We start from the raw sequence: 72,089 nt of genomic DNA on the forward strand, positions 1-72,089 counted from the left end.
ATTTATCTTTGGATTTGATTCTTTACTTTCAATATTTTTATAAACTATTTTCCTTATATTTATATTTATTTCTTTGTCTTTATTATATTTCAAAATCGGTCTGTCATTTCATGTGCATGTTTTATCGTTAGTGTTCTTGTCGTCATCATTGTTATCATTTATTTTATTATTTATTCTACTTTTCTCTGATTATTAATATTAGAATTAAAGTGATATGCATTATGGATTGCTTATTAGTGTAACATTCGATTCATATGCCATTTTTATATTACGTTAATTCTTACTCAAATATACAAAAATAAAATTTTTAAAATAAGGCAATATTCCGTGTTTGGAGATTCGAAAGATCGTGCCCTAACTTACTGAGTTTCAATTTTCCTCGTTTGACCCAAATGACCGAATATCCTTTTAAAATTAAAATACATGAGCTTTGAAAATAAAAAGACAAGCTTATTCTCGAGAGTTTAAAATGTTGTGTCCTAACGTACTGGATGTGGCATTTTATTACTTCGGACAAGAAGATCTTTAGCATCTGTTTCGATTTACTCAAGCAAATTCTTCGTAAAAATCAACATAAAAAAGGAGAATCATATTTTTAATTCTTTTCGGGTTTTCAGCTTTCGACGTTAAGGCATTAATTAATCAATTAGGTACCAATTTTGGACGTTACGAGGGTGCTAATCCTTCCTCGTACATAACTGACTCTCGAACCTGTTCTCTCGAATTTCGTAGACCAAAAACATTGTTTTAATAAACTAAAATATTTTATTAAAGCGAAGGTGATCCGAGCACACCTAATAAAGATCGGTGGCGACTCTCATGTTCATTTTTGTTTTTAAAACCAAATTCGACCCAATTTTTCAAAAAAAATGGTTTCGACATTCCTAAAGTGTATGTTGACTTTTTTTGGGAAAGTTGGTAGAGGGATGTTGAAAGCCCATATTCTCATACTCATATCGACATATTGATTGAGCATGGGTTAGAAAATAGAAGTTTCTTATCCAACTTGGACTTCCTATAGCAATTCAAAGTTGGGATGTACGATGTCCACAACAACAAGACAACTAGCATGTGATTAACAACATAACATGAAATTTGCACTTTTAATCCCTAGGTGATCGATACTAATCAAAAGCAATAAAGAAAAATGGAGAAACACGCAGCTCACAAAATTGATACTACACGAAGAGCAAATTATAATTATGAATGCAATAAAACAAACCTCGTATCTTTGGCATTCGAAAAAAATACCTGTAGTTGGAGCATGACGGACAATAACTTCAAAGGAAAAGGTTGACAGACTCTGCTGTTCTGATAGGGAGACCAGAAATTAACCATGTGAGCAAAAATCATATGATTTGGAAGATATAATTCGATTGCTAACGTGATAAAATCTCTAATATTTGATCTTGTGCATCAGGAGGTATCTCTCTTCCAAGGACTTGGACTTTTAGAAGATTAGCATACCTGTCAAAACGAGGAATAATTTGTCACTAAACTAACGGCAAATTTTTTGGTTCAACTAGAAGAAATAGTTAATGCTACTTACACTGCAGCTGTAAACAAGTGCTCGTGCTCAGTAATGAAGGCCTGCAATAAAGAAAAGTAGGAATCAATTCGAATGGCAAAAAAGTTTATTCACCAACAATAAAATAGACTATGAGTTCCGATAGCTTGCCTCGAATGGCATATTTAATGGTTCATAATAGGTTAGAACATGATCAAGTCTCTATTGTACAGCTTCGCTGTCAATTGAAGGGATAGCTGCAAGGGCCTGTAATGATAGCAAAGATGGTAAAATCAGGATCATTTCATACATGCAAAACCTAAATCAGAAGGATACATCTGAACCAGTTGTATTTTGAAAAAGCTTTGGAACTTATTTTCAATCAAACTCTCAGCAAAACATTAAGACCATAAAGCAAAACCAAGCAAGACTACACGAAAGGATAGGGTTATCAATTGATGCTAGAATAATGCATAGCCTTTTTCATAAGAACTGATTATCCTTTTGTATGAGAAAAGTAAAGGTTAAAAAGATGAAAGTGAGCATACAATTTTGCAAATAGGGAACTGTTACTTTCTCGGACAATTTTTACTGCTTGGAGGGTCATTTTCGCATGGCCAAAAATGTGTATATATGACTTGGGTGTCAGACATGGTTCAAGAAAAATGAAGAGTCAGAGCAACATAGGACAAGACTGAGAGTTTGCTTGTAAGGAATAGTCAAGGCTGTAATTGTTGGTGTTTCGAAACAGAAATGAAAACAAAGCAAAGTCTTAAGCAACAAGCTTCAATGACTTGGCAGTACACAATAAAGGAATCAAGCTTTTGAACTAAGAATGAAACTTCTATCTTAGAACCAAAACAAGAAGAAAAATTGCTGAAAGATTCAACATCATTGATAACTGAAGTTTACATCCTTTTAAAAAAGCAATCAGCTTGAGTAAAAAAAACAGTCAACTAAAAGATACTTAACACCACTAATTCATCTTGAAACTTATAAAACTTAACTTGTACACATAAATAAGCTGATTTGATCAAGTCAATCAACACCTAATTAAAACAAACACATTACCAACTTAGTTCAAATGAAACTAAGTAACAAATATACGAACAAGGTCAGCATGTTGTCTTGCTACAACATGCATGCAACAAAATATTGACTTAGCTGCATGTAAGCCATTCTTTAACACTCCTCATTGGCTTTCATGCTGCAAACTCCCAACTTGATTCTTGAGTTCTCGAACCTTGCTTTTCCAAGAAGCTTTGTCAAGATGTCTGCCAACTGATCTTCATAACTACAATGAATCAGCTTGACCTCATGTGATTGCTCCATATTTCTAAAAAATGAAACTTAATCTTGAAATGATTTGTTTTGCCATAAAACACTGGATTCTTTGCAATTACAACAGTAGATTGATTGTCATATTTAATCTCTGTTGCTTCTCTTTGGTGCAATTTCAAATCAACCAAGAGTTTCCTTAGCCAAATGGCTTGATTAACAGCTATAGTAGTTGCAATGTATTCAACCTTAACTGTTGATTGAGGTACAATGGTCTGCGTCTTCGAACTCCAACAGAAAACAACTGATCCTAGAGTAAACAGATACCTTAAAATACTATTCATATCATCAATGGATCCAACCAATCATTATATACAAATCCAACAAGCTTCAAGTTATCAGCCTTGGTGAACTTGACTCCATAGTTCAGAGTCACTTTGATGTATTTCAAAACCCTTTTTGTTGCTTGAAAGTGAGTCACATTGCAACAGTGCATGAATTTGGACAAAAGGCTGACAGCAAATGCAATATCAGGCCTTGAGGTTGTTAAAATAGAGTAAACATCCCACTAGGCTTCTAGAACCAGATACATTTACCCTTTCAAAATCACCTTGGCTAGTAAGTTTTTCACCAATAGCAACTGGAGTACTAGCTGCTTTGCAATTTTGCATGCAAAATTTAGTTAAGATCTTCAAGGCAAAGGCCTTTTAACTTATGAAAATGCCCTGCTAAGTTTGAGATACCTCCATACAAAAAAAATAGTACATTTCACCTAAATCAAACATTTCAAATACATTTTCCATTTCCCTTTTGAATTCAGCTAACAAATCATCATTCCCACCAGTCACCAGCAAATCATCCACATATAAGGAGACTATTAGAAGTGTTTCATCTCCAGCTTTCTTCACATACACAGTTGGCTCACTAATGCTTCTCTCAAAGCCCAAGCTTAACAAATAGTCGTCAATTTTGTCATACCAGGCTCTTGGTGTTTATTTTAAGCCATACAATGCCTTTTTAAGCTTGTACACTTTTGTTTCAACACTAGTTACCTTGAAACCATCAGGTTGTTCAACATATATTTCCTCTTTGAGGAATCCATGGAGGAAGGTAGACTTTACATCAAGTTGATGTATCTTTCACTGCCTTTGAGCTACCAAAGCAAGCAAAAGTTTGATAATATCTAATATTGCCACAGGTGCAAAGGTTTCAAAGTAGTCAACATCATACTTTTGGCTGAAACCCTCTGCCTTTTAGCTTGTTCAAGGTTCCATCAGCATAGTGTTTGGCTCTAAACGCCCATTTCACCCCTATGACTTTCTTATGGACTAGCCTTTCAACCAGCTCCCAAGTTTGATTCTTATGAATCATGTCCATTCCATCCAACCTGGCTTCTTTCCAGTCTTGTAATGTTTCTAGTTCTTTATAACTAGTTGGCTCAATAATAGCTATGTCAACCCTTTCGTACACTTCATTGATTAATTTGGTTCCCTTGACAGACACATCATCAAAATCCATTTCTTGCTTAATCTGATTAGCTTCATTTGGCCTTGTTACTAAGTATTCAGTAACATTTTCTGACTTAGCTCTATCCTAGTTCCATGTTGACTTCTCATCAAACACTACATCCCTACTTACAAACACCTTGTAAGTTGAAGGATTAATGATTCTGTAGCCTTTCTTAACACTGCTATAGCCTACAAAGATGCCAAGTTGAGCCTTCTTTTCCAATTTTTCCTTTTTAACAGCAGGAAAATGTGCATACAGACGCAACCAAAAATTCTCAAATGTGCAATTGATAGTTTGCATACAAACCAGAATTCAAATGGAGTTTTATCCAACAAGGCTATGATTGGTAGCCTGTTTTGAAGATAAAGAATAGTGTTTACTGTTTCAGCCCAAAAACTTTTAGGCAAATTTCTTTCAAACATCAGACATCTGGTCATATCCATCAGGGTTCGATTCTTCTTTTAACTAACACCATTTTGTTGGGGGTGTGTAGGTGTTAGTGAGTTGATGTTCAACCCTTGACTCTTTACAAAACTTTTGAAATAAATATGAAGTGTACTCTGTCCCGTTATCTGATATTATAGTTCTGAGCTTGCAACCTGATTGAGTCTCAATTGCTACTTTGAACTTCCAAAATACTGAAGCAACTTCTAACTTCAACTTGAAAAAATAAACCCAGTAAAACATGAAATAATCATCAATGAAAATGATAAAATACCTGCTGCCATTCAAGGATTGAGTCCTCATAGGACCACACACATCAATGTGAACCAACTATAGTTTTTCAGAAGTCCTCTAGGCCTTGTTGACTGGAAATGGGAGCTTAGCTTGCTTTTCCAATTGGCACACTTCACAAACACCTTGTTGTTCAACCAATTTTGTAAAATTATCAACCAAATCCTCTTTAGATAACTGAAGTAATGATCTATAATTAACATGGCCCATCCTCCTATGCTACAATTCAGACTCATCTAAGGCAGTTGCATAAACACTAGTAGTTTTCTTATTCCGGTCAACAACAAAGCTCCTATCAGTCATGGCTACTGACATAGGCTTTAGATCCACTTGGATCATTAATCATGCATTCTTTGTTCTTAAACACAACCTAATACCCTTTCTCAAGTAACTGAGCAACCCTTAGCAGATTTCTATCTATTTCTAGTACTAAGAGAACATTTGAAACAAGTTTGGTAATTGAAGGAGTGTTAATCAACACATCTCATTTTCCTTCTACTTTGATTTACTGTCTATTGCCAACTTTCACTTTTGAGTTAAAGTTGATGTCAATCCACTTGAAGATACTAGTATCATGAGTCATGTGGTTGGTACAGTTGCTATCAATCAACCATCCTTTTGAGTTATTTCTCCTGATTGCTAAACAAGAAACATCAAACACTTACTCCTCCTGGGCATGGCTCCCTTCAGCTACTTGAGCTTGAGTTTTAAGATGCTGTGATTGTTGTTGTTTTTGTTGGCCCCTATTTTTGCAAACTTTTTCAACATGGCCTAATTGCTTACAAGCTTTGCATTACACATCAAGCCTAAATCAGAAATATGCTTTTAAATGAGTAGTCTTTTTACAATGAAAGCATGATGGATATTTTCTCATTCCTCCATCCCTTTTAGACTTCTTTTTTTTGTCTGTCTAGCTCTTCTTCCCTTTGTAACTAGAGGAGCTCGAGGTTGCTCTGCTTTTGGCTTGAAATGCACCATCATGATACTCCTCCTGTCTACTAGCTCTTCTTTGTTCCTGAGCATAGAGAGTATCGATTAGCTCAGTCAAAAAGATTGTTGATAAATCTCTCGAGTCTTCCAAAGAAGAAATCTTGGAATCAAGTCCAACGCATTGTTTTGAAGGCAGGACATTGCCTTGTATCTCTTAGATCTATCATCAGAGTGTTACCTGATTTGAGCAACCATGGGGTTAGCTCTCAAGGGTGGTGGTTCAAGATCAACATTAACAACCTCTCACAAGTCAAATGCTTGCAATAGGTCTTCATTTTTATAGGTAGGTCTTTATTTTTACTATCTAAATATGGTAGCTTTCACTATTAAACACTGGTAGTAGAGTTGGAGAGAAACTAGATGAAGACATGTTGACTTGAGAATAGAAAAGAGAAAAGGGCCCTCTAAGAAGTTGGCTCTAAATACTAATTTTTGGTGTTCTAAAATAGAGATGAAAACAAAGCACAGTCTTAAGCAACAAGCTTCAATGACTTGCAATACATAATGAAGGAATCAGGCTTTTGAACTAAGAATGAAACTGCTTATCTTATAACCAAAACAAGAAGAAAAATTCCTGAAAGATTCAACATCATTGATAACTGAAGTTTACATCCTTTTAAAAAAGCAATCAGCTTGAGTAAAAACAAAACAGTCAACTAAAAAATACCTAACACCACTAATTCATCTTGAAACTTTTAAAACTTAACTTGAACACATATATAAGCTGATTTGATCAAGTTAATCAGCACTTAATCAAAACAAACACATTACCAACTTAGTTCAAATGTAACTAAGTAACAAAATGCAAACAAGGTCAGCATGTTGTCCTGCTACAACATGCATGCAACAAAAAATTGACTTAGCTGCATGTAAGCCATTCCTTAACAGTAATCTTCATATAAAGAAAACTTGAGAATGGACTCAACAGATAAGAAAATCACAACAAAATTGTATAATAAAGTGGATGAGCTAGAGAAAAAAAGGGCATACTATCATACTATTTCAAGCACTTTCAAAGATAAAATAAATGCCATCCCACTACCCCACCCCATCCCATCTGAAAATAAAAAGACATACTAACTTGTCCTGGAACAATTGAATTCCAACATATCTGCTGAACTGCAAACAAATTGATTGATTTTATGTCAGACAAAGCCTAATCAGATGTATGTTCACATTCTTAGAGGAATAAGATAATACACTAAATAAAAACTGATCTGAATAATGATCAAATTAGAATTAAAGCGATAATTTAGCAGACAACTAATGGAAACACAAAAAGCAAGAATGGGGAAAGATAATCAAATTCATTAATCAAACAATGTTTATACACATGACTCAAGCTAACAAACTATAACAACTCCTAGCTTCCTACTCCTACTAACAAGCTAACAGTCTCCCTAAGAGTTAGTCATCTTAATGACAAAAAGAATTTGAAACCTTTGAGACACTAACATTCTCTTCCTGACTCAAGTGCTACACACACCAAATTTATTCCTAAGAAACTCAAATCATACTAACATGGAAAGACTTAGTAAACTGCACCACATATCAGATTACAAAAGGCATTTGGAGACCCATCTATGAAATGTAACAAAAGAAAAGTTTGAAAACACAGATATTTGATTCTCATGGTCCCTAATGAACGGGCCAGTATAAAGGTGCTGCTAGATAAATTCCTTGTTTAGGCAAGATGGTTGCATAGCCATAACCTTCGTGTGAAACATTGGGACCTTTCTTATTCCATCCTTGGCGAATGAGATCAACACCTATATAGTAGACATGTATACAACAATATATGTTGATAAGGAGACGATTAACAAATTGAACATGTCAAAGTAGTTACACCTACAAAATTTGCAACTCAACAAGGAAATGAAAACAAAAGTTTCCAACAACCACACTTAAAGAAAGAAATAATGAATGGCTACTGCAAAGAAAATGCAATATATATATAGAGAGAGAAAAAATTAAATTAGCATAACAAAATTCTCCTAATAGAACTACTTGCCGGATCAAACAAATTGGATTAAAAAAAAGGCTAATATACTAAAAAAACTCTTAAACTACTATATTTAGATAGCTTTTGGTGTTTTCCCATGTGATTTTTGAACAATAAATTAATATGAAAAGATTAAAAAACAAGGCAAGAAAAATTAATGTGAAATTCTCTTAAATATATGTTTGACCCTACCCATTTCCAACTCAGCAAGAATCCCTCTTGAACAATAAATTACGACATAATGAGACATCTGTTTGTAGAGTAATATTGAATTGCTTTGTTGAATCCCCCGTGATAAGTGTACAGGCCCAAATTCGCCCGGCCCAATTGATGAAATTGAACCCAATCTTAAAAATCACCCAAACCCAAACTAAACCTAGCCCAAAAGCCCAAAACCCTAGCCTAAGAGCTACCGCCGCTCCTCCTCGGGTGCACCACCCGTGCTTCGTCCCGAGGCTTGATTCCTCTGATCCATCCCATGACCCCTTCAAAGCCTGCAAAGAGAGCAAAAAAGAAACGAAAGTAGCAGCCATAACAGAGGCTGAAACAGTGATAGAACAGTAGCAAGGACAAGAGCATACAGAGAGCAGAACCTAGACATAAACAGTAACGAGGAATAATATTGTATTGTTATTTTTCGGCTATAAAGCCACTGAAAAACGGATGTAAAAAAGGGGGGATTCAAAAAATATACGAAAATCAATCAAAAACGAAAATTTCAAAAGGTTATCTTTTGCTCTTAGTTTGGTTTCAATTTCTGTTTTCATATTTTTTTCTTTTTATTATTACATTCGAAAATCAAAAAGAAAAAGGGAGGGAATATCCTTACCGTTGATTTTTTTTCGGCCGCCATCTTTGGTGTGCGCACAACGGAGCAGCTGCAAGGATGGGCTAACTCTTTTGCCCTAGCAGAAAAAGATTGAAAACCTATTTTGCTTCTTTTGATTTCAGCGCAAGCTAGGCTTTGAAAACCTAGCAGAGGAAAAGAAGAAAAAATGGGGAGGTGGGCTCTGTAAATTTTTTAAAACAGAAAAAGGAAAGGGGTGAAGTAAAAAATAAGCAAAATTTGTTTATAAAACAGAAGCAAACGGCGTTTGGGAAGGAGGGGGCCTGTGCATTTCCATTAAATGGGATATTTACTCCCTGGCCCTTCCGTGTTTCTTAGATCATTTAATTTAGTTCTTTATTTTTTAAATTTGACCCCTTAACTTTATTTCCTATTCAATTCGGTCTTTTGGTTCGTCAAAGAGACTTGTGCGCTTAGTGGTGTGGGATATTTTCCCTATGAACCCCTGCCTGTTTAAGCGCGTTTCATGTGGGTTCTTGTTGGCTTTTTGTTATTGAGGATTAATACCCCATATTTTTATTTTGATTTCAATTGAACCCTTGACCCCTTTTATTTTAAACTGTTTATATATTAATACGTTGTTTTATTTATTATCTATTTTAGATTTTATATATTATTTAATTTAAATTATATCACATGGTATTTTAAAATTGATTATATTATTTATTTATACATATATATATATATATATATATTCCCTTTTAAAAACTGTTTTATATTTGTTTCAAGTTTTAATATATATACTATTCATTTTTAACGTATATATATACATATTATCCTTTTATACGTTCATCTTCAAATCTTTTTAAATTTTTTTAAATATTATATCTTAAACTTTGTATATATTACTTTAACTTGTCTTTTTTTATTATATATTTTCGGTATATTACTTTATTTATTTACTCATTTGTTGCATAATAATTATTTTAAATTAATTTATATCATTTACTTAGATTGCTTTTATAGCATCTATTTTAAACTTGTTTTTCTTTAAGTATTGTTTGTTTAGAATTGTTCTATTATTTATTTTATATTATTTGTTTTATTATTATTATTATTATTATACTTATTTATTTTATTGTACTTTCTTTTTACCATTTACTATTATTATTTACATATTTTTATTGTATATTTTTATTATTATTAATATGTTATTACTATTAGTATTTTCAATATTATTACATTTTATTGTTATATTTGTTATTATTATTTTATTACAACTATTATTTAGTATCATTATTATTATCGCTTTTACTATATTTTTATCTTTTGTACCTACTGTTTATTATTCTTTCCTTTTTTATACTGAAATTTTATACTTATTCTTTATTAATCTATTATTTCTTTTACTTTCATAATCATCAAATTTAATATTGTATTATGTATCTTATTTATTTGTTTATTTTTCATATTCTTTCTAATATTGTTTTTCTTATTTTCAAATCTTTTATTTAAAACTTATATTTGTTTATTTTACTTATAATTTTTCTAATTAGTTTGTTCTTTTTTACTTTGATATCTTTGTTCATATTATTGTCATTTATATCATCGTATTTTATTATAATCTTGTTGAGCATATTAGCACATGTCATTAGTTCTTTTACATTTTACAAGTTCGAATAAATTTTTACTCGACATACTAAGTTTGTTTTTTAAAATATTCGATATTTCGTATTTAGGGATTCGAGAGAATCGTGCCCTAATTTACTGGGTTTCGATTTTTCTCATTTAACCTAAACGATGGAATACTCTTGTAAAATTAATATGAGTTTTGAACGAAACGCTTATTCTCAGAGATTCGAGGTGTTGTGCCGTAGTTTACTAGACATGACATTTTGTTACCGCGAGATAATATTTTTGTAAACAAAAACAATATTCAGTATTTGAAAATTCGAGAAATCGTACCCTAACTTACTGGGTTTCGATTTTTCTCATTTACTCTAAGTAATCGAATATCTTTTTGAATTTTAAATAAAAAGCATGCTCGTTCTTAAAGGTTCTAGATGTTATATCCTAACTTACTGGACGTGACATTTTATTGCTTTGAGACAGGAGTAGCTTTCAACACTTCATTTCAATTTATTCAAGCCTTTTAAATAAAAAGGGATTGTATTTTAAAATTCTTCCAAATTTTCAAACATTCGATGCAAAGACGTTAATTAATCAATTAGGTATCAATTTTGGGCGTGACGAGAGTGCTAACCCTTCCTCGCACGTAACCGACTCCCGAATCTGTTCTCTCAATTTTCGTAGACTAAAAATGTTGTTTTAGTAAACTAAAATGTTTTATTAAAATGACCAAATTTTTCGGTGATCTGATCACACCTAAACAAAAAAGATTGGTGGCAACTCCCAATTTTCGTTTTCTTTTCAAAACCAAAGTCGATTCCCATTTTCAAAAAAATGGTTTTGACAATAAGCATGTACAACTTCATCTACATCACTTTGTTCCTTTGAAAACTGGAGCTCACCTTCACCATCTTTTGATGTCAGGATATGGACAACATGAGGTAGTGAATCAAAACGTGCAGTTGCCCAACTCTCATCTATTCTACAAGTTCATCCCTTAAGTGCTGCAATTAATCGTAAGAAATCAGAAGAAGAACCATGAAAAATATAACTGAAACACATGGGGTAATCTAAGAATACTGTTCTTCACCAAAAGCAGGTGCTTGATAACAGCAAATGAAGCTGCCTACCAATCAAAAAAATATTACTATCTAAGAAAAGCATCCTAATTTAAACCATAGCAACAATCAGAATACTGTTCCAACTCCACCAGCCTCAACATGACTGCCAAATTTTGCAATAATAATGACCCCATTTTGCTGTTACTTTTATTACTTAGTTTTTATTTCTAAAAGCAAAAAATAAAAATAAAAAAATAAAAAAAAGGTTGTTTGAATATGAAAAGAGTGTTGCTTTCAAGAATAAATATATATTATATTACTATTGCGTTTTGTCCTCAAGAACAAATCACATGACATTTACATGTATATAGAAAATCTATATTAGAATTATGTTATTTTGTGGTAATTTATTCATGGCTAACTAATCAGAATTCTGATTGTCGGTAATCTTTCACAAGCAATAGCAAAAACAAAGTAGTAAAGCAACAACCTATGTTGCTCATACTCTTAAAACTTTCTGAATTCAATTTGTTGAAGTATTAGTGTCCAACACATATTCAGACATTGGTATAGGAATTAACTTAAACTCTGAGGACCAGAAGAAGAGTGAATTAAGCTTACTTATTTATCTGGATGAATTGGAAATCCATCAAAAATCCCCATCACAAAAAGCCTTTCATTTCTCCTACGCTATAACCCCTCCGAAGAACAGCGTGAACACAACTAATGGCAACAAAGCCTCTAATCCACCTGAAAAGAAAAATCCGAACAAAAATAAACAAAAATCACCTAAAAAGAAGTAAACATTTTATCATTTCCAGCTACGTTCTTAGAGCTCAGTGTAAGAAACAGAACAGTTGGGATGAATTTTTTATGCTACTAATAACGATAAGGAATTACTGAAAAGAAATTTATAAACTTCAGAATTTCCTTTCCAATCAATTTCCATTATTATACCGGTGACCAAACAACAGACAGAAAATTAGTTAAATAAAAACCTAAAATCAAGAGAAACAGGTTCAGATCCAGCACGCAGAACACCAGAACAGACGAAATATCAAGCAATGCGAAGTTTGATTAAAATCACCGAATAAATAGAAGAAATCGAAAGAAAGTGGAAATTTTAACACGGAAAATCATGTGATTCAAAGAACTAAAAGAGATCAAATCATTTTATGAAAATTAAATAAAATCTATAAATCAAGAACGAACAAGAAAAAGAAGAGAATTGGAACTGTGAATCAGTGAAAGAATGTTAGGAACCTTTTATTTCTGTTTGTTTTTGAAATTCAGTTATAGCCGTTGAAATAGTTATGTTACTGTTATTACGCTGCGTTTAGTAGGGGAATTAAAAGGGGTCAAAACAGTGAGTTTCGTTTTAGTCATACGGGGCGTTTAGTATCAAGAAGGAGTGATCTTATTGTTTCTAATTTTAACAATTTTCTTTCTGTGACCGACGGCACGTTTTGAATTGCGACTCAATAATCAAAACTGTTTCTGTAATTCTTTGTTTTCTCAGGAAACAAACACCGTCTTTTCTTCCGCCATTGCCACCCTGTTCTCTCACTCCTCTTCTCACATTAACTAGTGTGAAAGAAAACTCTCGATGAATCCACCAAATGAAACCCTGGATGATTTCTCTCAATTCCCTCTTCCCCATTTTACTCTCACTCCTCCCTTACCAAATCCTACCTCTATTCCTAATTTCCATCCAATCCCAATCCTTAACCCGAATGCCGCTCCTCCTCTCAATGATCATCTAATTTCCTTTCCAACCCCCAAAAAACGACGACGCGGCCGACCTCAACGCAGTGGCGCGACGTCGGCGTATCAGTTCCTTACCTTCACCAATGGCTCCTTCAGCCCCAACCTCCCGAACTCTAATCCTAACCTTGACCTTAATTCAATAACCTCATCATCAGCGGCGACGGAACAAACTACACAACCCAAAATTGACGACGAGATCATTGTGATCAGTAAGGAATCAACGGCAGAGGCTCTCACCGCTCTTTCTGCTGGATTCCCTGCAGATTCCCTCACCGAGGAAGAAATTGATTTCGGCGTCATTTCCTCCATTGGTGGCATCGAGCAGGTAAATTATATTCTCATTCGAAATCACATTATTGCAAAATGGCGCGAAAATGCATCCAATTGGGTGGCTAAAGACATGTTTGTTGATTCTATACCGAAACATTGTAGCACGATTTTAAATTCTGCATATAATTATTTAGTTACGTATGGATATATAAATTTTGGGATTGCCCCTGCAATTAAGGAAAAAATTCCTGCGGAACCGACTAGAAGTAATGTGGTTATTATTGGTACCGGGTTAGCAGGACTGGCTGCGGCTAGACAGTTAATGAGGTTTGGGTTTAAGGTGACGGTTCTGGAAGGGAGGAAACGAGCCGGCGGGAGGGTTTATACAAAGAAGATGGAGGGAGGGAATAGGGTGAGTGCAGCTGCTGATTTAGGTGGGAGTGTGTTAACAGGTACCTTGGGGAATCCGTTAGGGATTCTGGCGAAACAATTGGGTTCTTCTCTTTTTAAGGTGAGGGATAAATGTCCACTTTACAGGACAGATGGGAGTCCGGTGGATCCGGATATGGATATGAAGGTGGAGATGGCCTTTAATAGGCTTTTGGATAAAGCTAGCGAGCTTAGGCAGTTGATGGGGGAGGTTTCTATGGATGTTTCACTTGGGGCTGCATTAGAGACATTTAGAGAGGTTTATAGGGATGCAGTGACTGAAGAAGAGATTAATTTGTTCAATTGGCATCTTGCAAATTTAGAATATGCAAATGCCGGATTGGTTTCAAAGCTTTCACTTGCATTCTGGGACCAAGATGATCCATATGATATGGGAGGGGATCATTGTTTCTTGCCTGGAGGAAATGGAAGGTTGGTTCAAGCTCTGGCCGAGAATGTGCCTATTTTGTACGAAAAAACTGTGCATACTATCAATTATGGCAATGATGGAGTGCAGGTTATGACAGGAAGTCAGGTGTATGAAGGTGATATGGCATTATGTACGGTACCTCTCGGAGTTCTAAAGAGTGGGTCAATCAAGTTTGTCCCAGAGTTGCCTCAGAGGAAGCTTGATGGAATAAAGAGGTTGGGATTTGGGTTATTGAACAAGGTTGGAATGCTTTTTCCTTATGTATTTTGGGGTACAGACTTTGATACCTTTGGGCATCTTACTAATGATCCAAGCCGTCGAGGGGAGTTTTTTCTGTTCTATAGCTATGCAACAGTTTCCGGTGGTCCTCTATTGCTTGCTTTAGTAGCAGGAGAAGCTGCACACAGGTTTGAGAGTCTGCCTCCTATAGATGTTGTGGCCCAGGTTCTCCAAATTCTCAAGGGTATTTAATTCGATTTTATGTGTCAACACTTAGCATGCTTTATCTTTTTTAATCTAAGCTTGAAACTGAAATACATTTATTAGCTGCAACAATGCGTTTTTATCTTCTTTATGTATTGGTTACTCATATGGCTCAATTAATTGCAACCTCCTTGAATAGTTGATAAGCCAGGCACTTTCTAATTGATTTTATATGCACATGCTATAAAGAGAGGGCTGGCATTATGATAACTTTTTTTTTGTATCTTTTATATGTATTGCCTGCAGGGGCTTCATTTTAGTTGCAACTTTCTTGAGTATTAAATAACAGCACAGATTGTCTCATTGTTTGATGTGCATAGTATATAAAGAAAGGGCAACGTGTCCTTTGTATGTAAACCAATCAAGTGAACTCATTAATCTAGTAAACTTTATGTTCATTTTTAACTTGTTTCGAATTTGGTTGTATAATTGTTTAACTGCCAATGGTTTGCATCTTGTATGACAAAGTTTAAGCATTGTTGGTTGTGTGAAACAATCCTGGTGCTTTGTGTATTTTTGCATGCAGGTATATATGAACCACAGGGTATCACTGTCCCCGAGCCCCTCCAAACTGTCTGTACCAGATGGGGTGGTGATCCCTTCAGCCTAGGTTCATACTCTAATGTTGCAGTGGGAGCATCCGGGGATGACTATGATATATTAGCTGAAAGTGTGGGGGACGGAAGACTTTTCTTTGCAGGGGAGGCCACTACAAGGCGATACCCTGCCACCATGCATGGAGCTTTTCTTACTGGACTTCGGGAAGCTGCAAATATGGCTCAATATGCAAAGTCTCGGACTGCAAAGAAAAAGATCAACAGGAGTCCATCAAGTAATGCTCATTCTTATGCTTGTGCCCTTATGGATTTATTCAGAGAGCCTGATCTAGAATTTGGGAGTTTTTCTGTTATTTTTTGTCAAAAGAATGCTAATCCGAAGTCACCAGCCATTCTAAGGGTGACAATTAGTGAGCCCCGAAAGAAGAATCTGGAAAGCTCAAAGACAGATCAGCAACATTCGAATCAGGTGCTTTTTCAGCAGCTCCAATCACATTTTAATCAGCAACAACAGTTGCATGTTTATACATTGTTATCAAAGAAACAGGCATTTGAGCTGAGAGAAGTGAGAGGTGGTGATGAGATGAGGTTGAACTATCTGTGCGAAAAGCTGGGAAGGGTTTGGGACCTACTGCCGATTCCATCATTGCTTCTATTAAAGCACAAAAGGGCGTTCGAAAACCTTCTTCAACTCCTTTGGCTCCAAAATCAGGTGAGAGTTATAGGATATTCCTTTATTATATCTTTATCCCAAAAGATGAAATTTGCACATGAAATAATATTCCTATGGTTTGGTAAAAGGGACATCAATGCTGAAAACTGGCACTTTAAAGCAAAAGTTCATCAGGTAAGACTTAAGAGCCAAAACATTTAATTTTATTCTTATATATGTTAAAGATCTCCATGTGATTAGTGGAGGAATATTACTTGATCCTTCTTTCCCATTATTTGTCATTATTTTTCACAGAAAGGCCAAAATAGCGCGCAAAACTAAAGGGTTGATTCCTCCGGTTGTGAATGTGGCGAATGGCAATCTGTCAGAGGAAATAAAACTGATAAAGCAAGCTCCTCCTGACTCTTCTAGTTCAGGTATGTCTGAAGTTTTCTAGTTTCCTTCTATAGCTACAATTTGTTGGTGCAGTTCTATGTGATGCGGTCAATTGTTTCTGTTGTTGTTGTTTTTTTTTTATATATATTTTATGTTCTATGCCTAAAGTAATATCAACCGTTTTCCTGTGAAATGTTTTAATCGTTCTAATTTTGCCTTTGTTCTATCTTTCTTGAATCTCTAGGTTTAAAAAAATAAAACAAAATTCTTTCCCATAGTCCATTTAAATTAGTTTAGGAACTTTTGAATTTCGAAAATAGTGTAATAGTATAATAAAACTTGTGTGAATGGAACACAAACTCATAATTCAGGTAGATGTCTATTTAGTTAATTCAGGTAGATGCCTATTTAGTATTGAACTTAAAATACCTATAGATTTTTTGTGAATTAGAAATTCATGGTTTATACCTTTCATGTATATTTGCATTGAACCATAACTAATTTATATATAATGTATACTTTTCGTTCTCATAATTTACAAAACAAGTGAAATCTAAATCCAAATTTTCAAACACATGTTTCCGAATATATAGTTAGAGGTTTTTTCTCCTTATAAAAATTATGGGGGAGCTGTTGCTATTGGCACTTGTTTGTTCTTGATTTGAATTGCATTGTAATGGAAAAACCAAGATAATAAATTTTAGCAAAATGTACTTATATCCATCTGTTGTTGTAGAAGACGTTAATATTTTTCAAAGGGGAAATCTGAATATAGGAAAAATCTTCCATTTCATAGGGCAAAAAAACTAAGGTGAGGTGTTGAAGCAATGAGCTGGATATGTGAGTGTATTGATTATGGAAACTGAAGATCTAATAAGAGTTACATGATGAGTGCCCAATTTCCAAGTAATAAAGTGATTTAAGAATAGAAGCAGAAAAAAAAAAGAATTAGAAACAGAAGAACAAATGTTAGAGAGAAAATAGAATATTAGAGAAAAGAAGTTTTTCTTTGTAATTTTCGGCTTCTCATTTCTCGTACATATTGTGCTAAGGTAATTACAAATATGCCATTTAAGGCCTACCTAATGACCCCAGCACTTAGGTACCAGACAGCCCAATGTTAACAATCTATACTGACATACCAATCCCATTTACTATCTCAAACACAAAACCATATAAAATTTGACCTGCAACATTACACAGTTCAGCGACATTGACTAAGTCAGAATATTCTGCAAATGCCCTTTAAATTCTTGGAGCTTCTATCTGAGTTCTTCAAAGTGTTGCTACATAAGGTGGCATCAATTGTTTTCTATTCCCCTATTTTACTTTGATTTGGATCAGATACAGCTATGCAGCCTATAGGGATTTTTAAATTTTATTTATTTTATTAAAAACATAATGTATTTGAAGGATTCTTGGAGAGTCCTATCCTTATACCTACGTATATATATGCATTGGATACATATGGGTGCTTGCAAAAAATGAAGAACTGGAGCAAAATAGCTATTCCCACCATTAGGTTATTGTACTGTTGGCTCGATCATTATCACCGTAAAGATGTCCTTCCACAGTTTGCCTTTCTTCTGAAAGGTTAAAAATGATGTACATTGAGCCAGAGGCAGATGCTGTCAATGGTCTTGAGATGCACTACTCATTAATATCTTTGTTGAAGATGTTCCTGCCACTCTCTGCCGCTAACTTGATTTTCTGAATCTCCTCACTAACATCAGCAATTCCGAAGCTTGTGATAGGAGTTTGGCCATGGCAAACTGTTTATCAATTGTGAAGCCGGTTGCGATAGAAAATTAAATGGAGGAAAATGCTCTTCTGTGACTGAGGCTCTCTGGTTAGACACTGAGAAGGAAAACATACATCAATTTTTTATAGGATTTACAGTCATCCTCACCACGACAGACAAAGTGAGCACCTACTTATTCCAACTAAGATGAGAGGCTTCAACCACTGAGGCTGTCAATGGCAAGAACAAGGATGCTTTTTAGCTTTAGCCCGAGACTACCTTAAAAATTAGCTGGATTTCACACAAATCTCTGGTCCGAGATGAGTTGTGAGAGCAGCTTGAGGCTCCATTTTGTTGAAGTTGATTGAGTCACACATTGAACAAAAGAGTGATTCGAAGGCTTCACCTTTATCCAAAGGGTATGGTTTAGGTGAAGAGACTATGGCCTAGGAGTTGGTATTGGTAATTACTCAGGGTGGTAATTTAATTCTTTAAATATTTGTCTAAATGGTGCTTTGACTCTCATTATTTGGTATTTTGTCTTTAAGATCACATGGATGGCTTTAATTTGTTTGATCAATGAGTTCCAACGCAGCTTGTATTTGGGTGTTTTCTTTATGCCTTCACGATCTATTAAGGTGGCCATTGCCGCACAATTTTGGTGATTTTTTGGAGGCACTGCTGCTTTATGTGGATGCTCGTAAGAGTGTCTTGGGTGTTTTTAGGAGTGTCCTTCATTTAGGTGTACCGTTGTGTCCTTGATGCAGTGATGTTGATTTCTTCAAAGATGTTTGTATTTAGCTTATCTTGTTTACTAACCTTTTGGTTGGTTTTTCACCCTTCCCCTTCCTGGGTTTATTAATATAATTATATTTGGCTGAGGAAAAAATAGTGTAAATGCGAAGGAAGACCATATAATGACTCCTAGGTTTGTTGACTGTCTAACCGTGGTGAATGTCCGTTGCTGGAATTGCAGCCACCTCCTTGGCGAGAAATTTGTAAGCTCTTTACACGTACACGTACGTATATATATATATAATATACATACATGTACATGGTATGTTATTTGGTGCAATTACTGTTTTTCAGATTTTGTATAATCATCAAAACAAAGTGCCCTAGCTTCGGAGTTAACGCCTAGTGCGCGACTGTAGCATGGTACGTCGGCGCCCCTACGCCACAAACTTCGAAACTCGGCCTCTATCCGGCGCCGTATTGCCGACGAAAGCCCTCCTAGCTCAATCTTTTTAGTGTTTTTTGGTGGAGTGGACAGCCCGAACATTTTAAGGATAATTTGGTATTTCAAAAAATTTATATCTGTTTTTCTCACTTTAGTTGGTTTTCTATTTTTCTTCAAAACCAAGCACAATAGAAGAACAATTTCAAAAGTATATAAAGGGAGTGACTTCGAACATTTGGTGAGACCGTTTTTATTTGTTATGTAATTTTTTTCATTAATTTCTTATTTTTGTTTAACTTATTTGGTCTACACTCAGTTAATTTTTTTAGTTGCTTTTATTATTTTAAATTTTTTATTTGATTTTGTGTAGTAAGTATCACCACACCTTAACAAAATGAGTTGTTGGTGCTTCAAAAAGAGCAAATGATGGGTTAACTTCGATATATTTTCTAAGCACTTTAACAATAAGTTTTCTAATTCTTCGTTTATTTTTGGAACATTGAGGATAATGTTTGATTTAAGTTTGAGAGAGTTGATTTAATTTAGTTTGCATGAATTTTTCTAGTTATTTTTTTCAATTTTGGATATTATATTTTATTTAAAGTTTTTGTATGATGTATGTAGTTTGTATAAAATCTTAACTCCACGATATGTTGAATTATTTTATATGGCTTTAAGATTTGAGATAATAATTTGGCTTGAAACATACCTACAAAGAATGATGTAGGCGAAATTTTGAATTATATTGAGATAATAATTTATAACTGATCCATCCATATTTGATTTTTTTAGATTATTTTTTAAAAAAATAATACATTAAATATATTAAAAATGCTAAAATAAAAGTTTTAACCCATTAAAAATTTATATAAAGAAATACTACCACAAATATAATAAATGTTTTATTATATTAAAAACACAAATAAATATAATAGATGTTCTATCGAATTAAATATAATTTTTAAAATTTTATATTTTGGGTTGAATAATTTAGTTGGATAAGTTTTTTTTTTAGGTTTTGAGAAAAGTGTTTAATTACTGTTGGATTAGGATGAATGATCTGAGACATGAGTAGTTGTATTCTGACTAACCTTAAGTTGAGATAACTTAATAGGAAACTTATGACTTCAACTATGTATAATTACAATTGGTACTTGTGGATTTAAGCATTTAAACAAGAATTAATATTTTAGAATGGGCCAAAATTTTTGACAATCATGACGAAATGATTAAATATAAGTAAAATGTGATACAAAAATATAATAAAAATAAAAATGCATAAATACATTAAAAATTATATCATATAATGGTTTTTAAATAATGTGAAAATGGAAATTGAATAATGTGTGTTGAGTATTAATTTGATAACAGAAATAAGAAAGAAAGAAGTAAGAAGGTGGGTATGCATACATAACCCCCTCCAGCCTCCAACAATACATAACTGAACTCTGCCAATACCAACAACAGATCAAGGAAGCGAATGCAATATAGGATAAACCAACTTCATTACAAATCAACAATCATCCACACCAGGGATTATATCCAATTTTAAAACATTACAAATATTTATTATAAATTAATTATACCTATTGTAAAAAAAAAAAATCTTAAGTGTTAAAAATTATTAAAATATTTTAAAAATTGTAAAAGTTCATAAAAATATATTTTAAAAAAAAAACATGTCTGAAATTCCACCTCAGGAGGACATCAAGGGTTGGTTGACTTGGTCATGACCACCATTACGACCCTATTTCTTTTTCAAACAATTTCATTTTCAAAATGTTAGAAAGTGATTAATAGAAGATTGGTAATGAAGGATTAATTAACACCTTCTTCTTGAAACCATTTCTTCACTTCTCTTCTGGATATGAACTCCTCTATTGCTACACAAAATCTTGCTGACTGATCGCTGCTAAGCTTCGAAGAGTGATCATATCTTAAGCAATTGTTCTTGACGCCATTTGACTTCCTGTAGGATCAAATTTTTAGATGTAAGGAACTAAAATGATGGGTAAAATTAAGGCAAAAATGGAAACTATAATTGAAGATTTAGGAAGTAGAAACTTTGGTTTGGGTCAGATGATGATGACAATCGCGATAATGGAAATATTATTTTTCTTTTTAGATTTTCTTCTTTACAATTTTAAATATCTTTTAGATTTTAATAACTTTTAGAATTATTTTAATGTTTGTTTTAATTACAATAGGTATAATAAACGCCATATATTATTCAAATTGAATTAGTAATTTAACCTTTTCACTTATATAAAATTATTTTCATTGTTTTATCCGCTTTCTATTTTACAAAATTATTTTCCTCTCATTTTATTTCTTTTATTTTACTTTTTTAAATATATATATAAATCAAGACCGACTTACCCAAATTAGAACGTCTCAGTAAGTAGTGATTAACATTCTTGCTCATTACTCTCTTTTATTTACTGCTTCTTCTTCTTTCATTCACATAAAATTTTAGTGTTTTTTCGTCGGAGAACCCATTCCAAGCACACACCTCATCAAGCTTTCAGCTTTTCTGAAATCAAGAAATCAGGTTTGAAATGATTCCAGTAAAACATTCTCTCAAGTTCCGATTTTCAAAAGAGAATTCAGCGCCAATTGCTTCCAAGCGCCGATTAGAAGCAGAGGTTTTAGACGGTGGCCCGCCGGAGAAGAGGCCGAAGACGGTAGTGGACAGTCCGCAGTGTTCGGCCGTAGTGAAAACCCTCATGCAACATCCAACCCTAGGTACGTCGAGGAGTTTTTGATAACCTCTTGGATTTTGAAATTCCAAAGATTATATGATCTAACCCTTATCGATGATATTGCAGAGACGGCAGTCGTCACCCGTATTTCGTCGGAGAAGAGACAGAAAACGGCAAAAGGCCTGAGGTTTTCAACAGATATTGCAGCCAAAGCAGAGGGCGTAGGTCTAGGGTTTACAACATCAAACCCCAAGGCCCTACGGGCGGCAATGCTGAAGTGTCGTTTTGCAGACACCATCTTCAAAGCTCAGCAGAAGATGAAGAGTGAGGGCGAGAATGCTGATCCCAGAAAGTTGAAACAAGAAAAGGAAAGATTCGAACGAAGACTAGTTGACGAAAAGTCGGTGCTGGAAGCTGAGTTGTTGAAGTTAAAAAGGCAACGGGAAAGAGACAGAAAAGCCGCTCGGATTGCATTACAGAACATGAAAAACACGGCTGGGATTGAGATCAATCGGGAAGCTGAGAGGGAATTTGAGATTCTGATTGGATCTTCTTCATCACCTGGGACTGGGGTTGTTCATCAAACACGTGATGAAGAGATTGAAGAAGGTGAAATTATATGTTAATCTAAACCGTTCATTGTATAGGAATAGTAGCATAAATTCTTTATTCAAAATGCTGGTTGGTTAATTTTTGAGGAATACCAACATGTAAGTTTTAATGCAAAATTATACTTCTTCCTATTTCGTTGTTGTTGATATAATAAGGATTAAGGAAATCTAGAACCACATTTATGTTACAAATCTATTATATAATGTAAGATTGCACTTCATACTCCCTAATTAACACTCTCTTTTAATTTGGATTTTAGAGCATCCCATCAAATTATGTTGGCAACACAATACAAATCATGCAAATATATGTCAATCATAAAAACTAGTGACATATTGTAATCATGATGATGAGAAATGAAAAAGTTAGAACATGAAAATGGAAGTTGATTAAGCCGAAATGCAAATAAATTCAAAACAATATTATGAAACTATGTCAAACATGGAAGTTCAATTTTCTCTGCTAAAACTACTTCAAAGTGCTGACTATTTAATTAATGGGCAAAGATATTACAATTTATGCTTAACCACTATTTTTAAGTTTGTAATCAATTAATATGTACTTTAGTATTCATGTAATGTGATAATTTTTTTTTTTGAAAGCTTTAGTACAAAGATAATTCAATTACAATGGGTATAAATACATGTTGAATCAATTACAAGGATAATGGCAAGTTTTATCCCTGTACTTTAATAAATTTATCAATGTAGTACATGCACTTTAAATTTGCTTAATATGTTTATTATATTTTGGTTACATCTATCAATATTGTACCTCTCTAACAATGTTAAATTCTAACCCCACTTGACGCGTAGCCCAACCACGAGTTGACATGTTGCATTGTGTTAGGAAAAAAATTCATTCAAACAAAGTAGGGGACTTTGAAATAATTATTCCTTTTCATATTTTAAAGGCGAGAATAATAATAAAAAATGAAACTGCTTTCTGAAATGACTCTTTCCTTCACAAAAGATTTGTTCATGGACTTAGCTTGAGTAAATGCCCAGTTTCCCCCTTCATAATTCCCATCAAAATCATCTATTTTCAAGTATTATTATGACATTATGTTACTTTGAGGTCCCTTGAGTTCCAACGACATGTTGCAGGGGAGAGAAGATTGCTCCAAAGGTAGAACCATGACGTCATCTGCAATGCAATAAAAAAAATATTTAATATGATAATGTAATGTATTATGTTATTATTATTTTAGCATATTTATGTTCATCTGTATGTTTAAATGATTGAAATTTATATGTATTTCATAGAATGTGTCAGTGATTTAATTTGCACAAATGACATTTGTTTTGTGTTGTTTGTATTATCTCTTATTTTTCAAAGTATAGTGATTCAATTGTGTTGCAATTTCATTATTTTGTTTTTTATCAATTCTCTAATTAATTTGAATTAATTATTAATTCTTTAATTGAATTGCTATAACTTGTTTTTGTACTAAGATAGATGCATATATAGAAAATATTGTATTTTTAATTTCAAAAAAGAAGAGGAAAATAACGTAAATTTGAATTTTGGCTCTAAATAATATGCGACTTAAAGTTTAAGGATGAAAGAGTAAATGTGCATTAATGTTTTTAAGAAGTTTACCCGTATTTATACTCACGGCTTTGCCCTTTAGAATTTCCAAATTAAAGAAAATGAAAAGAAAATCCACCAAAAACAGCGATAGTGACGAAGACGAAACCTTTTATTTCCGCTACTCCTCCGCCGTCGCCCCACCCTCATCCTCCTCCTCTAATCCCAATCAAGCCACCTCCAAATCCACCGGCGGTGGCGGCGGGTCCGGCGGTCTAGCCCCATCGAAATCAACCCTTTACGTCTCCAACCTCGACTACTCCCTCACAAACTCCGACCTCCACACTCTCTTCTCCACCTTCGGCAAAATCGCCCGCGTAACAGTCCTCAAAGACCGAGCCACAAGGAATTCAAAGGGGGTCGCCTTCGTCCAGTTTGTTTCCCGCGATGACGCGCTATCCGCGGCGAGTGTTATGCACGGGAAAATACTCAACGGCAGAACCCTCAGCGCTTCCATCGCCGTCGATAATGGACGAGCCCCAGAGTTTATTAAGAAAAGGGTTTATAAGGATAAGTCTAGATGTTATGAATGTGGGGTTGGTGGGCATTTATCTTATGAGTGTCCAAAGAATCAGTTGGGGCCAAGGGAGAGACCGGTGCCAAAGAAAGGGCGGAGAGGTGGCGGCGGTGGAGAGAAGAGGGAGGATGATGGGGATTGGGGGGAGGAAGAATCAGAGGGTGGAGAGGGGTTTGAAGAGGAGAATTGGGCGTCTGTGGTGGATGGGGCGGCGGAGGAGAGGTTGAGGAAATCGGAGATGTCGGAGGAAAAGAAGAAGAAGATGACAAGAAAAGCCAGTTATTTTAGTGACGAGAGTGATGAGGAAGAATGATTCAATGGTGGAAATGGAGAAAGGGGGTTGCTCTTTCACACCCAAATTTAACCTGGAATCATTTGAAATTTGAGGTACATTATACTTTTGTTATGACTTTAAGCTTCAATAGATTGTAACAGTTCTAGCACTTGTGTATTATTTGTATCTTTAGTGTGGGATATTTGCTTAATTTTTTTCGGATGAGTGATTAGGAAGGGTGATTTGGGGAGGGAGATGTTGTTGCTTTGTTGGGGTAAAATCTGATGTTAGATTATCTGATTATACTAAGTAAGATTCGAGCTCGAATTTGATTGTGATAATGATGGTGGCGAATGAAAGTATGGTTGTGATTAGCTGTATTGTTTAGAAGTATGATTGTGATTAGGGCTTGAATTTTGATTGTCATAATAGTGGCAATGTGTTCATTGTTTAAAAGTATGATTGTGATTAGTGATATTGTTTAAAAATGTGATTTAGACTCAAATTGGATTGTGACAATGGTAGTAAATTGTGCAGTGTTTAAAAGTGTGATTGTGATTAGTTATATTGTTTAAAAGTACGATTTGGGATTGAATTCGATCATGATAATGGTAGCGAATTGTGCATTATTTAAAGGTATAGATGCGAATAGTGATTGGTACGATTTGGGATTGAATTCGATCATGATAATGGTAGCAAATTATGCATTGTTTGAAGGCGTGGTTGTGATTAGTTATATTGTTTAAAAGTAAGATTTGGGATTGAATATGATCATTGATAAGGTGGCGAATTGTGCATTGTTGATTCGTTATGAAGCAGGAGAAAATGGCTGAGTTTTAGCATTCATCTTGATATTTTTTATTTAATACCATTCGTAATTGCACTCAACAAGATAAGCTGTGAATTCTTGACATAGCATTGATTTTATCTTTACATAAATTGTAAAATATCATAAAGTTCATTTAAAATTGTTGAGAATGTTGCACTTGAGTTTATTTATATTGAAGATAACAAATGAAAACAATCAGTGAAGTTTTGAATCAAAGGTATTTTGGTTTAGAACATAACCATGCTTGTAGTAATTTGATTGCAAATCATTTGTTGTACTTGTTCACTTAAAAAAACCCTGTACCATTTTATTGGGTTTTGGTATTGGACAATTATATTGGTATGTACTGATTTTTTATATTTTAAATTAATTTTCAAATGTTTTCTTTTTCTATTTTGATCATTTTTATTTTGTTTACAATTATATTTATAAATAAAAGATTATCATTAAATTAAGTTACTGATTAAAGAAAAATTGAAATTAGTCTATAAATCTATATATATATATAGAAAATAGCTATAAACTCTAAACGATCCATCAAAATACATCCAAAATGTATCTCTAAGGTATGTCCATCGGTACCCTAGTGACTAGTAATTTACCAAATGGTTTGATCAGCGGATGAAAGCCAAATACCACAGTATTTTTCTTTGCTGGTTTGTTCAGCTTTTATGCCTGAATCAGGGGATTTGATTTAAATCCTTAAGAACCAATATTGCAGTTGCAGTGGTCAACGTGTTATGTTGACCCTGATTGTTGTGCAGTCTGCATTAAAGACATTTAAAAGCATAAGGCATGCTGCTGGATAATGTTATTCGGATTTGGGTGTAAATGTAGAAAAGGTAACTAGGGAAACACCAACTCACCAGCATTTCATGATCTCCCATAATTTCATCTATCAACTCAGCTACCGGTTTATCAGCACTGTTAGGAACAAGTGCAGCAAATACAGCTGGCTCTAATCCTGCATGCAAATATAAGCAACCATTGCAATGTCTGATAATTTCGGTCCTGAATCCTGACATGCTCAATTTTTTTCAAGTTTTCTCCAATATTTGGAGTATTATACTTTCATATCAATCCAAATATGCGACCGTGTAATATAGAATTTAACTGTAACTTATGTTGCTTAGACTCGAGGTGAGTACTGGATACGCTATGTATCCTGCACATGTTTAAACTTTTATTAGTTTTTTCAAACATTTGGAGGATCATACCCCCATAGCTATATCCGAATATATATACTGGACAGAGGTACCTTGGGGGGGGGGGGGGGGAGGAATTGGAAACATAAGACTTCAATAGGTGTAAAAGTGTAGGATACCAGTCTCAGGGAAAGCATCAATGAACATCATCATCTCCTCCCCACTAAGACCAGAGAAAAAACAGATCCTTGGCAGTGATTTTGCAATCTACAAAATGTAATGTTGTAAATCACATTTAAACATGATTGGCATGCTTATGATGATGAACGAAGGAAAGTGACTTGAATGTAAAAAAAGAGGGTAAGAAATCAACCTTCACTTGTTCCAAATTAGGTTGCCTTGTATTCACGGCCTCCCAAAGAGAACCATTAATCATGTCTTCAGTACAATAAATAATCTGAACATATAACCACTCAAATGAGATAAATTATATTGCAACATGTTCAAAGGATATGTGAAGCAGCAATCTTAATTTATGCCACCCTTTTCTTTTATGTTAAAGTAGAAGAAATGTACATATATTCGGACATAAATATGGGATATGGTACTAAAAGAAACCCTTCACATACACAGAAATCTGAAAAAGTTAAACATACCCGTTTCGGCCACATTGCACATTTTGTTGGATATGGATGTAAAAAATGAATACTTTTAAGGAAATAAAGGGTCAAAGCAACAAAAGGAAAGACAATAAGTATTACCTCCATGAAGTCACCATCCAATTCTTTCAAGAACTGTCGTATCTGTTCAAAGAAGACATGTAGAATTTGCAAGGCGAGTAAGGCCGTCATTCTAAGAAATAGTCCAACACAAACACACATAAAGCTGCAAAACAACTATTTACAAAGGAGACAGTTGTCAAGATGAATTCTAGACGCTAGTACCCTTATATTACCTTAGGCACAGACACGCCCACAACACTAGATGAGACCTAGGTTGACTTAGAGCTAATGAACTACTCACAGTATATACTAGAAGGTGACTCCAAATAAATTCTTGAAAAGGATGTAATCCAACACCCGTTCCCCCTTGCAGACCCCCTCCAACTTCCAAGAAAGGGGATGTAAATTCATGTTCAACCTTCCTCAAACCTTAATTCAACTCTTTATTTTCCTTGAATACTTGTGTCCGACACGTATCTAGACGTAGGTATGGAAGTACAATCCTCTAAATACATAGAAATTTTTTTTGCAAGAATTGATGTCTGAGTAACATAGTATTAAACCACACCAAGAAATGGGGGAAAGAAAATTTATCCTCCCTTAGTTTTCCCTTTATAAGATTATGAAAACCCTAACGAAATTTTGGATGCAACAATCTATGTTGTTCACATTGTGCATATAACCTATTCAAGCTCTGGAAAGAATGTACCACAGATAATGAAGTTTCATCCAAAAAAGACAAGTAAAATGTTACCAAACATTACCTTCTCTGCCTCACTGACTTCAAATCCGAGCAACAATAAAGCCTACAAGCAAAAATAAGATTAAAATCCCAAATGTTAAATGGGTTCAGACAATGTATTTATAATCTATGTTCTATATTTTATATTACTCAAACTCTTCATTTTCTTTTAAGGATGCTGACATATATATGAATATGTATAATAGATAGACTTCAAATATGCGAGAAAATTTAGAAAAAAATGAACATGCCCTTTTTAGATACGTACAAATATCAGACACACTTGTACCTAAGTATAAGCAACATAGGCTACGTTCATGAGGCTTGATGAGAATGGTTGCAAGGATTTTTCTCTAACAAATTTTATGCTACTTTGACTATCGGGCTAATTTAAACATTGTTTTTTAAAAATGCTGTGAAAAAGCGTTTTTGCAATTAGGTCCAAAAAAATTTTTGATCCCAAAAATTATCTGTTTAACATTACTTATAACTTCAAAAGTGCTTTTGGAGTTAAAAGGTTTGAAGTTATAAGCACAACACATACTGGGAAATGAACCTCTAAAGACTCCAAGAATGAGAAAAAAATAGATTTTTTTTTTAGAAAAAGCTTATATAAGATGCATATAAATATCCAACAGTTACGCTCGGAGCCAAAGTGTAAATGATTCCTCTTGAGAATGGTTATTATTCGACACTTTTTGTGCAAAGATTCACTCAAGAATGAGGTAAGAAACTGACCGGAACTTACAGGTGGACCATATGTGGGATCATCGGCATTCAATGGAACGAACTTCGAATCCTCGGCTAATTCACTGGGAAGTCCTGCAAAGCACGAATATATGATTATCGACACGTACACATCAAAGAAGAACTCTTAAGCATAAGAAATTTGCATACAAATTAACAAATTAAATTGAATTGACTCAGTCTATGTTACTCAGACTCGAAAACAAGTATTGATGGACCAATTTCCTATTTGTAACTCTTGTAATGTCCAAAATTCATGATAATTAACACCAATAAAACAAGAAAGAAGAAATCAATAGCCTTAACCAAAGTTCAAAACAATGGGTACCCATTTTAAACCAAAAGACTGTTTCATTAAAGCCAAAAAAGAAAGGCAGATATTGAGTCTCAAAGGATAAGCAAACCTTCAGCTGATGCTCTTGTTTGTGTAATGGAGTTGTTATGTTTCTTGAAGCCATCAAAGACTACATTATTAGCTGAAAATGAAGAAACCGCAAAAGAAATTGATGAAACTGAAGGAATTAGCGAAGATTGAGGCTTTCCCAGAAGATTGAAACGAAAGCCTACACTAAAAGCCATCTTTTAATTTAATTTTCCTCAGTTCCTTTTCAGGGTTCAGAAACTTTGGCTCTCAATTTTCTTGATAGCGTTCTGTTTCAGTTGATAACCCGTATGAGTGGCCACCATTCTAATCGAATCACCCAGCTATCAACACGTGAAAACCAAAGTAGTACCCAATCTTAGACCGGTGCTGTGTCGGCCCGAGCAAAAGCCCGAATTAGTTTTTTAATAACTTGGAGAGGATTAATGCGTACAAAGATGTGAATTGAATTAAGATATAGTAAGTCCATAAATTTTTTTTAATAGAATCGACCGGATATTTATTAAAATGAATTAAAGAAAAGCATAATCTATTTCCCAAAAGTTGGGTTCAGGTAAAGGTGTTGATGGGCCGGGTTATTTGGTCCGACCCAAAAGTTCGTCCAAAATGTAGGAGGGTTGAGGTAAAAATATATACCAAAAAATGAGCTTTAACAAAAAAATAAGGCCCGTTTAAAAAATGAGCCTGACCCGGCCTAAATTCACTAAATGACAAAAATTTTATATTTTTTTTTATTTTTGAATGTTATTTTCTTATTGTTTTCTCCCTATTTTGCTACCATTTTACTATTATATTGCTACTTTTTTATTGTTATTGTTTGGATATTGTATAAAACTTATTTTATTGTTAATTTTTATTATTTTAAAGGTATTTGTTAAATTTTTATTATTTTAGAGGCATTTGTTAAATTTTTTATTATTTTAGAGGCATTTACTTATTAAGTTGCGTCTATCTTAGTGTTATTTAAGTCTACATATTTTTTAAAATTTATTTTCAATTTGTTGGGAAATATTTATTTTATGTTTTTAGTATTTTTTATATATTATATATATTTAAAAATAATATAAAAAATTAATCTGGTAAGTGGTTGGTAGGACTCGAGTTTTAGTATTTTTATTCGGGTTGGGTTTGGGCAAAATTTTAGGCCCATTTTTAGGCCCGGCCCAGACCAAATAAATAGGCATGATTTTTTAATTGAGCCAGACCCGAACCTAACCCGGCACGGCCCATGAACACCTCTAGGTACAGGCCTACTAAAACAAACTTTTGACAATCGGGCCTCACTATTTTGTTATTAGTGAACACCCCTTAAAAACACCATAGTAAAAGACAAAGCAATAAATGAAAAAGTAAAAAGTAAACCTAATATCTACCCCAATCAATCTCAACAGCTGGACACCATAACTCCATCATCTCTTCACATCACTTGTCCCATCTATTCTATCGATAGCATTTCTAAAATATTTTAGTTACCTGTTATATGTTCTGCTTCATTTTTCCACGAAATCGCCTCAGTCTAGGTTCTTCAACCATCGTCCTTCTAGAGCAGATCGATTGTGATTCGACACTACTCTTATCAGGTGCGAGTCATCTCCCTTTTCTAAGGCGTCTTGTGCAAGTTTATGGGCATAAACATTTCCTGATATATGAATAAACTGAAAATCAATTTCTTGAAAGCGAGATTTTTTACTTTGAATATCTCTAATAATCGCCCCAATAACTGATTTATCTGGTTTTGTTGTTTGGCATTTCTTGATGACTGTTCGTGAATCCCCTATTATTGTCACTGAGAGTATACCCATTGAGATTCCTAGCTTAATGGCCTGTAATCCTGCATATGATTCTGTTGCAAACGGGGATGAAACGTTATTATGAAGGACAATCTTCGTTGCTAGAATCTCGCCCATCAGGCCCCAAACCACCAAACTCGTGGCCAATTTGGAGTTTTTTTTTGTCAAAAGCTGCATCAAACTGAATCGACACCCTCATGTTCTCTTCTAGTTGTTTGTGGCTTCTATCCATATTTAAGGTAATCTTCTTTTCTCACAAACCATCTAACTTTTCCATATACCTTTGTATTATTTATGCTAATTCCCTTCCCGTCGTGTTCTTTCTCTCATGTTCTAGTTGATTCTTTGAACTCCAGATTGACCATAAAGCATAGTAAAAGAATCGGCACTGTTTACAAGTACCCCTCTTGAAAACCCAGTTAAGCCACTCCCAAAAACTTTGAATCATGTTATTTATGACCTAAGAAAGGTTTAAATGTTGACATACCTCTATAATTGTAGGGCATTTCTGAAAGACATGATGACTATCTTCTTCCCAATTACAACAGTGAGGACATCTAGCATTTGTGGCCACTCGTTTATGTTTGAGATTTACTAGGGTAAGGATGTAGTTCCAGGAAATTCGCCATATTGTGATTGTAATTTTTTATGGTAGCTGTAGATTCTATAGTTTCTTGTAGAAATATTTTATTTTGGCTTGTATTAAGTAATTATTAGGACCTAAGTTAACATATTGTAATAGTTTATAGGCACTTCGGACTGAGTATTCACCAATGGTTCTCCTTTCCACACTTGGATGTCGCTTTGACCTACTTCCGCTAGAAGAATCTGTAAAATTTTCTAAGCTATATCAGCTTGAAAGGTATTGTTTATTAGATCCACCTTCGAAGTATTATTTGTGATATCAATTAGATCTGAAACTAACTTTATTTCTTCATTTTTGGTTCTGTTGTTTTATTCATCTATATCAATTCCCGGGATCCATCGATCATTTCAAATAGAAATCTTATTCCCTCTACCAACCCTTCAGCACAACCCACTTTGCAGGAGACCCTTTGCTGCCCAAACACTCTTCCAGGTAAACGAAGGTAGATTTCCTAACTGTGCATTAAGAAAATTCGAATGTGCATAATATTTAGCTTTTAGAACTCTAGTTAATAAAGAATTTAGGTAATTAATAAGACGTCAGCCTTGCTTGGCTAATAACGCAATATTAAACTGGCCAAGATTTCGAAAACCTAAACAACCATTCTTTTTTAAGATGTAAAGATTCCTTCAAGCACACCATTGTATTCCCCTCTTACAACGTCTTTTCTGTCACCAGAAATTTGGAATAATACTCTTTAGATCAATACACAGCGATTTGGGTAATAGGAAACAAGCCATTGTGTAAGTCGGTATGGATTAGAGAATAGCCTTTATGAACACTTCTTTCTCACCTTGAGAAAGGTGTCTAACACTCCAATTATCAATGCGCTTCTTGAGCCGATCTTTTAAATTTTGAAAAGATTCTCTTTTCCTTCTACCGACCATATTAGGCAAACCTAGATAGTGTTCTGGGTCACTTGAGCTGCGTACTCCCAATATATTGACAACCAAACGTCTATCTTTCTTTGATGTATTTCTGCTAAAAAAGACAATTGATTTATCAAAATTAACACACTGACCCGAGCAAGTTCTATACTTATGTAGGATTCCCTTGAGTAAACTAGCTCCTCTATTTGTTGCCTCCCCGAATAGAATACAATTATCTGCAAATAACATGTGAGATACTTGTAGACCGCTCCTACTAACCTAACTCATTTCAATAGCCCTTCCCTTATTGCAAGACTCATGAGACAAGATAAACCCTCTCCACGAAATAAAAACGGACTCAAAGAGTCACCTTGTCGAAGTCTTTTAGTTGGACGAAAATTTTCTCCAGCATGACCATTAACGAATACTGAATAAGAGACAGTGGTTACACATTTCATAAGAGTTTCAATCTAATTTTGAGGAAACCCCATTCGCACCATTATCTCCTTAACAAAACTCCACTTGACCCTATCATATGCCTTACTCATGTCTAGTTTTACCGCCATAAACCCCTTTTTTCCCAGTCTCTTTTGTTTTAGCGTATGTAATATTTCATAAGCCAACAACACATTATCCGATATTAACCTGCTTGGCACAAAAGCTCTCTGTGCAACATTGATGCATTTTTTAATAACTTCTCTAAACCGATTTGTTATAGCCTTTGCCAATACTTTATAAAATATGTTGCATAAACTAATAGGTCGAAAATGTGTCATATTAGAAGGATTGGCAATTTTTGGGACAAACACAATATACGTAGAATTTATCGGACTAACCTCCATGCCTCCATTCAGAAATTGTAGACAAGAAGAGGTGATATCTTCTCTAATAATATGCCAGCATTTCTGAGAAAATAAATGTGGGAATTCATCTTCCTCTGGTGCTTTTTCGGCCCTATCTCGAACATTGCCTCTCGAATCTCCTCCTTTGTGTGTTGCGCCATAAGTCTTTGGTTATCCTCCTCAGAGACACGTTGATCTATACCCGAAAGAAAATATTCATAATTTCCCCTTTCCCCTGCCGAAAATAAATTTTGAAAATAAGATCTCACAACACCCTCTATTTCCTGTAAGACCTCCGTTTCCCTTCCATCCTCATTTTGCAATTTATGAATAAATTTTTTTCTCCGATACTGTGTTGCTTGGCTATGAAAAAATGTTGTATTCCTATCGCCAAATTTCAACCAGTTTAGTTGAGCTCTTTGTCCCAAGTAGAGTTCGTCTTTTTCAACCTCAAAGTTTAATTGGATCTTGGCATCAATCATCTCAGCCAAATTATCATCTCTTTCAGCTCCAAGCAACTCTGATAATTTTTCTATTAAAAACTCCTTCCTCCTCTTTCTATTTATTTGTATTTGTCCAGCCCATCTTTCTAAACCCTTTTTAAAGTTATCTAACTTTTGCAGCAAGTCCTTTGATGACGTTTCCCAGATGTATTTAACTTCATTAGCGAACGAGTCCTCCAGTATCCCACCAAGCTTCAAACTTGAATATGTTGTCATTCAACCATTTTTCTTCCTTTTTCGTATTAATTAGAAGAGGACAATGATCGGAGAAAGAATGCACTAGATGTTGAATTGTTACCGTAGGGGACATGGTCATCCATTCCGCGTTTGCCACTCCTCTATCCAGTCATTCATGTATGTTTGTCTCTGGCAAATTGCCTCTCTCCCATGTGAACCAATTACCAGAATACCCCACATCCATCAGTTGACATTCCTCCAACACTTTTTTCGAAAAATTTTCATTCTTCTTTCATCTCTAGGCATTCCTCCCTTTTTTTCAAAGCCATACATAATTTCATTAAAATCTCCACATACAAGCCAAGGAATCCCCTCATCGTTGTATAGATTTTTCAAAACAACTCATGAGTCATCTTTATCCTATGCATAAGGGGTTCCATAAAAACCTGTGAATCTCCATTTGTTCCTTACTTTATCATGTTCAATTATCACATTAATATGCCTTTTAGAACAATTTCGAAGCGTGATACTCACATCATTTCTCCATGCCAAACACAGCCCTCCTCTAGTACCATCTGATCCAACTTCAATACCATTCACATAACCGCAACTTCGGCGAACTCTTTTCATCTGACTTCTATAAAGCTTTGTCTCTAGAAAGAAGACCATTTAGGGATCATAGATCTTCAGTGAATACTGAAGTCTTCAAACTACCCATGGGTCCCCCGAACCACTAACATTCCAACTTAAAATTTTCATTGGGCTCGGTCGGCTTGCCTCTAGGCAGCTGCCGATAATAAATGATTAATTTTCAACATTCTTCTATTTCTTATCGTCAAAGTGTTGATCTCTTCCCTAACTGTTAATTCTTCAATATCCCCTCTAGCTCTCTTTTTCCCCTCCTCTTCGATTAAAATACCATCTTTTAAATCATGATCCATAGCAGTTTGAGTCTGATCTACCAATAAATTTCCCTTATTGATCTAAAGATAACGATCTCTCTTTCAAATTAAATCCCAAAATTGGATCAATAGTAGTCTCACACCTCAATTTTTTTCCTACATCCCATATATTGTTTCCTGTTACTCGACTATCCTCACAATTTCCACCCAGTTTCCCCTCATCACTGTAACGCCCCAATTTTTGGGAATTCTGTGAATGTTGGCATAGGTTTAATTATGTTAGTGGGCCTCTAGAAGGCCCAAGCTTAAGATAGAACCCGACAATTTTAGTTAATTTTTTTTTGTTCCATAAGAAAAATGGGTGAAATTATGAAATAGAATCTATATAAAAATGTTTGAAAATGCTATAGGCTAAATTGAAGTGGCCAAATAAATAGGAGTGCAAAATAGGAGGATTTGCATGACAAACCTCCCATTTTACATGAAGTGGCCAGCCATCATGTTGTTGTAGACAATATGAGCACTTGATATCCATAATTCATGGTACAAATTGATAATGGGTTAGATAAATGTTCCATGATAATGGATTAGGTAAATATTCCATGATAATGGGTTAGGTAAATGTTCCATGATAATGGTTTAGGTAAATGTTCCATGATGGGCATTTCATGTCTTTTGTATTAAAGAATTAAATGGATGAAATATGAAATTTTATTAAAAAAAAAGGGGTGAAAAGAACAAAGTTTTGTCCAATTTTGTTCATCATAGCTTAAAGTTAGAGAAGAGAAAGGAGAGGAGAAAGCTCTTAAATGTTCGGTCACTTGGGGAAAAAAATTGAAGGTAAGTTCATGGTAGTTTGCTTCTATTTTGAGGTTCATGAGTTCTTTTTGATTCTACCTTAACTCTTGAAGCATATTTTGGTTTTTAGTTGTGTTGTGAGCATTTAGTCATGAATTAAAATGAAGGAAATGGTTGTTGTTTCATGTTCTTTTGATGAAAAATGGAAGATAGGTGAAGTTGAGCCAAACAAATGAGCATGCATGTGCCTTAGATGCTAAAGGGAAAAATCGGCTAACATGTTGTACTTTAAAATGATGAAATGGAGATTATACTTAAGTAAAATCATAGATATGTGATGATTGATTGGTGATATACATGTTTAAATAACATGCATGCAAGTTATGTGTGAAAGAGTGATTTGGTAATAAATCTGCTTGGGACAGCAGCAGTAACGTGACTTTGGAAAATCACCATAAATTGTGGGAGATGAGTTAGAAGATGCATAAATTATGTAATTAAAGATTAATGAGTCTAGTTTCAAATGGAATAAACAAGAACATATTTTGAATTCTGTACAATGAGAAATTTGATTCGTAATGAAGAGTGGTCAGATTAGTCAAATAGTGAAACATGGGAAACTTTGAGAAAAATCTGGTATTGATTGGCTAAACCAAAAATTCTGAAAATTTTATGGATAGAAGATATATAAGTCTATTTTGAGGGAAAATTAACGGCACTTGATTTGGAGTTTCGTAGCTCCAGTTATAAATGATTTAGTGGCTGTTGCTCAGGAAGACAGATTGCAGTGAAATTTTGATTATGTGGTAAACATTGACAAAAAAATTGTTAATGAGTTGCTTATTGATTTCTTATAAGCTTACTATAATCTGTAGGTATGGTTGGCCGAATATTGAAAGGGGTTAATACGTAGTTCATATTTGAATAGTTAGATTAACGTGTTAGTAATCCAATTGTAGGCAGTTCGTGTGTGGATCTCGTCAGCATATCGTCATAAACAGGTGTGTAACTAACACCCTCTTTCTTAGTCTGGATCGGCAAAAGTCGAAAAGCCGAAATGCCGAAAATCGGTATTTTGTAGATTTGCGAGTGTGTGAATGCTCGTGAGGTAAATCGATTAATGTTTTTAGTAAGCTGCAAAATTTGGACTGCAAAGTGCATGATTTCTGTGACCTCGATATTTTTGGGCTTAATGGGCCAAAATTGGAATGATGGGCCAACGGGCCCAATTCGATAAGAACCCTCGGTACGTGATTTTGTTAGTACGTGAAAAGTAGGAATATGCATGAAAAACCCTAAAATAGATAAATTACTGAAATACCTTTAAAAGTGGAAAATTTACAGTTTTACCCCTAGTAGATAAATTACCGAAATACCCTTAGGGTTAAATTGACCTAAATGCATGTTTGACTGTTTTTTTTACTGCATGCCATGTTATTATCTGATGCATGGGATTGGGATATTGACGGAGGAAGTACTGAAAGTGGCTTGTCCACGTACTGGAGGCTTTGCCTTAATTTTTGATAAGCGAGCGGCAGAAGGTCGCAAGCTGTGGAAATCTTTGGTGGGTGGGTTGAACTATTCCCACATGGAGTGTAGGGTGGTGCGGTGGAGTGTAGTGGTTGGTGGGTTGAGTAGTCTCCCAAATGGGCTTGCATATGTTATTGATGTTGCATGTATTTTGAAATGGGCCTACGGCCATATCATTATCTGAATAAGGGCTAAGGCCCGGTTTATTATAATCTGAAAGGGCTCGGTCCATTACCACATTACTGAATAGGCTTAGGCCCAATAGGCTTGAGTGACTTGGGCTTTGAATGGGTTTTCCTTACACACTGAGTTTCCCCAAACTCACCCTTTTATTTTCATCCATGCAGAAATCCCCAACCATAGTGCGCTTGGAGTGTGAGGAATTCGGAGTGGCCACCCGTTCTGAAAGTTTGGTTTTCTTCTAGTGAACTGGACATCCTATTATTTACGTTGAGGTTTGGGTTTTTAAATGTAATAAGGCCGTTTAATTATTTTTGATGGTTTTAATATGTATTACTAATATAGGTATTACTTATTTTAACTGTTGAAATTGGATAGCTTTAGAGCGCGTTTTCAAAAAAAAAACAACAATTGATTTCAAAATAACATGACAACAAGCAAAGCTTCCGCAATGAAAGTATTTTCCAAAATTAATCACTTTTCCTAAAAATGACTTAATCAAATCGGTTTCCTAGAAATATACATGACATTAAGGTGTGGCAATGGCGGTGTGCATGTCTAGGATTGGATCCGAAGGGAGCTTGGTACTTAAGTAGTCCGATTGACTCACCTCCTCTTTTCCGGTTTCCTACCTGGTGCACAGCTTCCATTCACTTTAACCTATAATGAAATTATCTTTTAAAACACTAAGTAGGTTTTTCTGGACCAACAAAATAAAATGTTTTGAACGCTTCGATGTGGCATGTCGGATCCGGCCATAACGTCTGGGCCAGGTTTGGGGTGTTACAATCACCATCATGTAACCAGATACTATTCATTGCTAAAGCTCTTCGGGATTGTACTCATAATGATAAATCTCAAACCATTTCCGCAATTTCCACTCTTATCGCCATTTTTGCTTCACAAAAAGAATTATTATGTCCCAATCGACCACAGTAGAAATAGAAAAGGGACAATCTTTCATACTTAAATCTGACATATGAACATCTTCCACATAACATAACCAATTACTTTCTTTTCAACGGATGCTGTATATCAATTTGGACTCTTATTCTCATAAAATTTCGATGTTCTTTCCCCATATTCGATCCATCATGCTCCATAAAATTCCCTATGAAATTACCCAATTGCATTGCCAAATTCTCAGAGAAAAGCCCAATAGGTACGTCATGAATTTGTGCCTAGAAAGGTGTCAAGGTTAAGGGAACTTTTAATAGATCCTCCCCCTATTGTAACTTGTATAACACCAACAAGTGGTTGTTAAAAGTCCATGGTGACCCCTTCAAAACCCTTTCCATATTCATGACATGAAAAAATTGAAACAAAAACCTTTTCTCCCCTAGATCTCGGATTTGAACTCCCTGAACAGGGTGCCATAAATTCGCCATAGTTTTTTTCATTGCTGAGAAGTGAATTATGCTAGCTGTTAGGAAACAACCCACTAGTCGAAAAGCCCCCGCCTCTCTTTCCGTATTCAGATCTAGCTGTATTTGTAGGATTGCTTTTTCTTCTTCATTGAGCATTAATCTAGCTAATAGAAATAGAGATGACTTGATAGAATTTCGCCATCAAACAAACAGAAGACAAAGACAAGAAAACCTAAAAACCATGTTAGAGAGACAATTGCGTGCTAGGATAGCAGACTAATAGTAAGTCCATATATTTTAATTACTATAAATATAAGATATTAATATTTTAATTATCAAATGTATTTTTATTTAAAATTAAATTATAAAAATATTAATATAAAATTATATATTTAATATTTTATTATTAAATAATAAAATGAATAATTTAAAAGGATTAAATTGAATTAGCCTCAACTCGAACTTAAAATTATTTTAAAATGATCTGATTTAATTTAACTTATAAACACCTTTAATAAATAATAATGATGTAAGCCTCAAACACATGAAATTCAATAATAATAAATGAAAATAAAATCTCCACAACTCACCTAAGAATATAGATCATGAATTATTGACTAGTTGGTTATAGAGAAGTAAACTAGAATATTAATATATGAAAGCTAACAAAATGGAAAAACAAGGCAATAGTATGAGTAACATAAAAATCTCTTTCCAAGTAGAAAATGGTTATACAAGAATATTATAAACATGTGGTATTAATGAAGAGCTTATGCATTCAACAGTTCATAAATTTACTTGATAATACATCAAACTTCGAGTATGTATACTAAAGAAAAAAAATAAAGAAGTGTCAATAAAACACATAAAACTTCATAATCTCATATTTGCAACGGAGGTGTCCAAAATTGAAACCTATGCTCATTTCGCTCACAATCTACGTTAAAATTCAAAAGAGCAAATAAACGATAGAGTTCTTTTTTTTAAGAGAAATTTATTAATTCATTTAATGAATAAAATTGCATAATTCGAGGGGAAATAACAAACACCCGTTGTACCCGCTAAAGGATAAACTCTATCAACACAATAAAACCTTCAGCTTTAGCATCAATTGAATATTATGGCACGTTAACAATCGGTTCTGTCATATCTCAAGCACAACATATCAAGATTGATTGTAAACACTTAATATAGTAAGGAAATCAACCCTAGATGGTCCAAAGTGGCAGGTACGAATTGACAAAAGAATTGAGCATCTACCAAACTAGAGGGGATGACAACAAAATCAACCCAAAAATTATTTGTAAAAGTAAGACTACATGCATAAGCAAGACTAAAAAGCATACTACAAGAGTAGACAAAAACTTCTAAAAGTGAAGACTTATTAAACGATAAAAAACAAACAAAAAAATATAAAATTTAAGATAACACAAGTCCAAATCGACTCATGAAATCATTTATTATTCTGAGACTCTCAAAACAGAAACAAATTAAGAAGTCAATGAAGAGTTACCTACTTTCTAAAAGAAACTATTGGTGGTCGATGGTGTTTTAACAATAATAGAGATCGACATTTGTCCATCATAACTTGTGAAAACAACAAAAATACTCACAAAATAGATCTGTAAACCAAAAAAAGAGAAAATGTATGGAGTGAATGAGAAGAAGAAAGAAAAAGAGGGTTGATGGGCAAGAGAAAAAGGTGGGTGGTAACTAGTCCAGAGACTAACACTGTTGCTAGGCAAAAACAAAACGAAGCAAATAATTTGGAGAAAAAAAATTAGGATTTTTCACTTGACATGAGGTAATTATTCTAAATCAACACAATTATGAAATAATTTATGCATATAACAAACAATAGAGTTAAAATCAAAGAAAACAAAATACAATAGGAAAATGAATAAGTAGTAATTTTTTGGGTTTCAACTTGGCAATTGTTTATATATTGAGATTTGAATTTTTTTTTGAAGTTATTCCCTGATATTTATTTGAAAATATTAAAGTTCAAGCTTTAATGTGAGAATAATTTTTAATGTTAAACTCATCTCAATATAAAAGCCCCTCAAGTATCATCTCAGTATAATAGTTAACATCCATTTCTGGGATTTTACCACTATACTTGTTCATCAAGTCTAATAGACTACCTCCTGGAGCATATTCAAGAAACATATTGTAAACCTCTTCTCGTTCATGCTCAATGCTCGTGAAACCACTGTAAGCTTGAACAATATTAACACAATCGAAAATTTGTAGAAGGATTTCTTCCTTCTTACATATAAATATAATTATAAACAGGAGCTACAATCTTGATCAAATGCACAACACCATGAGAACCATTTCTAACAAACTTGATCTTCACTGCTTTAACCACCATACTTTTTTTCTTTTAACTCTCTGTTAGAATTAAGTGACCCGAATCCTTATTTAAATATAATACAGTGATAAAGTAAAATAAAAGAAGAATCTATATAGAATTACACTTCTTTAATTTTATTTTAGAATAAGGTTTTTTAAACTTTATTAAATTCCATCTATTTGATATTGATTAGAATAAGGTATTTCAGTCTTACTAGAATATAGCATTACAAACCTATAAATAGACATAGTCTATTTCTCTTGTAATTAATTTGAATTCAACATAGTGAATTTTCTTCTCCTCTGCCTGTGGTTTTTTCCTGAAAGGGTTTCCAAGTAAGAATCTTTGTATGTTCTTTATTTTATTCTATTTTATTTTTCACAAATTGGTATCAGAGCTTCCGGGCTGTTCATCTTGATCACGGTAATAGCGTCTTTGAAGTATGAAATTTCGTTGTTGGATCACAACACCAGATTTACGTTGTGGCAGATTAAGATGCAAGCAGTTCTTGCGTAGATGGATCTAGAGGATGCCTTACTAGGGATAGATAAGATGCCTTCAATATTTACAGATGAAGAGAAGAAGCGTAAGGATCGAAAGGCGTTAACACAATTACATCTGCATTTGTCCAACGAAATTTTGTAAGATGTGATGAAAGAGAAGACCGCCGCTGCATTATGGAAGAGGCTAGAACAAATATATATGTCAAAAACTCTAACAAGCAAGTTGCATATGAAGCAACATCTTTATGCTCATCGTTTGGAGGAAGGTGCGTCTGTACATGAACACTTAACAGTGTTTAAAGAAATTCTCTCAAACTTGGAGGCCATGGAGGTTCAGTATGATAAGAAAGATCTAAGGTTGATACTACTTTGTTCGTTGCCCCCGTCTTATTCAACTTTTAGAGACACGATTTTATATAGCCGTGAGTCTCTCATAGTTGATGAGGTTTATGATTCTTTGACCTCGTATGATAAGATGAAGCATCTTGTGGTTAAACCCGACTCTCAGGGAGAGGGTCTCATTGTTCGTGGGAGACAAGATTAGAATGCTGATGATGATCGTGGAAGGAAACAGGAACGGAATCCTCGCAGGAAATCTAAAGGTAGATCAAAGTCTTCAAATAGAGGTAAAACTTGCAACTTTTGTAAGAAGAAAGGGCACATTAAATCTGAGTGCTATAAGCTATAGAATAAGATTAAAAGGGAGGCTGCGAATCAAAAGGGAAAACAACCAGAAAATTCCAATGAAGCTGATATTGTAGAAGACTACAGCGATGGTGAACTTCTAGTCGCTCATTAATGATTCTAAAGTGGCGAGTGGATACTTGATTCAGGCTGCACCTTCCACATGAGTCCCAATCAGGGTTGGTTTACAACTTATGAAACAATGTCTGAAAGTATTGTTTTGATGGAAAATAATACTTCGTGTAAAATCGCAAGTGTTGGAACAATTAAAGTTAAGATGTTTGATGGAGTTGTTAGAACACTTAGTGACGTACAACATGTTCTAGAATTGAAAAGAAATTTAATTTTGTTAAGTACTCTTGATGCAAAAGGGTACAGATACACAGCTGAAAGTGAGGTTTTAAAGATTTTCAAAGGCTCCCTTGTTATGATGAAAGGCCAGAGAAAGATTGCCAAGTTATATGTTTTGCAGGGTTCTAATGTTACTAGTGATGCATCTATTGCTTCCTCTTCCTTATCAGATGATGATATTACTAAACTTTGGCATATGCGCTTAGGGCATATGAGTGAGAATGGCATGGCAGAATTGAGCAAAAGAGGATTTCTTGATAGGCAAGGAATTTGCAAACTAAATTTTTGTGAGCACTGTGTTTTTGGGAAGCAAAAGAGAATTCGATTCACCAGAGGAATCCATAACACGAAGGGAACATTGGAGTATATTCATTTTGATGTGTGGGGCCATCCAGAGTGCCTTCGAGAGGTGGAGATAATTATATGTTAACCTTTATTGATGATTTTTCTAGAAAAGTTTGGGCATTCTTCCTGAAGTAGAAAAGCGATGTATTTTCCACATTTAAGTCTTGAAAAATTATGATCAAAAAATAGACGGGAAAATAAATAAAATACTTCCGCACAGACAATGGCTTAGAGTTCTGTTCTGATGAGTTTAATAGATTGTACAAGTAAGAAGGGATCGTAAGACACTTGACAGTTCGCCATACTCCACAGCAAAATGGCGTTGCAGAACAAATGAACAGAACGATCATGGAGAAGGTTCGATGTATGTTGTCAAATGCCAACTTACCAAAGTCATTTTGGGCAGAAGCAGCCTCTACTGCATGTTTTTTGATCAACCGATCTTCATCCATTGCCATTGAGAAAAAGACTCCACAAGAGGTATGCTCTGCTAATCCTGCTAATTATTCTGATTTAAAGATCTTTGGGTGTCCTGCATATGCTCATGTTGATAATGGAAAATTGGAACCGAGATCTATTAAATGTATTTTTCTTGGTTATAAAGCTGGTGTAAAAGGGTATAAGTTATGGTGTCCTGAAAATAGAAAAGTTATGATTAGCAGAGATGTTTTTGATGAAACTGTTATGCTACCTAACTTATATATTAAAAACTCTTCCAATAAAGAAAATCAAAAGCAGGTGGAGCATCAGATTAATACAGAGTTAACTCCTCAAGCAAGTACAAAAATTGAGAATAGAGTTGCTTCTTCACCACAATACTCTATCGCCAAAAACAAAACTAGAAGAGAAATTAAACCTCCAAAGAAGTATGCCGAGGCTGATCTAGTTGCTTATGCTTTAAATGTGGCTGAAGATATAGATGCGAATCAAGAGCCATCTAATTATTCTGAGGCGGTTAGCTGTGAAGAATTAGAAAATTGGATGTTTGCTATACAAGAGGAGATATAATCACTCCACAAAAATAGAACATGGGATCTTGTGAAACCTCTTAAAGGTAAAAAGGTTGTTCGTTGTAAATGGGTGTTTAAAAAGAAAGAAGGGACTCCAGGAGTTGAAGAACCCAGATATAAAGCAAGGTTTGTTGTAAAGGGTTACAGTCAAATTCCAAGAGTGGACTTCACAGATGTGTTCTCCCCAGTTGTTAAGCATAGTTTGATTCGAGCTTTGCTTGGTATTGTGGCCATGCATGATTTGGAGTTTGAGCAGTTAGATGTAAAAACTGCATTTCTGCATGGAGAACTTGAGGAGGATATTTACATGCAACAACCAGAGGGTTTTATAATCTCAGAAAAAAAAAGACTATGTTTGCTTGCTGAAAAAGTCCCTTTACGGTTTGAAACAGTCACCAAAACAGTAGTACAAGAAGTTTGATTCCTTTATGACTTCTCATGATTTCAAAAGAAGTAGTTTTGACAGTTGTGTTTACTTTAAGAAAAACAGTGATTGTTTTTTTGTATATCTAATTCTTTATGTTGATGACATGTTGATAGCAGCAAAAGATAAATGAGAGATAAGAAAGTTCAAAGCCCAACTAAGTAAAGAATTTGAGATGAAAGATTTAGGACCAGTAAAGAAGATACTTGGAATGGAGATTCTCAGATATAGAAAAGCAAGTAAATTGTACCTAAGTCAGAAGGGGTACATTGAGAAAGTTCTTTACAGGTTCAATATGCAGAGTGCTAAGCCTGTTAGTACTCCTTTAGCAGCCCATTTAAGACTTTCATCGGTTTTGTCTCCACAATCAGATGATGAGATTGAGTACATGTCACATGTTCCATACTCTAGTGCAGTGGGATCTCTCATATATACTATGGTTTGTTCACGTCCAGATTTATCATATGTAGTCAGTGTAGTTAGCAGATACTTGGCGAATCCCAGTAAAGAACACTGGAAAGCAGTTTAGTGGATTTTAAGATACTTACGAGGTATTACTGATGTTTGCTTACAGTTTGGAAGAACTAGAGATGGAGTCATTGGGTATGTTGATGTTAATTTTGCTGGAGACTTTGATAGAAGAAGATCTCTCACAGGTTATGTCTTTACAATTGGAGCTTGTGCAATCAGTTGGAAAGCCACTTTGCAATCTACAGTTGCTTTGTCTACCAGTGAAGCTAAGTACATGGCGATTACTGAGGCTTGTAAAGAAGCTATTTGGTTGAAGGTACTCTTTAGTGAACTCAATGAAAACCTTCAAATCAGCACATTATTTTGTGACAGTCAGAGTGATATCTTTCTTACAAAAGATCAAATGTTTAATGAGAGAACAAAACACATTGATGTTCATTATCATTTTGTTCGTGATATTATTACTCGTGGTGATATTGTTGTGAGCAAAATTAGTACTCATGAAAATCCTGCAGATATGATGACTAAGTCACTTCCTATAACCAAGTTTGAGCATTGCTTAGACTTGGTTGGTGTTCATTGTTGAAGTTAAACCTTTAAGGGGTTTTATGGAAGAGGTGGAGAACTTGTTCGTTAAGAGTTCGCGATAAAGAACTTGTTCATTGAGAATTCGTGTCAAGGTGGAGATTGTTAGAATTAAATGACCCGAATCCTTATTTAAATAAAATACAGTGATAAAATAAAAGAAAAGAAGAATCCATATAGAATTACACTTCTTTTATTTTATTTTAGAATAAGGTTTTTAAACCTTATTAAATTCAATCTCTTTGATATTGATTAGAATAAGGTATTTCAGTATTGCTAGAATGTAGCTTTACAAGCTTATAAATATACATAGTCTATTTCTCTTGTAATTAATTTGAATTCGACATAGTGAATTTTCTTCTCCTTTGCCCGTGATTTTTTTCCAAAAAGATTTCCACGTAAGAATCTTTGTATATTCTTTATTTTATTTTATTTTATTTTTCACACTCTCAAATCTATTTTTTTATACCAGCTATGATATAAAACATTAGCAACTCTGTAGCTCCAGTTTTTTATATATACTAGAGTGGATAAAATTTCCTAATTCCATTCGGAAAAGTTTTCTTAATCCCATTTGAAAACGGATTCTTTTAAAATTAATTGTAATTTTCTTAAATGAAATTATTGATTAAATAAGATAACGATTGAGTTTTCTAATAATATTTGGAATAGGATATTATTTGAAGATAAAGATGAATTAATTTCCATTAAATGCGGTAATTTAATTAAATTTATGGTAAAATAATGCTCAGCTCCTTTTAATTTTAACAATTTTTTTCACGTGACTGACGGCACGTTTTAAATTGCCACTCAATAATAAAAACTGTTTCTGTATTTCTGTTCTTTTTTTTCTCAGGAAACTAACGTCTTTTCTTCCGCCACTGCCACCCTGTTCTCCCACTCCTCTTCTCACATAATCTAGTGTGAAAGAAAACTCTCGATGAATCCACCAAATCAAACGCCGGATGATTTCTCTCAATTCCCTCTTCCTCATTTTACTCTCACTCCTCCCTTACCAAATCCTACCTCTAATCCTAATTTCCATCCAATCCCAATCCTTAACTCGAATGCCACTCCTCCTCTCAATGACCATCTAATCCCCTTTCCAACCCTAAAAAACGAAGACGCGGCAGACCTCAACGCAGTGCCGCGACGTCACCGTATGGATTCCTTACCTTCACCAATGGCTCCTTCAGCCCCAACCTCCCGAACTCTAATCCTAACCTTGACTTTAATTCGATACCCTCATCACCAGCCTCCTATAGATGTTGTGGCCCAGGTTCTCCAAAAAATTCTCGAGGGTATTTAATTCGATTTTATTTGTCAACACTTAACATGATGTATCTATTCAGCTTCCTTTTTAATTTAAGCTTGAAACTGAAATACATTTATTAGCTGCAACATTGACTAGGCCAGAATATTCTGCAAATGCCTTTTAAATTCTTGGAGCTTGTATCTGAGTACTTCAGCGTGTTGCTACACAAGCTGGAATCAAATGTTTTCTATTCCCCTATATTACTCTGATTTGGATCAGATACAGGTATGCAGCCTATAGGGACTTTTCAAATTTGTTATTTTATTAAAAGAAATAATGTATTTGGAGGATTCTTGGAGAGTCCTAGCCTTGTACCTACGTCCATATATGCATTGGATACATATGGGTGCTTAAAAAAAATTGAAGAATTGGGGCAAAATAGCTATTCCCACCATTAGGTAATTATACTGTTGGCTGGATCACTATCACTGTAAAGATGTCCTTCCACAGTGACTCGTAGGTTGTCAATTGCAACAACCTCCTTGGCGAGAAATTTGTAAGCTCTTTACACATACACATACACATACACGTACATATATATATATATATATATATAATATACATATACATGGTATGTTATTCGGTACAATTAGTGTTTTTCAGATTTTGAGTGATCATCAAGTTACAAAGACGCCTTGGTATCGGTTTTATAGGTTTGAAGGACAGGTTTTTTTCAATACGTAAGTTTTATTCCCTATTAAATCATATGGGGACAAAGAAACTTTTTGAAAAATACATATTAGGTTTATTGAATGAAAATGGTGGCTGCATGCATGCAGGGATTTCTTGCTGTATTGGGATGGAAGGTTTATGGTTTGGCTGATGTTTACGAGTAAATTGACGACGACGAATAGAGGACTTTGGGTAAACCAAATCTTGACATAATTTTCTAAGGGAAAAAAATATTTATGTATGTACACTAAAGTGCAATTTCTACAAGTGTTATTGATTTTGTATTTTTTTAAAAAGTTGTCTGAATAATCTACAAGTGCTATGTAGTTGCTGTTGGTTGTATAATTTTTTGTTTCTGGTTTTTTCACCAAAATATTTGAATCATTTAAAATTTTTGTTTGTGAATGATTCTTTTCTTGTTTGAGGGACATATAAGTTTTTTATTTCAGATTGTGCCATGTTTTTGGGCTAAATTAGAAAAAGATATGCCAAATTAAAAAAATTTAGAGAAATGGGTCAAATTTATGATGTTTAGGGAAAAAGATTGATTTGGAGGAGAGAATACGAAAACGCGTTCAGTAAGGCACACTTTTTGACCTTTTTTGACATAATTAGGTCCTTTGGTTAGAGGGTTAAATATTAGTAGTTTTGTCATTGAGTCTCGGATTCAATTTTTCTCCTATTCACATTTGTATTTTTTATTTCACGTTGTTTCAAATTTTTATTTTAATTAATAAATATATTTTTTCAAGTTTTTTTAATTAATAACTCTTTTATTTATAAAATCAAATAATAAATATGTAATGATAAAAGATATATTATATATATCATTATGTTAAAAATATTTGAAATTAATAACTCCTTTATCTATAATATAAACATTAACTAATTTTTATATAATTTTCTTTATATATAATATTTATATGTTAAATATTTATTTTTTCAACTATATTGTGGGTATGGTGATATCTAATATTATAAAATGAAATAATTATTTCAAATATCATTATTTTTTCATCTACATTGTAAATATGATATTTTAAATATTTATATATGTGAAATATTTCAAGTACATATAAAAATATACAATACTAAAATTTACTACACTCATGACATGACTTGAAAAATAATTAGTACACATAAAAATTATATTTACTAAAATTAATGATATTTTCAATAATTATTTGATTTTATAAATAAAAGAATTATTAATTAAAAGATGAACTAAAAATAAAATAAAATAACTTGAAAATGTTATGAATATCTTATTAATTGGATGTCCATCATGATAAAGATGAAGTTTTGATACACTTAATTTAAATTTTAATAATTATTAGAATTAGATCTCTACTTCTTTTATACTTTTATGCCTATAAATACAGACTTTAATGAAGCATTGTAATCATCCATTTTATCAATAAAGTACATTTTCTATTACTTTCATATTTTCTTTATTCTTTATTCTCTCCATCTCTCTTTATTTTGTAACGAGAAAACAATATATTATTTATTAATTAAAAAAACTTGAAACAATATGAAATAAAAAATATAAATACAAGTAAGAGAGGAATCAAACTCAAGACTCAAAGACAAAATCTCTAACATTTAACTATCTAACAAAAAAAAGATAATATAATAAAATATTAGTTAAAAATAAAAAAATGTTTAAAAATAGAAAAATACTTATATGAGTAGGAGAGAATCAAATCCAAGACTTAAAAACAAAACAATTAACATTAAAACATCTTACCAAAGAATCTAATTGTATTAAATAAGTTAGAAAGCACAACTTGAATGCATTTTTAACTGTCTTATCTTTTCAAAATCGACTTATTTCCTTAAATATTAAATATTTTGGCTCATTTCTCTAATTTTTTCCATGCTTTTCCCAATTGAATTGGATTAATATTAACTCAAATGGATTAATATTTTCCCAAATAGAAAAGTAAACACATAATTTTATAATATATTAGAATGACTCAATTTCAATATTAATTATGAGAATGACCTGAAATCTACAGTGAACATTGGTACCGCCTTGAACACCACCCTAAAATTTCACCCAATAATTAGCCAATCATTCAATTAATGATTACATTTCAAAAATAATAATTTTTTTGGTGCTATCACTTTCCCAAGCAGCATCTGTATGTATTTTTTAAGATATTCGTATTTTCACGGGTATTCTTAGAGTAGAAATAAAGAAAAATTTTAATTTTGGTGACAACTCCAAATATGATAGAAAAATTTTAATTTTGGTGATAGCTCCAAATATGATGGCACTAGTGTCAGTAAATATACATACATATATATATATATATATATATATATATATATATATATATATATATATTTTGGGCACCGCCTCTTCATGTGGAGGCACCAAATTTTGTAAAAAATTGATTTTTTCTTGGACTCAGCTCCAAATGTGGTGGCACCAATATATATATATATATATTACTTTTTCGATGCTACCTCTTCACGTGGAGTCACCAAAATTTGTAAAAAAAAAATTATTAGTTCCAACTCCAAATGTGGCGACACCAATTTTTTTTTTACTTTTCGGTATCACCTCTTCATATAGAGGCACCAAAATCTGTAAAAACAATTTAGTTCCCTGGTTCCAACTCTAAATATGGTGACACCAGTAATATTTTTTTAAAAATTTTCAAACAAATATTCCATTTTCAAATATGCCATCAACCGGTGAGCAGGTATTATATCTTTATACTCGAGGAACTTAAGTGCATGTGTTGCATCGGGGTCTACACTCAACATGTCTGCCCCTGGATCATTTTGTATAATAATCCCACGACTTGGGTGCTAGACCGAAGGGGGGTGTATATTTTCACCCTCTTTCACACCTTTATCGTTGATATCATCTAAGATTTCATCATGGTCGAGGTCACCATATTCTTCACCATCATGGTAAGAATGACTATCATTATTGGGCCATCCTTCATCGTTTGCATCGGTGCCCCTCACCTCAAGACATATCTTTAAATGACAGACTAGAATTGGGTTATTATATGTTGTCGACCTATGCTGGGTATTTTTAGCCCTTATCAATGGCCCTTTATAACATGATTGTTCTATCCATCTGACATTAAGATCGAAGTCAAACCCGTATTGTTGACTTAATAGAGTGACATTTTCGACGGGCTCGGGATTGATTAACTAGGCAAACAATTGAATTGGTTCATTGTTGTTGTCCCCATTCGAGCAATAAATTCCTGCCATTGCGCCCAAGTCTTCTTCACCTACAAGTTTCATTTGTTGGAATCTCAAAGAATTGAAAGAAATTGAAAATCTATAGAATAGTCTGGACATTTTCCTCCCACAACGTCGAGCTATTGTGGTACCAATTGTAACAGCTTGATTTTTCAGTAATGTCAAAAAAAGTGGTTCAAAGCCACCAAATCTGACGAGTAAGCTCGTAAATATTATTATTTAATATTTACAATTTAAATATGGATTTTAAAAAGGTTTTTGAATTGATAATTTGTGTTTTATAATAATTTATTAGGTCAAATGGTTTTAGAAAATGAGGTATCGAGACCTCGTTTCTATAAACCGAGCTGTAAATATTGTTATAAATATTTACGGAGTGTCATTAAGGTGGTATTAAAGTTTTATTGAAAAATTTTAACGTTTTAATAGTTAATTAATTAAAAAGCCTAAATTAAAAAGTGCAAAACTTGCTAATTATAATAATTAAGTGATTAAATGGCGTGATTAATAAATAAAGAAAGACCTAAATAACAATTATGCCTAAATGAAAAGTTGAGGCAGCATATGAAAGAAAAATAATAATAAAATAAAGCCATTAATGGCAAAATTGTAATTAAATTGAAATTAAAATAAAAAAAATGTGAAATTAGAAAGTTTTTAGGAACTTCTTCTCCCATTTTCTGTTCAAACAGACATGGGGAGAGCTCCTTGAACTAGTTTTGCATATGTTCTTCATGTGAGTCCAATTCTTATCCGTTTTTGTCATTTTTATATTTTTGAGATTGTTACAATTAGGTACAACTGATTCTTACCTTAGTTTTTAATTTTATTAAAAATTTTGGAAATTACCATTGATGAATATTAGATTTTTTTTATGAATAACATGGATTTAGAGCTTTGATTATGTTGCATGATGATTTTACAAGGTGATTTTGTTAAATATTGATTTTAGGATTAAATTGTTGAAATAATAAAAAAATACAAGGGTTTGTTGTGAAATTATTAAAAAACTAGGCTGTATTGATTGCCATGAATATTCAACTAGCATGGGTTAGCATTAAAAATGGTTAATTAGCATGTTTTGGACTTAGGAACTAAATTGAATAAAAGTAAAAGTTTAGGGGTAATTTTATAAAAATATCAAAATGACCAAAATGCATGAAATGAGTTGTTTTATTGTTTAAATTAATATATTGAATGAAATTATTAATTTATATCAAGGTCAAGTGGAAAATCGAAGAAAATGAAAAATTTCCAAAATACCCCTAAATATTGGTATTTTTGCAATTTAACTATATTCTGTATAATTTTGATTAAAGTGAATGTTAATTGGTGATTGGTAATATATATGTTCTATTGTTGGAATTGAATTATAGTTGGAAAAATATTATCGAATTTAACACTCAGTTTGCATTGAACGGGGGATTTGAGTACATTCGTGATTTGGTGCATTGACGACATTGGAGGAAGATATTGGCAAATTACCCAAGTAAACCAGGGTTCAGCCTTTTTTACGAACTCTCGTGTTTTACTTTCTGTTTAGCTCTTATGAACTTCTGTTTAACTCATACGAGTTTCTGTTCAGTTCTACGAGCTTCTGTTCAACTCTTATGAGTTTCTATTCAACTCTACAAGCTTTTGTTCAACTCCTATGAGTTTCTGCTCAGCTCTTATAAGCTTCTGTTCAACTCTTAAGAGTTTCTGTTCAGCTCTTACGAGCTTCTGTTCAGCTTTCGAGCTCCTGTTGATGATGTACTTATCCGTAAGTCGTTCTTCGAATGGTAAGATATCAGGAGTTGTCTTGGATGATATATGTATATGAAGAAACAATAAGAGAATGGCATGTATCATGATATGTATATATATCAATATCTTGATATGTATATATATCAATATCTTGATATGTTGATACATGGAAATTATATAAGTTGAAACGAGTAACAAACTCAAGTATGACATGTTGAGATAATAAGGTTATTGATGTTAAAATTATATGAAATATGTTCAAGTACGCTAACAACTGTTGTTGTTTGATGCTTAGGCAAGTGCCAAACTACTGGTTGAATGGTAATATGTTCAATTATAAGATGCACTGAAATGGTAAGTGCTCAAATAAAAATATGCTTGTGCTCATGAAAGAGTGGTAAGTTTTAAGTCATGCAATTTCCTATAAAATGGCTTATCATGTGATTAATTTGAAAAGGGTTATGTTTAAATGCACTAGCTTGTGGCTATGGTGGTATGATATGATTATAACTTAATTATAACTTGTGTGTTATGCATATGGAACGGGTGTGGAAAGTAAAGAAATACAAATGAAAATAAAGAAATTTGGAAGAGTATAAAGTTGTTTAAAGCTCTACTATACTTGGGATAATATATATAAGTGATGTCGAAACCTTTTTTTTTTTGTAAAAAACGGTGATCGACTTGGATTTGAAAACTAAAAAACGGGAGTCGCCACCAATCCTTTTTGGTGAGGTGTGATCGGGTCACCTTAAATTAATCATTTTAATAAAAGTTAGGATTTACTAAAACGATAATTTTTGGTCTACGAAAATCAAGAAAACAGGTTCAGGAGTCGGTTACGCACGAGGAAGGATTAGCACCATCGATACACCCAAAATTGGTACCTAGTTTATTAATTAGTGTCTCAGTGTCGAAAATTTTAAAATTTGAAAACTTGAAAGAATTTAAAATATGATCCCTCTTTGTATTAATGCCAAAAATGATTGAATAAATTAAAACGGATGTTAAGGACTCTCTCATCTCGAAGTAATAAAATATCGTGCCCAGTAAGTTAAGACATGACATCTCGAACTTTGAGGCTGAGCTTGCCTTTTATTTAAAATTAATGTATTTTAACTCCTTTTAAAAAGGATATTCGGTTAGTGAGGGTGAACGAGGAAAATCGAAACCCAGTAAGTTAGGGCACGTTTCCTCGAATTCCCGAAAACCGAATATTGCGTTTATTTGCGAAAAATCTTATTTCGAGGTAACAAAATGTCATACCCGGTAAGTTAGGGCACCACACCTCGCATCTCCGAAACTAGGCATTTTTTTAAACTCGTATTGTGATTTAAAAGAATATTCCGTTATTTTGGTAAAATGAGAAGAATCGAAACCCAGTAAGTTAGGGCACAATTTTCTCAAAATTCCAAACACGGAGTATCGCTTTTTATGAAAAAAAACAAAAAAAAACAATACTAATCTATTAAGTTACAACGAAAATAATGATAATGATGATATATTAGATAATAATAGTAAAATAATAAGTAACAATAATAAAGTATAATAATAGTGATGAGTATAATAACAAGTGATAATAATAATACAAGTAACAATGGTAGTAATAATATATTGGTAATACATAATAGAGGAGTAAAAAATATAGTAGTTACAGTAGTAATAATATAAACGATGAGCGTATATCATTATGAAAAATAATGGTAGTAAAATATAATAATAGTAATAACAATAGAAGTGGTAATAAAAAAATACAATAGTAATAATATATTAAACAACAAATAATAATAATAATAATAATAATAATAATAATAATAATAATAATAATTAAAAAATGATGATAGTAAAAAATAAAATAATAGTAATGATAATACATTAAGAATAATAATATGTTAATAACAGTAAATTAATGAACTAATAACCAAACAGTAAGTAAATAAACACCAAAAGTAAAATATAATAATAATAATATTAACAAAACAATGATAATAATAATAAGAGATAACAGTAATATATTACCTTAGTTAATTTAATTACAATATTGAAAATAACACAAAAAGGCTAAATTGAAATTAGAGTAAAAGTTAGGGGGCCAATTTGAAAATAAACAAAGAAGAAAGGGACCGATTTAAAATCTTAGAAAAACATGGAGGGCCTAAAACAGGAAATAACCCCACCCTCTAAAGCATGCATCTAAAAGGAGGATTAAATTGAAATTCGAAGTAAGTTTCTGGGTCAAAATTAGGAATTAAAAGGGATTTGATTGCGAATTGATAAAAAAACGGAAGGACCGCGCGCATAAATATCCCAGAAACCCAAAAACACGCGGATCCTTGAAGCGGGTCTGGTCAAGGCGCGGGTCCTGTGCTTGAAACGACGTCGTTTTGGCATTAAGAAGGCCGACCAAAACGACGTCGTTTTGACCGGTTATTTAAGGCAGATTTTTTTTTAAAAAAATTCAGTTTTCATTTTATTCTTCAAAAAATTTTCTTTCTTCTCCTATTTCTCTTTGCAGGTACCTTCTCCGGTGAGGAGCTCGACCAATCGCCACCGTGGTCCGCCACCAGCGCCGTCGTCGGCCACCGCACGAAAATTTCGAGAAAGGTATTTTTTTTATATTTTTTTCTTTATTTTAATAGCATATATGCATGTCCATGTAGACAGGAAAAGAAAAGTAAAAAAAGAAAGAAACAGATTCAAAATTTTAAAACACCTCTCGATTTCTGATTTTTGATTTCTTCTTTGGGCTTCTTTTTTTGCTTCTTGCTATTTGTTGATATTTTTAGTCTCTGTTCTTGATGTTGAATCTGCTTTTTAATATTGTGGTTGAAATCTAGTATATTTTTTATTGTAAAAATTGTCAATCCCGTTTACAAAGTCTTAAATCGGCTTTTATAGCCATTGTACAAGCCTTTTCTCCCATTTGCTGTCTTTTCTCCTTTTTTTCCTTGTAGGTGGTTGAGCGGTGCTGACATGGGCGGTGGAGCAGGTGGTGGCAGAGGCCAATTGGCCCTAGGGGCGGCAGCTAGGGTCTTTTTAGGTTTCTTTTTCTGATTTTTTTTTGGAATTTTGGGCTCCTTAAGTTTAGGCTAGGGTTTTTTTTTAATTTTGTGTTTGGGTAGTTTTAATTTGGGCCAGGCAATTTTGGGCCTTCTACAAGTGATATTATGGATTTACTCATTTTGTGAGTTGTTGAATATGGTTTCTTGAATCGTGTGGTATCAATAAATGTTTATTCTTGATAAGTGTAAATTTCATAATGAAATGGATTGATATGATTAAAGTTTATACGAGCTTACTAAGCATTCATTGCTTATGTATTTGTTTTCTTTTACTTTTCAGATTATCGGAAGCTCGATTGGGTTGGAATGTTGTCGGAGTTATATCACACTATCCATCAGTTCTATCGATACTTTTGAATGTTTTGATTATAGTTATAATGGCATGAATAGGTATTTTGTTTAATGTTGGCCTATATGTAATTTGTTGAGATTAACCACTTATTTTGGCTTATTTTGGATGTCTAATTATGGCTTGTTGATATGTATAATGTTGATTGTAGCTTGACACAAAATTTGGGTAAGAAATATGGCTTGTAAAATGACCTATTTTCGTCCACATGGGCAGAGACACGGGTGTGTGTCTCAACTTTGTATGACATACAGCCAGGTGACACGGTCGTGTGTCCCCTATATCTTTTAAGTAGTGCAAAACAGAATGCTCACACGGCCTAGCACACGGGCGTGTGGCTTGACTGTGTGACCCATGCACCTTATTATTGCAAGTTAATATGCTCACATGGCCTAGCACACGGGCGTATGGCTTGGCCGTGTGACCCAAGTCAAATAGCTCATAAATTTGGACACAGGTTGGGACACGACCTTGTGTCCCTATTTCGAATGCCCAAATGGCCTGGCCACACGGGTGTGTTTCCTTACACCTTTAAAAAATTTCAATATTTTTTGAAAAATTTTCTGAGTACTCAATTTAGTCTCGACTTGTTTCTAATGGGTATTTTGGGTCTTGAAGGCTCACATAAGGGATAATATGTATGATTTTGATTGGCTTTTGATATAAATATCATATGATGTGAAATTTTTGTCTATTTGTTCTGTAAACTCCGGTAATACTCTGTAACCCTGTTTCGACGACGGGCGTGGGTTAGGGGTGTTACACTAATCCTTTCTTTCATTTCTAACGCGCTTACATTTTTTTCTAACCTCATTCTAACCTTCTGTCGAGATTCAAATACACAACCAACCGCCCTTTGTAAAATGGCTTCGTCAAAATGAACATAAATTAGAATTTGATTATTAATCTTCGATACAATTTTTATGTTTTATAAACTGTCTTGTTTCTAATAGGATGTGGAGGCTAATGAATTTAGGGAAAAAGGGCCCAAACCTTTCCCACCTCTTTTTCGCCAATGATCTAGTTTTATTTGGAGAAGCCAGTCTGGATAATACTGAAACTATAAAGAAGATTCTTGAACAGTTTTGTGAATATTTAAGACATAAAACAAATGTCGGTAAGTCAAAGATTTATTATTCGGCTAACACGGAAGCTTCAGTTAAGAGGTTGATTGGGAGAGTCTTGGATTTTCAAGAGGTGGACGATTTGGGTATCTATTTGGGAATTCCTCTGTTTCACAGAAGAATTACTAAAAGTAAATTTCAATTTGTAATTAACAAGGTGTACAAGAGGTTAAATGGATTCGATGCCAAACTTTTATACCTAGTTGGAATAGTGACTTTGGCTAAGTTAGTTCTTTTGGCTATTCCAAGCTATTTCATGCAGTCGACAATGATTCCTATTGTAGTATGCAAAAGGATTAAACAAATTGTGAGGAATTTTATTTGGGGATCTACAAATGGTGAAAGGAAGCTACCCCTGGTTAGATGGGACATTTGCTGTCAACCGATAAAGTTTAGGGGGGCTTGGTTTGATAAGAATGGTTACTCAGAATGTTTCCTTCCTTATGAAGCTAGCGTATCAATTAGTGACTAACCTTGAAGCATTATGGGTTAAAGTTTTGTGAAGTAAGTACAGGATGTGTGAGATTTTTCTAGTTTCAATTCACAGGACTAACAGCTCTTATGTGTGGCAGTTGTTGTCTAAAATTTGAGAATGGTTTAGGGAAAATCTTTGTTGGAGTATAGGTGATGGCCAATCTATTAGTCTCCTGCACGATGTTTTGATCTCTAATTTGGGGTTGCTTAGTAACCGTTTTCTTAATGTACCAAACATTTCTACACATGTGAAAGTGGCCAATTTTGTGGATACTAATGGTAAATGGAAATGGATAGACTTGCAACGATTTTTTACCATGGAGGTTTTGGAATACATAGTGGCGTGTAAGGGTGAGCATTCGGTCGAATCAAATGAAAAAATTTTGAGTTAATCAAGTTGACGAATCATATTTTATCATCCTAACTCGATTTGAAATTTTCTTGAATCGAGTTGAGTGAGATGAAATTTGAATCAAATCGAAAATATTTGTTCGAGTTCAATTTTAAAAAAATAAATTTGGGTCATTGTAACCACTGTCACCCACCGTAATAAAATTTGTTATTAACTTTCATCACCTCATAATTTATTTATTAATCTTTTTTGTTTGCTTAGTTGCTTCAATTATCTTTTGATTCTTGTCACTATGTATTTTGAAATTAAAAAATATATTAAATGTAAAATGTGATTTTTTAAATAAAAGTTATTTTAAAGATAAATGTGAAATTGATACCAATATAAAATTTTAACACAAAATTTTATGACATAATTAATAATTCAATTGATTAAACAATTCAATAATATAAATAACACAAAATGAAAAATTAATTTAATAATATAAATAGTATATATAAATAAAATTATTACTATTTAGGTTTAGGGATTTTTTGATGATTTTGATTTTTATTTGGGAGTAAAGGGTGAGAAGTAAAAGTTTAGGGGAAAATAAAAAGTTTTGGGGGAGTAAAATTTTGGAGGGAAAATATTAAAAAAAAACTGGGAGGGATGGGTTTGGGGTAGATAAAGGGTGGGATTGGAGGGGAGTAAAAGTTTTAGGGGGAAAGTGGGAGGGAGTAAAAATTTTGGGAGAAAATTAAAACTTTTGAGGGTTTTTGGGAGTAAAATTTTGGGGGAAAGTAAATGAGGAGAGTAAAATTTTGGAAGGAAAATTTAAAAAAATTGGTGGGAAATAGATTTGGGGTAGATGGAGGGGTTGGGAGGGGAAGGGAGGGAAGTAAAAGTTTTGGGGGAATGTGAGAAGGAGTAAGTTTTGGGGGAAAGTAAAAAGGTTTGGAGGTTTGGGGTAAAAATGTAAAATATTATAGCTTGATATTCAGTTTATTTGAATTACTCAAATTTGAAAATTCAACTCGATTTGAACTCAAAATTCAAAAAAAAATTCGAGTTAACTCGAATAACTCGAATCATTTAACTCGAATTTCAAATTTATTTTCAAATTTTTCGAGTCAAATCGAGTTTTGCTCACCCTTAGTAGCGTGTCATATACCATGTGATGAGTTGGGAGAGGACAAATGCCATTGGAGATATAATGCTTCTAGTAAGTTTTCTATTAAGGAAGCTTATAAAAGTTTAGTCAAAATTTATGATACCGAAAATAATTTTTCTTGGAAAGAGGTTTAGGGGAATGACTTACCACCAAAAATTTTTTGCGACCTTGTGTTGGCTGTTGTGAAAGAATAAAAACACCTTCATTTTCCAACAAGTATTTAGTACACAGATGAATTGATTAAAAGATCTAAATGTTTAGTTACTAATGCCTGTAATATGGTAATTAATCAAAACAAAAAAAAGAGGTAATCAGATTGAATGAAGAAGATGGAAACCACCTGATTGATATTGGATAAAAATCAACACTGATGGTGCGACAAATAGGAATAAAAATTGGTCTGTTGTTGGTGGAGTGGTTCGTGACTCTCGTGGTAATTGAGTGGAAGGATTTAGAAGAGTCCTTAGTAGAGGCTCCACTTTAAACTTTGAACTTTGGGCAATTCTCTATGGATTAGATGTTGCTCGGCTCAAGAAGTATATTAAAGTTATTAATGAAAGTGATTGTCGAATGGCTATTGAATTGTCGAATGGCTATTGAAATATTGAAGGAGACCCTGACTGTTGCTTAAAAGGTTAAAATGATGTGTTGTTATTTCCAAGTAGTTAAATTTCAGTACATCCCTAGGGAAGGTAACATGGTGGTTGATTGGCTGGCATGAACTTGTCCGTCTAGTGAGACTGAACTTGAAATCATTGGTTTTCCTATGTTTTATGTTAGGAAATTTATCCTAGAAGATAAGTTAAGAATTTTCACATGTAATATGTTGATTTAAGGCTATTTGTGCCTTCTATTTTCTATATAAAAAAAGACTTGCCTTTTTTTTTTCTCTCTTCAACAATTAGCAATAAATGTGACAAAACAAACACAGATTAATGAACTCTGCCCGAGATGAGAGATTATATAAACATACTTATTTTGGTGCTGCCACATTTACAGGCAACACCTAAAATTTTTTAAAAAAAATTTACCTATGCCTTCACATTTGGAGTTGGTACCAAAATAAATTGTTTTTTTATTGATTTTAGTGCCTCCATATGAAGAGAGCACTGAAAAATTCAAAAAAAAAAAAATGTTGGTGCCGTCACATTTGGAGTTGGCACTAGGGAAATTTTTTTTATTGATTTTGGTGCCTTTACATGAAAAGGCGGCATTGAAAAATTTTAAATTAGAATTGCTGGTGCCCCCACATTTAGAGATGTCACCAAAATTAAATTTTTTTCTACTCCAGAAATACCCGTGAAAATACGGATATTTCAAAAAACACATATGAGTGCCGCTTGAGAAAGTGGCGGCATAAAAAAAATATTATTTTTTAAATGTAACCATTAACTGAATGATTGACTGATGATTGGGTGAAATTTTTGGGTGGTGCCACCTTGGGAAGTAGTGACACCAGTGTCCACTATAGATTCTAAGTCATTCCCATAATTAATCTTGAAGTTAAGTCATTTTCATAATTTTTTAAAATTAGAGGGTCACTTTTCTAAAAAAGCCTTCCTTAATCGAAACCAACCCTTTACGTCTCCAACCTCGACTACTCCCTTACAAACTCCAACCTTCACACTCTCTTCTCTACCTTTGGCAAAATTACCTGCCTAACAGTCCTCAAAGACCGCACCACAAGGAATTCAAAGGGGGTCACCTTCGTCCAGTTTGTTTCCCGCGAGGTCGCGCTATCCGCGATGAGTGTCTTGCACAAGAAAATACTCAACGGCAGAACCCTCAGCGCTTCCATCGCGGTCGATAATGGATGTTGCTTAATTTTTAGTGTATTTATTGTATCTTTAGTGTGGATATTTGCTTAATTTTTTCTGATCAGTGATTAGGAAGGGTGGTTTAATGAGGGAAATGACATTACTTTGTTGGGGTAAAATCTTACGTCAGATAAATTTGAGTTTGAGATATGCATTTAGTGTTAGATTATCTGATTATATTAAGTAAGATTCTAGCTTGAATTTGATTGTGATAATGGTTTGTAAATTGTGCATTGTTGAAAAGTATGATTGTGATTGTGATTAGGGACATTGTTTAAACATATTTGACCTCCAATTTGATTGTGATAATGAGGTGGCCAATGAAAGTATGGTTGTTATTAGTTATATTATTTAGAAGCATGATTATGATTGGGGCTTGACTTTGATTATGATAATGGTGGGAATTAGTTATATTGTTTAAAAGTGCGATTTAAATTCGATTTTGATATTGATAAAGGTAATAAATTGTGTAGTGTTTAAAAATACAATTGTGATAAGTTATATTGTTTAAAAGTGTGATTTGAGATTGAATTCAGTCTTCATAATGGTAGCGAATTGTGTATTGTTTAAAGGTATGGATGCAAATTGTGATTGGTACAATTTGGGATTGAATTTTATTGTGATAATAGTAACAAATTATTCATTGTTTAAAGGTATGATTGTAATTAGTTATATTATTTAAAAGTAAGATTTGGGATTGAATTTGATCATTGATATGGTGGCGAATTATGCATTGTTGATTTGTTATGAATTAAGAGAAAATGGTTGAGTTTTAACATTCATCTTCATAATTTTTATTTAATATGATTCGTAATTACTTTTTGACATAATATTAATTTTATCTTTAGTTTAATTAAACGGTTACATAAGTCGTAAAATATCATAAAGTTAATTTAAAATCGTTGAGAATGTTGCCCTTGAGTTTATTTATATTGAAGATAACAAATGAAAACTATTAGCGAAGTTTTTGATCCAATGTGGTCGGTATTGTCAGTACTAACATGTTTCAAGATGAAAAAAATTCTTGTAGCCCTTGCCAATGCTTAGAATGAGATTTTGAGTGACTAAATTTGAATAATTTTAAATAATTCTTCTTGTAATAATTTAAATCCCAAAATAAGTAACTTTTTTTAAGTTTTGGTATTGAACAATTATATAGGTGTGTATTGATTTTTTTAATATTTTAAATTAAATTACTTTTTTTATTATTTTATTTTGTTTATAATTATATTTAGAAATAAAAGATGATCATTAAATTAAGTTACCAATTAAAAATCAATATATAGAAAATATTTAGAAACTAGTTATAAACTCTAAACGAAGCATCAAAATACATTCAAAATGTTCTCCAACGGTACCGAAGTTACTAGTAGTTTACTTAATGATTTGTTAATTAATTAATTTAATTAATCCTTTAAAATTATTATTTTAATATTTTTAAAAAATTTAACTTTTATTATATATTTTTTAAAATATATAAATTTTGAAATTTTATAAATACTTTAAATTTTGGTTGGAAGAGAGGTTAATTTGTTTATTTTTCAAAGTTTGACATAGACAAAATAGTATTTATATTAATATGTTCTTTAAATTATTTGAGTTATTGAATTGTAAAATTTAACTCGAACTCAAACTCGAAACTTGAATCAAGTTATTCGAGTTAATTTGACAATTCAAATAACTCGAACAATTTAATTTGATTAAATTAAAATTAAATTTCTTTTTATATTTTAGAAACGAGTGGAGTTTTACTCCTCTAAATCTAGTATTATTATATTAGAGATCTGTTATACAAAAAATTTCAAAACTGCCATTCATCGTTATGTGACACTGTCAATTAACTAATATTTTCCTTATAATTTTCTCATTCATGCTGTGTATGTTTATTTCTTTTGTACGTTCCCTTAATTCCCTCTTTCAGGAAAAGAAAAAGAAACCCAGAAAAATGGAGAAATTGAAACTTCTATGTCTATTTTCCTTTTCCCTTCTCTGTCTGATTTCGTTGTCCGCAGCCGCTTCCTCCGTTACAGACGTCCTTCGTCTCGGCGGTTAGAGTTGTCCGTCGGTGCATGCAAAGAAGTTGATAAGGGACTTGAAGTTGATGAAGACTTGGTTTCGTTGCTGTCGGAGGGTCCGAAACTGGACGAAGTTGGCTATTCGTAAGATTCTTTTTGCTAATAAATGTTTCATTTCATTTCTTTCATATTAATTAGAATGGTTCTCTACTTCTAGTATTTCACAATTATAAAATTTTAACTCCTAAAAAATTTCAAAATCAACATGACAGTTGAATTATTAGAATAATTACAATTAAAACGTATTCATTACAGTCAAATTAGATTAATTTAAATTGAATGTAGGCTACAAACATTTAAATCTCCCATAAATTTTTAATTATTATAAACTATGTAACGGTAGCCTTTCCATTCCCTTTTAAGCAATGCCTCGTTTCATTCGCATTTGCAAAAATGGCCCAAAATGGTGGTGATGGTAACGATGGTGGCGGAGTTGCCACCAATAGTAAGAAGTTTGAGGTGCCGCAACCACATTCAGTGAAGGAGCAATTGCCCGGAATTCAGTATTGCATCAACAGCTCTCCTCCATGGCGTATGTAGAAACTATCTCATACATCTAATTATTTTTTCTATCTGCAAACTCTAGTTTCATTTGTTATTTATTACTGGATTAGTTCTAATGGCTTCTGGCCACAGTTTATGATTTTCATGCAACGTCCCTTGGTTTTTCTTTTAGAACCTAAACATAGAATTTAATCACCTGAAAAAACATTGAATTGATTGAACCTCTTCTTTGCTTTATATTTTTCAATATTTTATGCAGCTGAAGCAATTATATTGGGGTTCCAGCATTATCTACTCACTCTTGGCATCACAGTTTTGATTCCAAGCATAATTGTTCCTCAAATGGGCGGTGGAAATGTGAGGATTTAATTGGTTTTATCTTGCTTGATTCTTCCTTTTTTTTATTTGTTTGATATTTTATGCAAGTGATTTAAATCTAGCTAAACCGCCACCCTTTTTTTCGTTTTTTAAACACAGACTGAGAAGGCAGCAGTGATCCAGAACTTACTCTTTGTTTCAGGGCTAAGCACACTTTTCCAGTCATTTTTAGGAACTCGACTTCCCATAGTAGTAGTGGGTTCATATGCTTATTTGATTCCTGTAACTTCCATTATCCAAGCAAGCAGATACACTTCTTATTCAGATCCTTATGAGGTTCTTTTCAACTGCATCATTTTAACCACCTCTTCATTTTCTTCTTGAAGTAGATATGTTCCCGTATTGAACACATACAGCGAGTTCGAGTAACCTAACTTAAACGTGCAGCTAGCTTTTTACCTTCTTACTTTAGGAGCCTTGAAATTCAATTTCATATAAATTGGATCATTTTACAGAGGTTCGTTCGAACAATGAGAGGGATTCAAGGTGCACTCATAGGTGCTGCATTTTTCCAGTGTACGATTGGATTTTTGGGATTATGGAGAAATACTGTGAGGTTAGATCTTCAAAGTATTTAAGTTAATTCTTGTATTGTTTAGCAGATATCATCCTCACTACTTTATCTCTTCTACAGGTTTCTTAGCCCTCTGTCTGTTGTTCCATACGTGACTTTTACTGGGCTTGGACTTTATCATCTTGGCTTCCCCATGGTAAGTTCTTCTATATCCTTGTAATGACCAGGTTCTATGACATCTTTACATTTACTTTTGATGTAAACTTGCGCAAGGTTGGCGATCAAATCTCAGTATGTATGACAACACATGGAAAATATCTTAAAACTGTATTGTTAAAATCCTTCATTGTTTTGTTCTCAGTTGTTGATAATTTCAGTGCTACTGCAGCCATCTCTTGCCATATGATATTAGCTGATTCCTTTCTTTTTCCCCATTTAATTAAGCTCGCAAAGTGTGTAGAAGTTGGCCTTCCAGGGATTATTCTCATGGTTTTTATTTCACAGGTATGTTTATTCTTTAGAAAACAATTTGTCAAACACTAAAGAACTAAAAGCTTCACAAATTCCCTCTTAAGCTTCATAGTTAACCAAATAATCCAAATGTTTATACTGTTTTGCTGTTGATAAGTCATTTCACTGAATTTCTCATGATTTTGCAGTTTCTTCCTCGTTATTTAGAATCAAAGCGCTCCCTCTGTGGCAGATTTTCAATCCTTTTGTCAGTCTCAATTACGTGGTTATTTGCTCAACTTTTAACCTCAACTACCGTATACAAGCACAAACCTGAGAACACCCAGATTAGCTGTCGAACCGATCGTGCTGGACTCATTAGCACAGCTCCTTGGTATGTAATTCCGACTCATATTGAGTGTCGGATACGGTTATGTGTCTTTCAAAAGTATGCCCAATTTTTTTTAAAATCTTTTCCATATATTTGGAGAATTATATCTCCATACCCATTTTCTAATATCCGAATATGTTGAATATGGATACTTGAACCTGTCAAAGATTAAATATACTTGTATATGTTAATTTTTATTTTCTGACTCGGTCTTACTCCCAAATTATGTCCTTAACTGCAGGATATATTTTCCTTATCCTTTTCAATGGGGAAGCCCCACCTTTAATGCTGGAGATGCCATTGTTATGATGGCTCCTGCTTTTGTTTCTCTATTTGAGGTTTGAGCAAACATTCAAAGTCTCACTTACAATTTGCCATTTTAAGTTCTTTAATATATTTAGAGGGTCATAACTTAATTTTACTGAAGTATGTATTGAACATGAAATGCAGAGTCTGAATAACATAAGTTGTAGATTTGATCTCAAGAGTGAAAATATTTAGATTTCACTGATCATCATGTTCTTATTTGCACAGTCAACTGGTACATTCTTTGCAGCTGCAAGATATGGTAGTGCTACACCTGTCCCACCTTCTGTTATTAGTCGTGGTGCTGGTTGGCTGGTACGGTTTGTTTCTAAAATGTGGTAATGATTGGTGTTCTGGGACATCTCCTCTGCCTCCTCTTACGCACCGTGTGTTATCCGTTGCCTCGAATGCTCTTCCATTAGATGTATTGTCCTCTTTGAGTACTTGTCGGTTCCTCAAGACTTTGTCATCAAAGTGCTTGTGTTTTGAAAAGGTCTTCCATTGAGGTACCGGTGCATAAGCGATGCGGGGGAGACGCCCTGAAAGCCAGGTTATTAAGTAATCAAACTAGACTTTTCCTGTTTGTACATTCAATGCAATTTTTCCTCTTATTTTTTTCAGGGAATTGGGGTATTGCTCAATGGTTGTCTTGGCTCTGTTACAGGCACTACTGCATCAGTGTAATAAAACTTGAAACTTATCATTAAACATAATTGAAATTTGGTTCTGTTAGGCTGACCTCTATACTTTGCTCTTCAATAGTGAAAATGTAGGCCTGTTGGCATTGACAAGAGTTGGAAGCCGCAGAGTAATTCAAATATCAGCTGGATTTATGATTTTCTTTTCTATATTTGGTAAGCCCACAAAGCTCCACACTAACACTGTTTGGTAGGAGAGAAAATGGAAGGAAGGGACGTAAATGGATGGAAAAATTACCATCTTTTCCATCCTTTTCATTTACTGCATTTTTCTCCCTACCAAAACTCGATGTTATTTTCCATTTCACTCCATGTCAAAAACAGGAGCTTTAAGTACGTTTTCATTTCATATTTCTTCCATGGATGCAGCACTATAATTTCTTTCTTTTAATGATTACTCATCTGTGGCTATCTTATGAACTTTTCCAGCAAAATTTGGAGCCTTTTTCGCTTCTGTACCATTACCAATTGTGGCAGCAATATATTGTGTTCTCTTCAGCTTTGTCTCTTCTGCTGGTCTTAGCTTTCTCCAATTCTGTAACTTGAATAGTTTCAAAACAAAATTCATATTAGGCTTCTCTTTCTTCATGGGTTTATCAGTTCCACAGTACTTCAGAGAATATTTTCATGATGGTTGGAGATCAGCCCACCCTACTGGTTTGGTAAGATTCCTTGAAATATCCATGTCTGATATTTTCCGACTTATGCCAATTGCCAACCTAGGTATATATAGAGATATGATGCTCCAACTTGAACAATTTTCTAATAAATTAATTACTCCCTGTTTATTAGCAACTGAACAATTTTCTTTCTTTCTTTTTTACCTAATGAAATGCAGCTCAGTGACATAGTGGTTGTGATCTTCATGTCTCATACAACAGTTGCTGCTTTGGTTGCTTTATTCTTTGATTTAACACTCTGTCGAGAAAATGATGAAAGCAGAAAGGACATTGGATTGAACTGGTGGGAAAAGTTTAGCTTTTACAAATCAGATGTTAGGAATGATGAATTCTATGCACTACCCTTCAGGCTTAACAAGCTTTTCCCATCAATTTAACCTTTTGAAAAATAAATATTTACTGTGACAAATTATTTGCTTTCCAAGTTAGATTTATCTTCCTAATTTTCCTTTTCATCCTGCACCTTTATTCAAGAAGCTGTTTTTGAGTCACCTTGGCTAATCTAGCAGCTGCTTTTACATCATGTTACACTCTCTCTTCTTTTTCCTTTATCTATCTGTGTTTTCTTTTTTCTTTTTGTATAAAAGAAGTTGAGGTCTGGAGGCAACTGGCTTTCGATCATAATATGGTGACATAGTTTTGTTTTGTAATTGACCTTCACTTGTCTTAAGGATAACATGGCTAGACTTATAATAGGGTTTGTGGGGATATTATGTTAGAATTTTAACAGTTCACTGAGGGTAGATGATGGTTTTTTTAATTGTAAATTTGGAAAAAGAATTATCATTTTTAGATTTTTAACTTTATTTTTTTTAATTTTGAAGAGGCATTTTTCATAATTTTTAGAATTATAATTTTTATTTATAGTTTTCTGAATTTTTTATAATTGTTAATATATGTTTGATATAACATAAAACCAAATAATATTGCATTAGCAAGGATAAGATTGAGAGCTAATGTTGTAAGAATAAAAGTAAAAAGAGTAGGGTTTATATTGAATAAATATGTAAATGTTAAGGGTTAAAATTTTTATTATTCTTATATTTTTTTAATAGCACAATTTTAATAGATGGACTATTTTGTTATTTTATCTAATATATAAGGACAAGTTTATTCATTTTTCAATTAAAAGACCAAATTGTCAATGTTAAATATAATATAAGGGCTGCTATGATATTTGTATCGATATATTCATAAGTCTAGCCATGTGTTAATAAGCTAAATATATAATCTTTATTAACTTTAAACTTGATCAAGTTGTTGTCGCAAATTAATTGAATGCTAACTCAATTGAAAAAATAATTAAAACATATTTCTTCAACTAAAATAAATTATTATTATTATTATTATTATTATTATTATTATAAGAGTATTTTCATTTCTTATATTTTAAGTAAAATCAATAAAAAATTTGTGTACGCTAAGATTTGAAGTTTGAGTCCATGAATCAACATTTATAAAACCTCATCACTACTGCTTTAACCAATTTTTTTTAATAAATTTTAATATTTTATACAAAATTCACCCACATCATTTGAATATAAATAATGTCGTTGATTGAGATAGAATCACAAGTCAACTTGACATAAACTTTAGGATGATAAGGAATTTTTTTACAAGTTATCACTCTACTTATGTCGTTGCCCTTTCTCTTTTATCTTTAATATTTTTTTGGCCATTTATTTTCCCTTTACTTTGCAAGTATAGCAATTCCTCCTTCTCCATGTTTACAAGTAAGGTAAGTAACAGCTCAAACCCGACCTAGATGTTATGGCCAAATCAACTCGTTTGAAAAACTAATTTAAAAAATCTAGCTTATAAATCATGTGATCTGAAATCTTAAATTTAGCGAAGCTCATATGAGTTTCAAGAAATTCTCAAGTTTGAAAACACATATTTCATAGCATGATCTCTTAAACATTTACTTATAAAAAACAGCAGAAACTTTCAGAAATTCAACTCCAACTTTAGTAATCACGTGATTTGAAAATTTTAATTTTGGCAAAACTTTTCAATTGTTATTTAGAAAAACTCATGCAAAACTCATGTTACAAAAAAACATTTAGTTTGATACTTAATTTTGCAGTGGATATTTTTAGAGTTTTTAAGTTTTGAAAACTGAATTCCAATTTGTCAAATTCATATGATTTTGCAGTTTTACGTTTAAGAACACCTAAAAATTGATGAATATATGAAAACCTAAAAAAAAAAAAAACCAAACACGAAAACTTAGTTCAAAAATCAAAATTAAAATAATTCAAACCATCTTATGTGAAAAATAAATCCGAGCTCTCGCACGCTGTTCGATCTTAAGTCTGAAGATCACCTAAAACGTATTAAACAAATGAGTGAGCTAGAAGCCCAATGTGTGACTCAGTCCACAAACATAATCTTTACTTATAACATGCACTTATACAAATATCATATCAGAATGTCACATTACCAAAAACATATATCATATCAGAATATCATATTTCTAGATACATAAATCAGATCAAGATGTCATATCAAATTAAAACAAATCCTACCCTTATCTGCTACACACCAACTTCGTCCGACCAATCACACCAAATAGGACTACAAGAGTCCATCCATCCAATCACACCAGGTCGTGGTAGTATGTCACTCATAATGGTGCAGCTGAGCAGCTAGACAGATATTGCGGCTTAATCGCTGAAATTGCAGAAATTACAGTAAGATTGTTAGAAAACACTTCCTCTATCATATCAAACCCACCCCAATACACATGCATAATCATAATAACATACGTACATATCACATGATTGGTATGGCATGCATACCTAAACATATTTTTACAGATCATAACATATCATATTGCTTATACTAACAGTTCTTCCACATACAGGTGCCATGCATATTCTTACACGTAATTATGCTTTCAAAGTTATCAAAACACAAATCGTACATAATTTTTTCACATACTTTAACCATATCACATACTGTCACATATCGACAGATGTCACATTTCGAGTCTAAATTAAGCTAAACGAACCTCACAGAAGGTTTAATTATGAATTTCTGAGTCAAACGTGCCTAAGTGAAAATTTCTAAAAAATAGGCCCATACAACCTACCTCATCTCTGCCCATATGATCACACACACCTGTGTGTCCTACACGGCATACCCAATTTACCTGTGTAATCGCACACGCCTGTGTACTCCACACGACCTGGCACACGATCGACCACACGTATGTGTGACGCACACGATCCAACACACGACCATGTGATGCAGAACAATTTCAAAAAACCTTTATTTTCCCAGATTTTTTGAGTTCTAAACGACATTTCAGGTTAGAATCACACACTTGTTGTTAATTCTGACAAACCACAAAATACTGCACTCTGAATCTTACACACGACATCAAATCAAATCGGTTACCAACACTAAATAACCCAAAATTTACCCTTTTTCTAAAGGAAAAATAGTCCTTAAATAAACATATGAACACTTAACACGAAACTAACAACAACCAACGTCATTCAAAGTACTTAATTTGCCTAAGGTTTATCTAACGCCACACGTTCCTCTCCTATTAGAATGCAAAAACTGTCAAACACGAAATCCGTAACACACTAAAATGCAAATTGAGTACCAAAAACCTTTATCACCAAAAACAAAACAAAAATGCTTACACTGAATTACTTACGTTCAAAAATAATATCACCACAACACGCTCGTAAGAAAGATGAACAAGAATCAACGGCAAGATGACAAGCTAAGAACAAAGTAAAATAATAAATAAATAAAAAGAAGAAGAAAAGAAGCAAGGAAGAAGGAAAAAGAAAAAAAATGTGAGAAGAGTGGAATAGTGGACGATTTGGGAATGAGAGAAAATAGGAAAATTTGCAATATGTTGTGTTTTTTAAAAATCTCCTATATCCCTACTAAATCTGATTAGTTATCATTATCAAAATTTTTCCCTAGAGTTTCAAACAAAAATAATTCTACTTTGCTTACACAAAATTCAAACACAGGATCTCTTGGGCAAATTGAAACCTTACCACTAAACCACCAGACTCATTGTTGCCAAAACTTACGCGAGAATTAAACTTAAGCCAAATATGCAGAGATAGAGATAGGGACAAAAATAACAAAAACTCCAAATATAGAGATTTGAACACAAGACCTTAAACACACATCATGAGCACTTATCTACTGAAATAGATTGTAACACCCCAAACCCTGCTTAGATGTTATGGACAAATCTAGAAAAGTTATTGCAATTCATTTGAAAACCTAGAAACCGTTTGACTTGTAAATATGATGCTAGCTCTTGCTAAGTAAAAGTCCAGTTTGTTAGGGAAAATATTTTTCTTAACAAATTTGATGAAACTGTTGATTGTTTATACTTTTAAAACATTTAAGTTTGCAGCGGAACTCTTAATCTACTTCAATTTTGGAAAATGCTATTTGTTGTTGAAAATCCAACGTTTTTGCAAATAAAACGAATACTATCAGAAAAATGTTGTAACAATTAAAGAAGAAGAAAAAACAAAATAAAATACAAACTTAAAAGATAATCCAAAAATAGTTTATGAGTAACCGGATTAAATACGAATGGAATAAAGATACGCAACCGCAATAAATAACCGAACTCCCATCGCACGGACCCACCTAAGTCTGAGGATTACCCGAGAATCAAACAAACAAAGAATAAGCTTACAAGCTCAGTGTGTAACATGTAATAATAAAATAAATAGGTACAATTTCAAACATGCTTATGACAAAATGGTTCGTCCCAGAGAATTCCATGAGGGTAACCTGGTATTGAAAAAA

At 33.3% G+C, this 72,089-nt stretch overlaps 5 protein-coding genes and 2 long non-coding RNA genes across 8 annotated transcripts; 4 read left to right on the forward strand and 3 right to left on the reverse strand.

Annotated features, from left to right (window-relative positions):
* Positions 1-993: 993 nt before the first annotated feature.
* On the reverse strand, positions 994-1,595 carry LOC108453538 (uncharacterized). The gene is made up of 2 exons (XR_001866579.2): positions 1,550-1,595; positions 994-1,467 (listed from the first exon to the last, which is right to left on the reverse strand). It is a non-coding gene; the product is annotated as an uncharacterized LOC108453538 (long non-coding RNA).
* An 11,297-nt stretch (positions 1,596-12,892) lies between these two features.
* Positions 12,893-16,285, forward strand: LOC108451291 (protein FLOWERING LOCUS D). Its single transcript, XM_017748996.2, is given in 4 exon segments — positions 12,893-14,857; positions 15,404-16,048; positions 16,051-16,142; positions 16,220-16,285. Coding segments are annotated over 4 exon segments (2,556 nt in total). The 5' UTR covers positions 12,893-13,104.
* An 8,033-nt stretch (positions 16,286-24,318) lies between these two features.
* Positions 24,319-25,603, forward strand: LOC108453812 (U11/U12 small nuclear ribonucleoprotein 31 kDa protein). The gene has a single exon (XM_017752129.2). The coding sequence runs from the start codon at positions 24,370-24,372 to the stop codon at positions 25,135-25,137; it is 768 nt and encodes a 255-aa protein (XP_017607618.1). The 5' UTR covers positions 24,319-24,369; the 3' UTR covers positions 25,138-25,603.
* Positions 25,604-26,347: 744 nt separating this feature from the next.
* LOC108453813 (uncharacterized) lies at positions 26,348-30,063 on the reverse strand. The gene is made up of 8 exons (XM_017752131.2): positions 29,688-30,063; positions 29,285-29,358; positions 28,559-28,600; positions 27,834-27,875; positions 27,446-27,529; positions 27,252-27,339; positions 26,794-26,891; positions 26,348-26,692 (listed from the first exon to the last, which is right to left on the reverse strand). The coding sequence occupies exons 1-8, from the start codon at positions 29,860-29,862 to the stop codon at positions 26,666-26,668; spliced, it is 630 nt and encodes a 209-aa protein (XP_017607620.1). The 5' UTR covers positions 29,863-30,063; the 3' UTR covers positions 26,348-26,665.
* Positions 30,064-33,820: 3,757 nt separating this feature from the next.
* Positions 33,821-34,531, reverse strand: LOC108451290 (uncharacterized). Its single transcript, XM_017748993.1, has one exon. The coding sequence runs from the start codon at positions 34,529-34,531 to the stop codon at positions 33,821-33,823; it is 711 nt and encodes a 236-aa protein (XP_017604482.1).
* Positions 34,532-47,884: 13,353 nt separating this feature from the next.
* LOC128292972 (uncharacterized) lies at positions 47,885-48,330 on the forward strand. The gene is made up of 2 exons (XR_008282975.1): positions 47,885-47,993; positions 48,093-48,330. It is a non-coding gene; the product is annotated as an uncharacterized LOC128292972 (long non-coding RNA).
* Positions 48,331-63,761: 15,431 nt separating this feature from the next.
* On the forward strand, positions 63,762-67,943 carry LOC108452377 (putative nucleobase-ascorbate transporter 10). 2 transcript variants are annotated; one of them, XM_017750159.2, is made up of 13 exons: positions 63,762-63,900; positions 64,132-64,229; positions 64,350-64,526; positions 64,706-64,806; positions 64,885-64,960; positions 65,209-65,268; positions 65,424-65,608; positions 65,847-65,943; positions 66,140-66,226; positions 66,533-66,591; positions 66,674-66,765; positions 67,039-67,271; positions 67,448-67,943. In XM_017750159.2, exons 1-13 carry the CDS (start codon positions 63,762-63,764, stop codon positions 67,664-67,666), a joined length of 1,623 nt encoding a protein of 540 aa, XP_017605648.1. In that variant the 3' UTR covers positions 67,667-67,943. The 2 variants fall into 2 exon arrangements, with proteins under 2 accessions (XP_017605648.1, XP_017605649.1); XM_017750160.2 differs by having other exon boundaries at positions 67,039-67,253.
* The last annotated feature ends 4,146 nt before the right edge of the window (positions 67,944-72,089 follow it).

This window comes from Gossypium arboreum, chromosome 5 (genome assembly GCF_025698485.1).
Source record: "Gossypium arboreum isolate Shixiya-1 chromosome 5, ASM2569848v2, whole genome shotgun sequence".
NCBI classification, from domain to species: Eukaryota; Viridiplantae; Streptophyta; class Magnoliopsida; order Malvales; family Malvaceae; genus Gossypium; species Gossypium arboreum.

Excerpts from the sequence above, each read along its gene's own strand:
- LOC108453812 (XM_017752129.2), top strand. The coding sequence starts at position 24,370 with ATGAAAAGAAAATCCACCAAAAACAGCGATAGTGACGAAGACGAAACC.
- LOC108452377 (XM_017750159.2), top strand. The coding sequence starts at position 63,762 with ATGGCCCAAAATGGTGGTGATGGTAACGATGGTGGCGGAGTTGCCACC. Across the intron at positions 63,901-64,131 it reads CAACAGCTCTCCTCCATGGC|CTGAAGCAATTATATTGGGG; the intron begins GTATGTAGAAAC and ends TATTTTATGCAG. Across the intron at positions 66,227-66,532 it reads GTCGTGGTGCTGGTTGGCTG|GGAATTGGGGTATTGCTCAA; the intron begins GTACGGTTTGTT and ends TATTTTTTTCAG.
- LOC108451290 (XM_017748993.1), bottom strand. The coding sequence starts at position 34,531 with ATGACAACATATTCAAGTTTGAAGCTTGGTGGGATACTGGAGGACTCG.
- LOC108453813 (XM_017752131.2), bottom strand. The coding sequence starts at position 29,862 with ATGGCTTTTAGTGTAGGCTTTCGTTTCAATCTTCTGGGAAAGCCTCAA. Across the intron at positions 27,530-27,833 it reads TGGATGGTGACTTCATGGAG|ATTATTTATTGTACTGAAGA; the intron begins GTAATACTTATT and ends TTATATGTTCAG. Across the intron at positions 27,340-27,445 it reads CTAATTTGGAACAAGTGAAG|ATTGCAAAATCACTGCCAAG; the intron begins GTTGATTTCTTA and ends TACATTTTGTAG.